General features: G+C 48.6%; 1 pseudogene; it reads left to right on the top strand.

The window, feature by feature from the left end:
* Nucleotides 1–52,028: 52,028 nt before the first annotated feature.
* On the top strand, nt 52,029–52,202 carry LOC119446898 (U2 spliceosomal RNA; annotated as a pseudogene).
* The last annotated feature ends 19,887 nt before the right edge of the window (nt 52,203–72,089 follow it).

Raw genomic sequence — 72,089 nt, 5'->3', positions numbered from 1 at the left:
ATAAAAAATTGGCAGTCGATCCACGAAGTGAATACTGATGATGGAGCGAAGCTCCCTGGACGATTACGGCTGCTGCTCGAGCTTTCACTTCGGGGTCTTGCTGCTGTTGCCAGCGTGCTGCTGCTGCTCGTGCTCGTAGCTCGGCGTTAGCTTCGCGGCGTTCCCGTTGGGCTGCCGCGTCTCGCTCTCGAAGTGTAGGATCAGAGTCACGACGTTTGCGCTTACGTTCGCTCTCCTCCCTACTGCAGTGCTAAGGGCAGCGACAGTGGCGCGGCGCCGGTGCAACACCTGCCCGCGGTCGGTATTCGCGCTGTGTGCGCTCTGCGAACGGTTCGGTGTATGACGTCGTGAGTTTGCTCGCAGAGGGGTTTCGGAGCAGCGCCGGCGCAGGGCAACACCTGTGCGCGGTCGGTATGTGCGCTGCGTGCGCGACGGGGATCTACGACGACGACGGCGACAACGGACATCTCGAGAGCATAAGGAGCTTCGCTCCTAAAAAGAAGACGACAAAGAGCACGCGCGGGGGTGGATTGGATTGAAGGAAGATGACGGCATGCTGGATGGAAGACGACTACATTGAAGATCGTCAGGCACGAGAACGCGCGGCACAAAAGAAAAAATTCGACGGCGCTTTCACTACGTCAAGATGGATTATCAGTGAAGCTTAACATTTTCTTTGCCATCAACTTTATGCTTACTGGAGTGTGCCCTTGTTCTTCATCCTGCCTATGAATCTCTTCATTCATTCATACTTGTGTCGCTCTTCGTCGGAGCGGATCACACTGATGAGGGACTAGTTGTCGAACCACAAACGCTTGCGTTCGATGTCTCAAGTTTGCTCGGTGGCGTGGTTAGTAGCACCCGGCCGCCATTGCAGCTTGCATTTCTTGAAAATTAAATTGCTTCAAAATCCAATCTGTCCGTTACGTAAGACAACGATTGCTCACACCTTCTTAAACAATGGCTCGTACCCGCGTAAACGCGACCTGCCCATTTCGCGTGTTTAGTGCCAACACAGCCAGCTGTAGAAGCAGACGACGACGACGAAAGCGGGATCAGGGGTACGAGCGCGTGCCGAGCACGAGCACGAGCGCAAACTAAGTGTCACCAACGAGCCAGCTGTGGAAGAAGACGACGAAGCTCGAGCCAATGCTGATGATAGTTTTTGCGTACACGGACGCCACCGAAATATGTACCTTATAACAAGCTTCGCTTGAAAAATAAAAGGAATATAATCCAGTCGGAAGGAGCCACGGAGTTCACAGGGACAAATCAGACGAAGACAAATCGGCCAGATGGGCAGAAAAGCGAGGCGCACAGGTAGAGGAGAGGCTGAGTTCCAAGAAGCGACGCCAGGAAGCTCGGCCACCGGACCGGGAGCTGAAGACGGGCCGTCGGGTTCCGGACCCGAGACTCCAAGACTTACCCGACAGGGGCCTCCTGACAACCCGTTGTCGGGCGTCGCCTCTCTACCTGATCACGGACTGCTGCCCGAGGCCGGCGAACTCCTGCGCCCGTGAGCCGTCGGGCTAAGGGCCCGAGTTTGCACCCTGCTGCCTGGCCAGAACGCCGCCTCCAACTAAAAGGGTTTTTACGTGCCAAAACCACCACCTGATTATGAGGCACGCAGTAGTGGGGGACTCCGGCATGATTGGGACCACCTGGGGTCCTTTAACGTGCACCTAAATCTAAGTAGACGGGTGTTTTCTACATTTCACCCCATCTAAATGCGGCCACCCTGTCCGGGATCACGGACAGGGTGGCCGTGATAAGCCTTTATGAAGATGATCTATGAAGCCAACAGGTAATGCAGCCAACGAAAGTATACGGGAAGTTATCTCTAGTACTGATTAAAGTGCAGAAGAGTTAAGTTTGCGGGAAAGGTAAGGTGGCAAAAAATCACAGCATTATCGCGAAGTGAATGATGAGGAGTGGGCGATGCACCGGGGGATCATTTGGGTAAACCACAGCTACGGACGAGAGATAAAGAGAGCGCGTGTCGGGAACGAGAGAGAAAATTACAGCATCTTCCCGTAGGGGAACCCTGAGTAGTATGCGAAGCAGCCATGGGGTCGACTCAAGGTAGTTTTATCAGCTGTATAAACTTGGACATGCAGCAACACCAGTAACGCGCAGAACTGTTGTCGACGCCGTCGGCGTTTTGCCCGCGTTCGCACCGAACGCGCGCAAAGTGGAACCGGAACCGGAAGTGGAACCGGAACCGGAACGCCATCTAGTGAACACTTCATAAAACTACAGGTGGCTGTATACATACTACTACTACTACAGAGGAGGGAACGACCCACACCCTAAGGACTTCGCCCCTAAAACGACTTTGCCACGCGTGGAGACCGAACCCCCCGACTTGAGTACTTATGCTTTCAAGATATCAACCCGGCAGTTTTATCCATAGCCACTCAAGGTCATGGTGGGGAATGTGTTTAACAGCTTGCGACTTATCAGTTACTTGCCGCTGGTGTTCACCAGCAGCGAGATATATTTAATGCGTAAGCACTCTTTGGCGAATACCCCTGGCCGTCACGCCAAACGTGTAATGCCTTGTATCTTCACAAAAATGGGTAATTGAAAATTTAAGATATTTATTCGTTATATCAGTGTAATTGTAGATTGGTAGCTTTATAAGCGATAAGGAACAATTTAAGCAAAAGAAACTAATACCCTTAGAAATACATAGGGCTCCATGTACGGGGAAACTTATAGTAGGGGTGGGCCAACTCAATTTGGGGGTGTGTCTTGAATGCATCTTGAAATTTGGGGGTGGTCAACCAAAATTTGGGGGTGGTCCAACTTGAAATTTGCTTGTGGGCCAAAAAATTAAATGTAGGAATGGGTAGACTTGTCGTTTGGAGGTGGGGAGTGGCCCAACAGATATTTGGGCTCGGGCCAAGCTGGAAATTTGGGGGTGGACCTACCTAAATTTGGGTATGGGCCAACTTAACATGTTGGGGTGGTCCAATGTCCAATTGAACGCTGCTGAGCGTCCTTCAAGTTGCGAACCCATCGCGAGGAATCGAGTGCTTTCAAACGCCTGTCACGTTTTCATTGGGCCTTACCGAGGCACAGTGAGAACGCAAACCAAAGCTTGCGCGGGCAAGGAAGGCGCGCATAACCTATGCTCTATAGTTTCATGCAGCACTGCGGAAGCTACACGAAATCTTATTCATTAGGAAGGCCGAGTGCCACTCGATTTGTGCTCATCCGCGCCGCGTCGTCTGTACAGCGTCTGCTTGCCATATTGTCGGTATATACTTCAAGGCTGGTGGATTAACGTAAAAAATATGTTGACCCCGTAACCTTAAGCTGTGTTTACATGCACGCGACAGCAGGGCTTCGCTTTACTTGTACGCTGGCCCTGCAGTTACCTAGCAGCTTCCTTAGCAAGCAGTACCGGTAGATGTCCTTACAGATATTAACCTGAGCCACAACGCCTGCTCGGCGTCTACTTGGCGTTTGCTCACTACGATCATCGCGTATCATGCTCGCGCGGGGTAATGAATTAATGATGCAGTAAACGATTAGGCTTTTATTGCGTTCCGCATCGTCAACGCATCACCAGTGCTAATGCTGTGGCGCCATCTGTTAACTAGAAATCAAACGAGATTTAGGGCTCCGCGCCGTATCTGTAATCCTAGCAGCGTAAAAACCGACAGCTGATCTCAATAATTACGACAAAACATACGTAATTATTTGACCTAAGGTTGAGATGAGACTTAGCTATGACGGATTTAGCTAGGACTTAGCTATCACGAGGCGAAGAGTCAGTAACAAGTGTGAATTCACATCGAAGCGGGTGGTGGGCGCTGTATGGGTGCTGCAATGTCGATAGGTGATTACTGTTAGGGTGGCTATTACGCATGAAGGAAGGAAAAAGTTAGGGGAGACCATGACGTCACGTAGCCAGCCAATCCCAAGCGAGCGCTCTAGGACGCCAGCCCTTTGTGCCTTTGCGTTTGCTCAGTGTCTACCCAACACTTGTCCTCTTGGATCGAGATCACGGAGCATAGATCGAGATTTGCCGAGACGCTCGGAGCCCGGTGGTTTTTTAATCAATGCGCACTTGGTCGGGGTACCTTCCGCAGCGCTGCATGCAGAGTGGTAACCCTAAAATTTACCGCACATTCACGCGTGATTATCACGTGTTGGGCCGACACGCTTGGCTTCAATCGCGCTGCGCGATGCTCCCTCCTAACTTTTCTCTTCGGTCATGATAATATGGCTACTGGCCATAACTGCCACAGTAATTCACGGTATATGACCTGCATGCCCAAAGGTCCTAACATGTGACGTATCGCTGTATCGTGTCACGTAGAGAGCAAAAATCAAACTCTCTTGTGTAGCCAATAATCAGCCAGTTACGCCAGGAACTATATTCCACTGCGCAAGAATATTGCCTCGGTGCGCCTCGTACCTTCGGCAGTGCTGCAAGGTACTTGTGAGATGAAGTATAGGCTTGCGAGAGCGACTGCGAGGGTGATATGGCATCACGGTGATGCGCTCACCCCTCACGGAACACCTCACGCGCTACTGCTGCAGCTGGAGTTCCCTTTCGCCAGCTTTACTCTGTCGAGGCGTGCTCGTGCCCGTCGTTCCGGCCAAATTGGTACGATCGATATTACGGGCCGGATTCGGGGAGAAAATCTGACAGTTGTCTACTAAAGCCTAAGCATTCTTTGCCACCGGAAATGCTATGGGTAGATGCGCATAAGTTAACAAAACCAAGTAAGCAAAAGAAAAGTCACAGCTCAGCCAAACAGCGCTTACGCATTAGTAGACAATTCTCAGAAGTTCTGTTGCTTTCTCGGTTACTTTCACTCCTCTTTAGTTTATCACTTCTACACTTCAATCGAAAACTACAATGAACTTCCCTTATGCTTCTGTTGCTTTATTATTCTTACCTTCATATGGGTTCGTATAAAAATGAGGCCCCTTAGCTACCCTAGTTCTCGTTTCTACACTAACGATAACTACTTGCCGTTTCCTTATCCTTCTTTATACTATCCAGATGAGTGGCAAACCTTTTTTTCCACGTACACCAACGGCACCTATGGAGGTTTGGACTCAATCTTTCATGAAAGACTTGTGGCCAGAATGCTCCTGAAGCTGTTCGAGAGCAAGTCAGTGGGTGAAAACGGGCTGAGATACCTGGTCGCCTGGAGCATCTACAGGCAGCTGGTTACGTATACAGTACCAAACCTGCTTCTCGGAAAAGGTCCTGCAAGTAGCGAGCGGCACGTTCAGAAAACCTGTTACGAGCTCGTTCGAAAAGTGATGAATCTGGCAGTGAAGAGCCCCTACTTTCAGTCAAGTAGGTCTCCTACATCCAAACTTTCCACAGCGTTCGGCATTGAGATATCGTCAAACTACAAGTGACGTGGCGTTAAATATTGCCGAAATCAGGGACAAAAATATTCACTTTCTTTCTGAGCAGCTTTAGTTTCTATACGAATAGCTGAAATATCGTGAGGTAATAATGTTCGAGGCAATACGTTTCGTCTGCTACCGTTCGTTATTGTCTACGTCCTATCACGTGAGACATAGCCAATCGCACGCAATGAGCGTAAGCGACGAAAGCAGCATCCTCTCTTTGCTAAATAATTATACTTTAGCCGAACACGTGTTCTTGAGATAACTGATTTGGAACCTGATATCTAACATCACTATGGTTGAAATAGATATTTTAAGTTATTCTCAAAATGGCCATTGAGCCGTATAGACCTTATGCATGACAGTAGAACTGACAAAATTTAATATGAAGATAAGGAGAACGAGAGCTAGAAGACATACTGCAGACGAACAAAGGTACCATAAGCTGCAACGTGTGAGCCACGGCCGAAGCACTCTCTCTGTCGAGCTGGTAGCCGCTAATGTGTGGCACTTTAAATGAATTCTGGCTGAACCAATGCTCTGGGAATGTTTCGCGTCGTTAATGCAACAACCATACAAGTGGTGGTGCCCATGTGCCGCACAATGAAACGCTCAGGCAGATCGATAATAAGCGTGTTCACTTTGGTAGCCAATCGCCAAGGTTACCTTATCTCATGATCTGGTTTACAGAGAAATAGAACTCCAATAGCTACCACCGAAACTTGTCATGTATGAGCTTGTACGGCAACCGATACCCTCTCTATCGGGATTCCCTCCGAACACGTTGCACTGTCTAACGTCGCACGCACAACGTCTGCCTCATTTAGCTTGGCCTCCGACGTCACACTGGAAGGGCACCATCGCATACCAACGAGGATAACTAAACGCTCGATGCCAAGCGAGTGATTATTTTCATGGGGACATAGTATTGTCGCGTAGTAGTGACGCTGAAGTAAACAGTCGTAAAACTGTGTATGACGAAACTGATTCTTTATTGGGCGAACCTGTGCCCACAAAAGCAAGCTACACTCAAAGCACAACGATAGCGGCGAACACAGTCGGCGATCGTCGAAAATCTGAGCAGCAGCGAAACGCGCCGCCTTTTATAGATGAGTCATTGAATGTCCCAGATTATTCCCTGGTGCCCGCGTGTCTTCCAGAAAGTTCTAGACAATTCGCGTCGCTCATACAATCAGGTAACATAAGCGTCGGTGAAAACAGGCAACGGAAAGAAGCATCGATAACGTTCTAGAAACTTCCGATACAGGCGCGTCCTCCGCCGAGCGATAACGTTTAACATTTGTTAGCCGGTGGAGAGCGGCCACCGGTGAAAGGTAAACGTGTATACCTGTCAGTATCATTAAGCTCTTCGATACTCAGCAGTACAGGAGTTTTTAAAAATTATGCGGTTTTACGTGCCAAAACCAGTTCTGATTATGAGGCACGCCGTAGTGAGGGACTCCGGAAATTTGGACCACCTGGGGTTCTTTAACGTGCACCTAAATCTAAGTACACGGGTGTTTTCGCATTTCGCCCCCATCGGAATGCGGCCGCCGTAGCCGGGATTCAATCCCGCGACCTCGTGCTCAGCAGCCCAACACCATAGCCACTGAGCAACCACGGCGGGTACAGCAGTTTTTCAAGTCTTTCTTTTTATTAAAAAGGCTACTGGAGTAAAGAAGTTATAAACCAGATAAACGAACCGCTGCAGGCGGAAGTGTAGGCTTGAAGTGCGTATGGCGCGAAAAAGAGGGTTCTTCAATGGCAGCAATGCACAAACTCATTTGATTTCCGTGGTGTGCTCGTTCTTCTTTAAAGCTTTGCGGTGAAGCGACAATTGTCTGTTGGCAGTTGACAACTGCCTGTTGCAGCCAGATATGATTGCTCCTCAACGAAAGCAGACAACGATAGGCGCATTGTCGTAATCGCGAAACCATCTGCCCGTTTTTCTCGAGGGTGTCTTAGTGCCACACGCTCAACAGAGAGAACGTTCCAGCCATGCTCCTGTTGAACACCCTAGTAATTGAGGCCGAGTTGGTGCATGTATATTTTACCCTGCGAACTAAACCTGACATATGAGAAAACATACCAATAGCACTAGCGTTACCTTACAAGTTAAGCTCGCCGTAGCACTAGGCTGGAATAGGTTATGTTTTTGAGCCATCTGTACGGCTAAAAATACATATAACATAACGAAATGAAAGTGACAAAATAGGAAAGTATCTGTTGACATTCCAAGAACTTATTGCGAAGCCACACGGACTTACTTCTACATTCTGATATTATTTTCTTTGCCATAGGTACTCTCTGTTTTCCAACGCCCCATCCTGCTATCTTCTACAATCACAGAAGCATTATTGTGCCCCCATGTCTCTTTTGACTTTCTCAGTTCTTCCCGAATTCTTTCGGTCAATTGTAACCTGTCCATCTTGTCTCAAAGTATTGTGTATTGCTGTGCTGTGTAAAGTGCATGTAGACTGAACAAAGCATTTTTATTTATTTTACAGTAGATAGCCACATTTACTCCCGTTTCCAGAAGCAGAAATTAAGCATTTCATTTAAATCAAGCGAGTCAACTATGCCATCAACGTCTTTGTATAAAAGGGCACCTGCTCAAAAAACGCAAAGTTCACCGCTGTTTCCTTCGCGATGATATATCTACATTGCATTGTTCAAAGGGTTCAGCGAGTCGAATACTCATACAAAAAATGAAGTCGTAGGGGAACATGCAAATAAACTTAGTCACACGTGTCTCGCTCACACGCCTCTGCTAATGTGCATTGCTAGTTATGATCCTACACGAATTCTTATGGTCTTGTCTCTTGGATAAGTACACTGCAGTTTTGTTTTGTTTTTTTTTCTCCTTGTCAATGAATCATATAGTAATGCCAAAATAGAGGCTTCTTAAAGGGATACGGACACAAAAGTTGGTGGGTGGTTTTTTGCGTCGGAACAAAAGTCGGACTGTTGAAAATGACGAATACAACAAGCTGCTTGAAAAAAAAGAACGAGAAACATCCTTTTTTTTTGCGATTTTCTGTTGCACCTTGCCTCCAAGCGGCCGCCGGCAGAAGCTGAAATTTTACGTCATGACCCCCACCGGCGCGAACGCGCGGCCAAGGTCGGCCACAGCCGTTGCAGTGTTTCCGGGAGTGTCGGTGCCTTGCAGCGTTTGTTTAACCCCTTTCGGCGATCTTCGCACGTGGTCCGTCCGAAACATTATCCCCGTCGGCGCTCCACGCAGTTGGTGCGTCTTACATGAGCCTTCCCGCGGTCGTCGCTCGGTATTGACGCGTTCGTCGCGGCGGAAGGAAATGCCCAGACATTGCTGTTATACCAGCATCGTCGGCCGCGACACGTCGTCGAACACGTTTCCCAGAGACGAGAAGGTGCGCAAACTTTGGATACCTGCCTGTCAGTCATCACGCACAGCCTGGAGACCTCTAAAAATGACTTCATTTGCGCGGACCACTTCGTCGACGATGATTATGTGACCAACCCGGCTGTGCTGAAAAGCCCTGGCATGCCGCTCAAAAGGCAATGCTTAAAGCCTGACGCTGTGCCATCGGTCTTCTCACGAAAACGCAAGGCAGAAATGATCAGCGGCGCGTTGGAAAAGAGGAAGCGAAAAGATGTCGTTACTGTCTTCGTTCACGTGCAGCCTTCTTGAGCAGCGTGAGGGCGAGGCTGGGGCGAGATGCCCGAGGCCGGGCACGAAGGCAGTAATGTCTTTAAAAAATGTTGAAAAGCATAGTAAAACAATACAAGGCTAGCGAGCGCGACTCACGAGATCAGGCACACACACAGCTCTGCTTCTCCACAGAAAAAACTGGGCAGAACGACAGACAGGTGCTGCCATCTGTCGGCATAAACTGCTATTCAGTCATCCACGCAGTGCTGAAAAAAATAAATTATGGGGTTTTACGTGCCAAAACCACGATCTGATTATGAGGTACACCGGAGTGGGGGACTCCGGAAATTTGGACCACCTGGGCTTCTTTAACGTGCACCTAAATCTAAGTACAAGGGTGTTTTCACATTTCGCCCCCATCGAAATGCGGCCGCCGTTGCACGCAGTGTTGAAGTACCCCGCAGCTGCCTCGCCTGCGTGCGCTCTTAAAAAAGCAAGTTTAGAGAGGAAATGACAAACAATTGTTGCATAAGTTTCTGCTGCAAAGCGAAATCTTCGAGCTACGGTTCGCGAAAACCTGACCAGCACTTCCACGGTGGCCTGCCCTTCTTCGTCGGTTGACGCGGAAGGCTCGTAATCGTAAGTGGTAATATCTATTGCCAAGTTGGAATGGTCCTCGTCTTCAGACGTGTTCTCCTCGCTGGTAGATGCACCAGAACTCAAATCCATGCTCGCGATGGCGGCGTCGGCGCGCTTCGAATGACCGCGGCCCGCCGGCTGGCTATCCGACGAGTGAGTCGTGACGTCACGCCTTCCAACTCCCGCGGGTCGGGCGGCGAGGCGCGCGCTCACAGAAACGCCAAAAATAAAGCCATCGGCTCAAAAATGAGCTCAGTGACTAATTCTTTTCGATATAATCACACACGGAGAATTCATTTTCAGCATTTTCGTAAAATTTTCAGATTTCGTGTCCGTATCCCTTTAGGCTATGAATGAAAAAGCTCCAAGTCTTTCCTCTGTCTTAGGGCACGTTCACACTGGGGAATCTGGCGTCTACAGCGAACGGAATTCTCCTGCCGCCGAAATTCGCGCCGGTCACACTGCTAGCCCACCGCGCCGCCGGAACGCGATACAGCGCCATCTGCGGTAAGCGCTAACCTCCAAACAAGCGCCGGATATGCCGGATGTGCCCGCAGCCTCGAAACTGCGCAGTTATCTCCGCTCGCGTAGAGTTCGCATGGTTTTATTTTTGCGTCTCATCGCTGCAAGCAACGACAATGAACCCTGATCAAGAACAGGCAGTACTGCTAGGCTTGTTGGCAAGCACCTTTGTGGCGATGCATGACGCGCAGAAGCATTCGCAGAAGAGACGACGCCAGCGGCGATGGTGTGTTCATGCTGCTTTGCAAATGCGCGAAAAGCTTGGTTACGCCACCAAACTACTACCCCTTCTGCGAGATCGCGACGTGGAGTACTACAGAGAGTAAGTTCAGATGTATTGTTATTCGTGACAACAAATATTAAGTTTCGGACCAATTCGATCAGCATTTACGACCTCGCGACAGACACGACTGCGACAACGCGCGCGCGTTCGACTCGGCCGCCATCTTCGAAATTCTAACTCGCGCTCCGATTGGTCAGCGGTGAGGGAATCCGGCGGCAGCTGCCTCAAAAATCGGTCCGAGACCGATCGGCGCGGAAAGGGTTATTCCGGCGGATCTCGCCGCCGCCGAACTGGGTTCCGCGCCGCTCCAGACGCCGAATGTCTCAGTGTGAACGCGCCCTTAGGCGGCGCCTTCCAAATCCCATTACTATTCCAAATCCCATTACTACACAGTACCGACTGACAGGAGGGCATTAATATTGACCGGTATAATGCAAGTACTTGTTTTACGGTTACTTCTATTTCTTCAATGCCATTCCGTGTTCGCAGCCAGACGAACATGGCCGATGGCGAAAATGTTGGGGACAATAATGGAGACATTCCCTGCGGACAAGGGAAGGTGTTTTATTGATGTTGAGAAAACTGGGCTTTAAAAGAGTACAGCGCCACGTCAAACTCTAAATGCTTTCCCAAAACGCTATGTCCGAAAGTTAGGTGAATTTGTAGTAAAGGTATTAAATGCGAAGCATTTATTGGCGAACATTTGCCACTTTGACAGTATCGATCTATCTCTATATCTATCTATCTATCTATCTATCTATCTATCTGTCTATCTATCTATCTATCTAGCCGCCTACGTCTTGGTGCTCTCATGGTCATTTTGTTACCTTGGTATATACAAAAATTGGCATAGTATGTCAAGAGTGTATGACGAACATAAATGATAGGTCATGGCATTAATATCATGACATTTGGTCATATAGGTCATGAAACAGCCGCCTACATCTTGGTGCTCTCATGGTCGTTTCGTTAACTTGGTATGTAACTAGAATGGGTTCGGACATGGGTACCAAGTGAAGGAAACACTAAAGGATGATGGTAGAAGTCATAGTCATAAGCATGACTCAGCAAAAATGACAAGGACTCAGCGAAAATAGATTAACACTCAAAAATCACTGAAATGGGTTCGCACATACATGATAGGTCATTGTCATGACCTACGTGTTATGCAGGTCGTGAAACAGCCGCCTACGCCTCGGTGCTCCAATGGTCGTTTCGTTAACTTAGTAGGCTCCCCGCAGATTGTTTCGCATAAAAGGGTAGGCTCCCCCCCCCCCCCCCAATCTGAAGTGCATCCGCTGATGAACAAACTCCCCTGCACGCTAAGACCAATCTTGGCGCCAATAAAGCAAACAAACAGCTTTTTTTTTTCACGCACAATTTAGCGCTCGCACTGTCTTCGCGAATTTGTGTAAGGGTCTGCTTGGTTTGATGAAGCCGTTCCACTGCATTTGTGTTTTTAATTTTATTTCGTGCTCGCTTTGTTGCAAAAAATGCTGCACCATATGTCATGCGAGTGCTGTCGCCAATTATATTTGGCTTTTGCCTTTTCTTGCCTTTTGACAGACGAATGCATGCTGTTGTTCTTTCCTTTTTAACACGAAAGTGTTTTATGCCGGGGTCCACCAAGACTTCACTGACGTATTTCCGTCACGGAAATACGTCAGCTTACAATGTACACGAACATAATACAAAGAAAGAAACCAGAAGAAAAAGTTCCACAAACATGGAAAATTTGGAAATCGAACCCACGCCCTCTCGGTCCGCGACGATAGATCGCCGAGCGTTTAACCCATTGCGCCACAAACGCATTTGCAGAGAGCTACACAGACGCGCCTTATATATCTAACACTCCTCCGTGTACCCGCGCTCTTGCTCGGGGCGCTGCCGCCGCCTACGAGCAGAAAAGAGAAGTACTGCATTATGACACTAACGCGCACCGACAGTGAACGCTTCGGTGGTCTCAGCACTACGACGCCTCGATGCCAGCATTCGAAGGGACGCTGGCATCAAGAAGCACTACCAACGCCACCTAGGTGGCGTTCACCGTACTCAGCACAGCGGAGCGTGGCCTCCGCAATTAGCTCTGAAAATGTTTCTGAAGTTGATCGCGGAGGCTGCAATTACGACGCGCTGTACGCGCTGATTTGACTCGGTGACGATTCAGTTACGTGCTTTGTCTTGCGCGTTGTATTAGTGTGTCAGTTACGTGCTTCGTCTTTCGCGTTGTGCTAGCGTGTGCAGCGTAGTGCAGCTTCCATATGCACGACGGTTGCTCATGCTCATCGACGTTGGTAGTCGTGATGGAGGAGACGTGCCACCAGGCGTCAGCGTGGGTGCATCAACGCCTAAGGGCGCTTTAGCCACAAAACACCAATAGACATTATATATCAATGTGCAATAAACATTACACTACTTCTGTGAAGACACGTTTCACTTTCGTGTTCTATACCGATTCCTATATAAGAGGGATCAACCACATTTTTTTCTCTCTCTCTCAATGTATTGTAATCTCACTCCTACCTGGGCCGCAGTAGTTTACAGTATAATGAAATATTTAAATAATTGACCTAGCCATGGCTTGTCCTATTGGTACTTCACTTTGCAGAGTAGAGCTTAACTTCAGTCGCATAATTCCCAGTGGTTTATATAGCACCAGACTTGTTCTAACTCTATCACTTGGCCTTCCTTTTCTACTCGACAGAGGTGCCACTGGTGATGGTTGACCAAGCTAAGCGTATCCTGACCAGAATCCGCACTGCCTTCCGCAAGTCTTTGGAGTCATCAAGCTGGTTCACTGGCAGAGATCGAGAAGTGGCCCTCCGCAAGCTTGACAACATCACCGCCTATGTGGGAAGTCCAGGAAATCAATTGGACCCCGCGTTCGTCGAAGAGCTTTACAGTCAGTATTTATTTTACACGTACTCTAAATATACAGGGTGTTTTTTTTAGACAATAAAATTTTTTTATCGGAAACGCCGTGACCGTAAGACACATAAAAGCTGTACGTGGAGGCGGAAATACATTGGCGCTGCCTAAGTTATTCTGAAAATATTAATTAACAAAAATACTAATGACCTTTTCTTGTTAGTACCTTAGGGGCAGTTGTTTAAATTGAGAATTTGAAGGCAGTCACAATTAGTGCACCTCAATGTTTTTCAGGCATTTTGAAAATGGCACTTGAGTAAATATCTTCACCGCCGAATTTCAGCGGTAAATCCAGGAAATATTGAAACCGAGTGCCGCAGAACCGCATTACAGTCGGCCCCGCAATCCCATCACGCCCAAAGGCCCCATGATGATGAAGATACAAATTGAATGCCTCATGTGATCGGCGTGAAAGTAGCATAAAGCATAATCCCACTTGTACACCATTTCTCTAAAGGATATATATGCGTACATATGTGTTTATATACGTATATATAATTGGTAACAGTTCTATAACTTGTGAGTACTAAAATTTATGGATTCAGCATTGAAGTACTCAATTTTCAGTTGACCTCGTCAGCAAAATATGGTATGTACGTCATTTTGCAATAATGCCTTCAATTATGCACTTTGCTGGTGTATGTGTATTGTTACGGCGTAACAAAGCGCAGAGCCAGTCTGAAGATGGTGACTTGACTTGTAGAGGTTTAATCGGCCTCTACAGCCCTCTTGTTTATACGTTGTCTCTCAAGGAAATATCATAAATATATCTTTATGTGTTACTTCCGCATCTTAACAAATTGGTGAGAGGTGCCGGGTACCCACGAGAGACAACAGAGCTCCGCAGTGGTCGTCACTTCGGACTAGACAACATGACGGACGAAACAGGACCCGGAATGGCGTGGCCCAAATCAACGCCTACAACCCGACGGTTGTCGTGACTCATCCTCGACGTGGAAGGCTGGATCACCACATATGAGCGTGTAAGTGGCCACAACAAATGGGATCCGACGATTATGTTGGCTAACTTGGTGTTCTAGCTAGAAGGGATGGCGAAAGTGTGGTATGATAACCTCGAGGAAGGGCTTAACGAAGGACATGTGGAGTCAGAGGCTGAGCAAGTTGTTCGACCGTCCCGCCGGACGGAGAGCGCCGCTAAGCAATAACTAGCGATCCACGTCCGAAAGTCCACATAATCATACGTCTCTTACCGCCAGGATATGGTAGCCCTGTGCCGAAAGGCCGACATCGATATGGCTGAGTCAGACAAGACTGGGCATGTACTGAAGGGAATCGCTGACGATGCTTTCAACCTGTTCATCTGTAAAGATTGTGAAATAGTACCGGACATCATTAAAGAGTGTCAACGCTTTGAGCAGGACAAGAGCCGCCGCATTGCAACGCCGTTCGCACGTCTGCCGAACACAGCTGCGACATCCTCCTGTGACGACAGCCTATGAATGCAGCAACCATCACCATCAAATGACCTGACGCGAATAGTGCGGCGAGAACTTGAAGCCACGCTCCTTCAGCTCTTTTTTCCCGCCCCCGAGAGCCAAACAACTTGCCTACAGGACCATTTGTGCAGGCGATAGGCCGCGAAGAACTCGCTAATTACGGAGTTTTCCATCAGTCAGGGGAACGTGGAGAAGGAGATCTGGAGGGAAAAAGACTGATTAACAAGATGTAGTGATATTACGAAAGTCTATCAAAATTGTAGCCGAATTTTACCACCGCATAATATAAACTGAACAGAGCTGAGTCCGTTGCTTGGAGGCGATTACAAATATAAATATATACAAGTCCCGTGCAATTGAAGACTTTCTACCCCAAGAGATACGCAAGCGATACATGCAAGCTATACAAGTCTTCTAGAGCAACAATTCAACACATGTCGTGGTGACGTAAAATATATCAAGATAAAAAAGCAGCCTCCCGGAAAAGCTACGGGCGCGGTGATCGGCCGCGCTGCTCATTTCAGAACTCCAAGACCAACTTTGGGTCATCCAGCGAGCCATGGAGGGCGTGCAGGAGCAACATCTCCCAGTGGCCATCTACGCGGCCCCAGTACCGGGCCTCCTAATTGCCGGATTCCAAAAAAAGTTTCTCACTCGCTCACTCCTTCTGTATGTACTGTTGCCGCTTCACAGCTGTCTAATGTTGCTTGTCCACCTACTGGTCAGCTACCGAAATCCGCTACCGAAATCCAACCGAGTGGCGAACCGCAGGCGATCGGCCAATCTGCGTTGCCTGCCAGCGTATCGGTCACATTGCTCGCCATTGTAATAACCACCTGTATCCCCCCTCGATGACCGCCACTCGCAAGAAATACTTTGCTGGAAAAATTACTTCAATGCGTTCGGAAGAAGCGGAGTTATTGGCATTCCAACACGGCGTCCGCTGTGCTCCCGTTCCTTCTTCAATGCCTTCCACTGCCAAGGCTACAGAGGATTGGGGCGTGGCCACATCGCTCCGCCTTCGAAATGTCACCGTAGCATGCAGTTCAAATTTCATACTGGCTGTTAACGTACACGCCACGACGTCCCATTTGGTGGATACGGCGTGCAAACGCGGTTCTCCTCAGCGCGCCTGAGTGCGCTTAGCCAGTATATATATATAGACTCGTGACGGCACCTCGCGGCGACCACGGTGTAGCCGACAGCAGCGACCAATAGCAGCCGCGTATGGAAATCCATTTTATTTCTAAATAAAGCGTCCACAAAATAGTGAGGATCATGGCTTCAATCGAAAAGTGACCGTTTAAGAGAAAGATGACTTCGCGCTCGGCTTGCGAGCTCCATGCACCGCGTACGACACCAAAACTTGGCTGAGATGTTCACAGCAGCGTACACCCCCATCAGACTATCTTATTTGACCAAGCCCGAGGGGTGGTTCAGGGCCCCTTTAAAACGTCCGGGCTTTCGCCGTTACTTTGGCGGCGCGAAACAAATTGTTCATCACACCTGCCAGTCGTAACCCTGCGCATGTCGTAACAATGCCCATTTCGAAACAAATTAAGGTTTGTATAATAAAATGAATAATTGTAACTTCGTCGCAAGGTTCCTGACTCACGCAAACTCACTAGTCTAAGTAAATTAAGGTCCTTTAATATAGAAATCGTATTTGAAATTGTGCACGAGATGAAAGTTAGAATAGCACATGAATTGTTTCTTTCTCTCCTTTTTTTCTTTCATTCCTTTATTTTGTTTCCGATTTTCCTCTTTATACCTTAAAAGGTAAAATGAATCTATAGGTTAGTATAATGCTAAATTGCATAACTTCTCACCAGAATAACTTTGCTGGAATGTTTCAATTTAATCAGCAACCCGGGGAGTTCGGCATCTGATATTTTTTTCGCATGCTGCAGGACCGTATCCGGATGCACTCCAGGACCGACTTTTCCCCACATGGATCAAGGCTCTTTCTCTCTCCTCCCACTACATTTGGGCCGACCAGACGACATTTCTCTACGACGAGGAAGTAGTGAATGCCTATTATATGTTTGACTACAATACTCTTGTCATACCGACAGGCCTAATACAACGGCCCTTCTTTTATCCGGATGGACCACTTGGTCTGAGCTATGGTGGCCTCGGAATGGTAAGCATACAGATAGTGTGTTAGGTTATACACAAGCTCCACTTCCGGGAGATTACAAACTTCATTGTAGTGCTTCGAACCGACAGTAAAAATGAAAATACTCAAAATCAACATTGTTTTCTTTCAATATTTGTGCACGCTACCGTAGGAAGGTCTCTCCTAGCGATCCCTATTATACCTGCCTCGCGCAAGCTGATTTTAGGTTGGGCCAGCAAACCTGATTCCATAGCAGAATCGGCAGTCATGGAATGCGCTTTCCTACCCCTGGCACCTATTGTGTAGCTCTAATATATCGTCGGTTACCTTCCATAGGAATCACATTGCCTGCAACGCTGCATTTTTTCTTTATAATTTCAATTATAATATGGCTACTCCTGTTTGCTGTAAAAGCCGCACCGCCGTATTCCTGCCCTTATTGTTTAGCGTAATTGTTTTTAATTCACCGCTAGTGGCGCGATCCTAAAAGGGCCCCTTACCACGCTTGGCCACTTTAAGCAGGCAAGCGCAGCGTTTACGATGCACACTGACGATCGTGTCTGCAAATTTTAACTCCGCTGCGCGCCCGCAAGGGCAGCTGAAATTTCAAACCTAACGCCGTGCGCCCTCCTTCTCCAGACAGCCCAGTCTAAGCCGGTGGTTCGACGTCAGACGCGCAAGTGCGCCTGCGCAACTTGCATTGCTGGAACGTCATTGTCCGTGACACGTAACCTGTAGAAAAATATAGGCTACTGCAGTTAGGTGTGTGACGTGCTTGTCATATGTAAGAAGCCGCCTGCAGCGCGAAAAAGAAGAGCACGTGAAGCACAGTGTTCGGAATGGCACGAGCTCTCGAGGCGCGTGAGCCGAGGCGTGTTTGGGGGATGAACGGCGCTGTCTGGGGATTATCGACGTGGCTCCGGGCCGGGAAGGTCGCATCGCCAGCTACGCTCTGGCGACGGGAGACTTGGGGGTCTGGCTGAGCCCGTGACGTTGGCCGTCCAAGGTGTGGCCGTCGACCTCGGCAAGTTTGAGCGAGGCTCCTGGACTGGCTGCAGCCTCGCACGGCAGGACCGGGCACCTCAGAGAGGATCCCCCTTCAGCGGCAGACCGGCACGTTCGATTCTCCGCAGGACGCCACGACGGCACTCATGAAGAAGTTGCGACGCATCCCGACGCTAGGCCTATCCAGGTGGGCCTGAGCAACGCCGAGCGCCGTCACTGAAGACTTACTGACGAGCTCATCACCGACGAAGTACCGACGAGCTTCCCACCGATAAAGAGACGACGCGCCGACGGCAAGGCGAAGGCGACTATAGCATCAACGAGAACACCAACTGCTGGAGAAAAAGGGCCGACGAGCTTCAGACTCGGACAAACGTGCAACGACGAGCGCAGCAAGGTGACTCTTATTCGTAGCGTCTCAGAGATAGGACAGGGTTGCCTGACTTTGAAGAATTAGCCGCCACGGACGAGTGTAGGCGCAAAGTAGAACTTGTTTTGTATATTAGGCTTTAGTTTGTATCTTTATTAGTATTTTTTCCCGCAGTGTGCTTGGGTGTGCTTGATTTTTAGTTTTAGTTTTGATGTTGCGTGTTATTAAAAATCTGTTTGCTGTGTCGCCATCCGTCTTCCTTCTCCATCTCTTCTAACACCCGCACGCCCCCGAGATCGGTGAAAAAAAACATCACAATTGGCGAGCCTGCCAGGATCCGTTCAAGTATTCATCTTAGCCCAGTCACCGATACTCGGGAGTAGCAAAGATGGAGTGGGAACGTTTGTCGGCGATAGCAAAGGATTTAAACCTGTCAAAGGACGAGACCATTACATTTTTTGAGTACACTCGACAAGAGAAAGAGAAGGAGCACGAAGGAGCACGCGTAGAGCGTGAACAACAGCATATAATCGAGAAAGAAATTCTAGAGCTAAAGATAAGACCAGCGTAGATGGGCGCGGGTTCTCGCGACGGAACGAGTTCACCCGGATCGGCGTCATCCGACTCAGCTGCTTCCAGACCAAAGCGGATTTGCCCTAGAAAATTATTGGCTCCTTTTCATGAGCGAAGAGACGACTTGGATGCATATTTGCATTGGTTCGAGAGAATAGCGGTCGGGAAAGGCTGGGAGAAGAGTGAGTGGGCTAACGCCTTAAGCCTATGTTTAGTGGGTGAAGCTTTGAGTGTATATGGGCGCATGTCAGCTGAAGAATCACTAGACTACGACAAGGCAAAGAAGACTGTATTACAGAGATTTAGGTTGACGGCAGAAGGGTTTCGGGAGAAGTTTCGGTCGTGTAAGCCTGAAGACTCTGAGACAGGCAAACAGTTCGCATGTCGACTAATTACTTTGAGAGGTAGATAGAGTTGTCAGAGACTGACAAAACATATGAAGCAGTTCGTGGCAAAGTCGTAGGTGAACAATTTCTGGCCAGGTGTAGTAACAGTTTGGCAATATTCCTCAAAGAAAGAAAGTTACAAACGGTAAAGCAGATGGCCGAACAAGCAGAACAGTTCGTAGAGGCACAAGGATTGAAGAATTTGGGCAAGAGTGATAAAGATACGCACGCAGCAGCGGTAGAAGAGGGGAGGAATCAAGGACAAATGAACAGACCAAGGGGACCGCAGAGGTGTTTCCTATGTAATCGGTTGGGCCATGTAGCGATGAACTGTCGAGTGAGAGGTAATTGTCACGAAGCACCGGTAGTTTGTCAGTTGTGCCAAAAGAAAGGTTACAGAGCAGACGAATGCAGGACTAGTTACATGGATAAGACTGCATGCATTATGAGCTCAAGAGAAGATGGACAGAAAGAGGAGGACATGCCTGTAGCGGAAGGCGAGGTAGAAGGACACAAGGTTACAGTGTTGAGAGACACAGGAGCAAATACCATTCTAGTGAGGAAAAGTTTAGGGCCACATGAAAGCATGACCGGATACTTTAAACCAGTGATCTTGGTAGACAAGTCAGTCAAGTATCTGCCAGAGGCACAGATACAAATATCGACACCCTTCTATACAGGACTAGTCACAGCTAGATGTGTAGACGATCCCCTCTATGATTTGATTATGGGAAATGTACCGGGAGTGAGGAAGGCAGATGACCCCGACTCAAATTGGAAGATGACCGAAAAGGACGTAGAAGAGAAGGAACGCCCAGAAGCACAAAACGACGAGATGCAGGAGACAGACGTAGCAGCTGCAGGGCAAACACGAGCAAGTAGTAAGGGCACCAAACCTTTGCCAGCATGGCAGGTTACGGCCGTGAAGGGGTTAAATTTAACTGTAGCAGAATTTAGAGAAATGCAGAACAAGGATGAGTCGATAAGAAAGTGTGAACAGAAGATAGGGGAACGGGTGCAAAGGAAAAAGAGTCGGACAGTAGCGGAGTTTATAAACAAGAATAATTTATTGTACCGGAAATGTATATTTAGTTCAGGTCGAGAAGTGTTATCGTTGATGGTCCCGAAGGAACTGAGGAATAAAGTACTGAAGTTAGGGCATGATAGTGTAACGGCAGGTCACCAGGGAATCAAAGACACGTTACAAAAAATAACAGAAGAGTTCTTTTGGCTGGGAGTGCAGAGCGACGTGAAACGATATGTGAAATCACGTGACGTATGCCAAAAGACGATGGCTAAGGGGAAAAACGAGGAGAAGACTAGTGTTTGTTTGGTGATTGCGGAGGACAAGGACATAGGGTTGACGATATAGCCAACCAAGTGTGAGCTAGGCTACAGGACCAGGGAATTTGTGGGGCACAAATTGGGAATGGGACGAGTCGAGCCCAAGGAGGATACACGAGTTAAGATACAAGCAGTGGGAAGGCCCCAGGCAGAGAAACGAGGTCGACGAAGGATTTTCAGAGCTACCCGAGCGAACAAAAGTTGGGCGGAGCGAGATGAAGTGTTTAACAGAGGAAGCAGTGCATATAAAGCTAAGCCGACGTATAACAGATATAATGAGAGGGAGCCTTACTTTCCGCATAGAAGATATTAAGGGACGACCGAATGTGGGCGCAGATTGCATGAGTAGGGCGATAGACTGACCAAGCAGTGAGAACATAACGCGGACAAAATAAGTGTACATATGTGAAGTGGTGCGAACAATGAACTCGTGAGTGCTGTGAACAGTGCAAGTAGTGAAATGTGCGCGACAGTGCAGTGAAGTGTGGTGATAGGGGGTAAGCGGCGACGAAGCACAGAGAAGCACCCAAGTCACAAGAGTCAAGTTCACCACCAAGAAAGAAGAGGGACAGAAGGCAGTTTTTTCAGAAAAAAACTCTTAAAAGGGGACCCATGTTTAATGTAAGAGGCTGCCTGCAGCGCGAAAAAGAAGAGCACGTGAAGCACAGTGTTCGGAATGGCACGAGCTCTCGAGGCGCGTGAGCCGAGGCGTGATCGGGGGATGAACGGCGCTGTCTGATGATTATCGACGTGGCTCCGGGCCGGGAAGGTCGCATCGCCAGCTACGCTCTGGCGACGGGAGACTTGGGGGTCTGGCTGAGCCCGTGACGTTGGCCGTCCAAGGTGTGGCCGTCGACCTCGGCAAGTTCTAGCGAGGCTCCTGGACTGGCTGCAGCCTCTCACGGCAGCACCGGGCACCCCAGAGAGGATCCCCCTTCAGCGGCAGACCGGCACGTTCAATTCTCCGCGGGACTCCTCGTCGGCACTCATGAAGTTGCGACGCATCCCGACGCTAGGCCTATCCAGGTGGGCCTGAGCAACGCCGAGCGCCGTCACTGAAGACTTACTGACGAGCTCATCACCGACGAAGTACCGGCGAGCTTCCCACCAATAAAAAGACGACGCGCCGACGGCAAGGCAAAGGCGACTATAGCATCAACGAGAACACCAACTGCTGGAGAAAAAGGGCCGACGAGCTTCAGACTCGGACAAACGTGCAACGACGAGCGCAGCAAGGTGACTCTAATTCGTAGCGTCTCAGAGATAGGACAGGGTTGCCTGACTTTGAAGAATGAGCCGCCACGGACGAGCGTAGGCACAAAGTAGAACTTGTTTTGTATATTATGATTTAGTTGGTATCTTTATTAGTATTCTTTCCCGCAGTGTGCTTGGGTGTGCTTGATTTTTAGTTTTAGTTTTGATGTTGCGTGTTATTAAAAATCTGTTTGCTGTGTCGCCATCCGTCTTCCTTCTCCATCTCTTCTAACACCCGCACGCCCCGAGATCAGTGACAAAAAACATCACAGTGCTGCTTCACTAGATGATATAAGGTTGCGTGTTCCCACGTTGTGTAGTCGCGCTCGTATTAAATTAAAATGTCGCCAATTGAGCGTGCAGAGAGAGATTCATTTCAATAGAATGCAGAAGCAGGAAGACAACAACGCAGGCGCGCTCGTGCGCCGCGCGACAAATTGTACCCATCGGGAAACCAGACAAACGCAACACCTTCCACGTGAGACCGTCGTCGTAATTGTGCCGCGAAGCAGACATGCAATACAAAATAAGAAGAAGGCTAGATCTGTGACATATACGTGACTACATCATTGGGTTTCAGTAGGGGTTAGAGCAGGCAAGCAGTTTCGCTTGCGAAGGCTAGAAAGAGCAAGCGGAGAGAGCGTCTATGATGCGGCAAAGCTCGCCTTCTAAAATCATGTGTTCGCGACACTTCAAGGATGTTTATCTCTGTTTTACAGCAGGGGTGTATACCTCCAGCAGCCAAGGAAATTTTCGTGTCGTTATCGTAAGCAAAAAACGCCAGGCTAATAATCGAATGCAAACAGCACATCTCCTTGGAAATCAGGCATACAGCCTAGAGCTCAGCACTCGTCTTCAAAAGAAACACCACAAAACAAGAATCAAAACCACATGATGAATGATAAGGCACATTTGAACAATTGGAACACCCTCCGACGCGTTCCGGTAAAGATAAGGTTCGCAGCTGCTTCGAAAGGGGTTGACGTCATTCAAAACTCTTGTGTGAAGTGTAAACCGTATAATGTATGCTAATGACGTCTGCGAATAATGTGATGCGAGTTCATTCTCCCGGTTTACGGTTTCCTAAGCTACTCCGAGTGGAAAAGTACCCAACAGCATAGAAATCCTGTAGTGACCTCACCACGGTTTAGCAACTTATTCAGTTCATTCCAGGCTACCATGGGTATCGACCACGGGAGTAAAGACGCCAGAAGAACAGTGTGAATAAAATGTCGTTGCGAAGTAATAAACGTTAAGTACATTTAACTTATCTCTCGTTTCACTGTTTGTAGATTCATGTGTGTGAATTCATATGATGTCACAATGGGTAATTGTTGTGGGTGTCGTTTACAGCTTCGCTGTCCAAACACCTTCACAGCGTGGATTGCAGCCACAGTTTTTTATTGAGCCAAAACATGATCTCGCATATTTGCCCGAAAGGCCTAGTATTCATTGCGATATAAAAGTATTAAACAGCTGTACGAAGTAAGGATAGTAGTTTTATAGGCCGCGTAAACAGTAAACCTTAGATTAATAACGAACCTAACGAGCATGTGGTCAAGCGCGCCCAGGAAAACATAAAAACATCTCGCACGAGGACGTGGGATACTATCTGTCAGAACGCTGGCGTGAGAAAGAGCGGCCGCTAGCGAATCGCACTTTGTGTTTGCTCTCGCCTCAACGTGGACTAAGCGGCAAGAACACAGCCCTGTTTTATTTTTAATTCAGGTATGGGGCTTTAAGTGCCAAGTCCCCAATTCGATAATGATGTGCATGGCAGCGAGGGACTCCGTTTTATTTTAACTACCAGGGATTCTTTACTCTGCACCTGAGTCTGGGCATACGCACGTTTTTCCATTTCGCCTCCGTCGAAATGTGGCTTCCGCGTTTGGCTTTGAACCCGCGACCTCGAGCAATACCATAGCCACAAAGCTACCGGAGCGGGCACAGAAGTGTGATTTGGTGGGCGGCCGCCTCCGTAGTGTAGCCTAAGCGCTTCCGAGCTGTATTGCGGCTGTGAGCTTGCACGCTCTGCGTCAGTTGTACACTTGAAGAATTTGCAGGGTATTTGTTTTTCAGATATAGTAGAAACGCACACTAGCGTACCTTCAATTTCAATTTAGCCGGTTTGTGCGCATTTGCTGCCGTGTCTAGTATAGCGTCTCCTTGCCTTCGCACGTCGCCTTTTCCCTCTCCCACCCTCAACACGTATACGAGCTTGCGACCGAACAATGAAAAGACTGGTATTCATTGGTTTCGGGACTTCATCGGTTCTACCGATTCTCAGCCTCCTCTGCCAACTTCCTATCTACCATTATATCTACTTCCCCCCGGCACTGTTGTGCGTTCGTACAAAGTTAAGCACTGCAGTTTCTGCAATACGTTTGCGGGGGATTCATGGATTATCACAGGTGTTGATAGGTTATTGTGGCAACGCTCAGGGTACTCGAGAGGGCATTGTGACGACGCCTTGGAAATGTCCAAACGAGCTGAGTTTGCTTGCTGTTGAACTGCTGAGTTTGCTTCTTGACACATGTGCAGAATTTTGCCTGCATCTACGAGATTTTTCTGCTTGCAGATTGTGGCCCACGAAATAATGCACGCATTTGACGTACGAGGGATAACGGTCGACGAAGCGCAGAGATCCTGGGAATCGACCGATATTATAAAGGAGTACACTAAAAGGGCTCTGTGCCTGCGGCAGTCGCACAGATCGGTTGTGAGTAGATTCAGCTTCATACTTAACAAAAAAAATAATTCTGGGGATTAGCATGTCGAAATCAACGTCTGATTACGAGGCATCCGTATTCGGTGAATGTGGATTAATTCGATCACCTGGGATTCTTTACCTTCACCAAATGTACGGTATCCGGACTTTTTATCATTTCGCCACCATCGGAGGCGCACAGCCAAAGCCACTAAGCAACCACGGCGGGTATTTTACCCTACAGAGTCATTAAGAAAACTAAATCTAATCATAATAAAAACGCAACGCTGGACAGGCAAACTCTGCTTTTGCAAGCGCTGTATTGGTTTGGGCGGTAGCAATGCTACCAAACAATTACACTCCGCAACAACCTAATCATCAAGAACGTTTTATTACCCTTTTGATTTCAGAATAACGTTATAACATGATTCTTTAAACTTTAGGGCAATCGCATTTGAAGACAACTTTAGTTTGTTTGATTCTACTTGAGTGATTCTGCTCCGAGATATTCATCATGAAATCTGACGCTCAGACATTGAGCTTCGCAATCAGGGGCATGAATCCCGAGAGCACGTCAAGCTCATATGTTCTTGCTTCTTTTCACCAGTAGAGATATAGAGCGGAGCTGTTAACAGCTTCGCTCAAGGTCCACAGAATGTGGCACACACCATCAGCTGCGTTTCTGTCACAAAATGCGCATAATAAAAGCGCGCGCCGTATATCACCCAAGCCAGCAAAGGAGCACGTCGACCCCGCGGCAGCCTCGGCAGAGGGTGAGAGCGTATACGCCAGAGACAGCCGACGCGATCAACGGATACTGGAAGATTCGACAAGATACGCGGAGTTATGGTATCGAAAGAGAGGAGAGGGCGCGCGCCGAAACATCCTCTCAAACCCCGACGCACGGTGAGCAGAGCGAGAGGAGGAGGGTGACAGATCGAGCGTGCGCGAACGGATAAGTCACCGCCCTCCTCGAAGGCGCTTCGGCGGTCGCGGCCGAAGACGGGAGAAATGTCTACAAGATTCCCAGGCTTTGCTCATGCCATGGGAGCACTAGTCCGTCGGAAAGAGAAACGCCGGTGAAGGCGATAAAAGCCCTGAGCGGGAATCTGTACGGGGGTTCAGACAAGATGTGACGTGTAGACCGACCATCTGCAGAAAAAGGGGACTCCCCGGCAAGCTAGCCGATGAGTTCCTCGAGCGTCTGCATTTCCGGAAGACGTTCCTTCTTCGAGATTTGCCTCAAGCTACGCCGATGTCGTCCGACTCAATACCAGTGCTTGTCGTTAATTATTTGCCAGAGTTTTTTCGACACCCATCTGAATTGTATTGTGAGGTGCCTAGCCGAAGTGTATATGTGTGTATTACCTTATTGCAACTGCCTTATTTGAGAAATTTATTTTGTTGTGTTTTGACGACGCTGGGCTCTGATTGGACCACAACCGGCGTTTGCTGGCGCACCAGAGGGCCTCTTATCGTAGTCTGTGATTTCGTGGGGTTATTTTCGGACGCTGATCAGCCGACTTTAGAATTTCGGCCGGCGTTGGCGCCTCGTTCACGGCGTGTGTGACCGTTAGAAAGGCGTTGTATAGAGATCACACACTTGAATGGGAAATTAGCAGACGCGGTGTTAACCTTATGATGAATATGTCGAAACCTGCCGATTTTCCATGTGACATATCTTGCAAGGTCTATCTAAATTGATCACTAGTTATATAAGTATCCTGTTTATCGCGTTCATCAATACTTCTAATCACGGTTGCGTGGCTGCCCTGGCAACTGTACATGCCATTTCAGGATCTTTCGGCTGCCTTTGCTATATCATGGAAATTACAGATTATATAACCTGCTTAAGTTTGACTGCACACATCTGTATACAGCGTTTTTTCTTTCGCCCTGAGCTCTCTTTGTGCGTAGTGTATTTACAGTCACGCCTTTAATGCGTGTTGCATAAGGTAAAATTGTAAACTCTTGCCATGTCACATGTCCCCCCTGATATACCGTAATTACGTCGCTGCTCATTGTCATTCAATTATCAGTATTAACTAATTTGATCGAAACGTCCGCATTGTAACCCTGTCTTCACTCTGACGAAGGCAGTGTCATGGCCGAAGCGTTAATAAGTAACATTTTCCTTCAGATGTTTGCCACATTCATATTCTTCCAAAAAGACAACACCCAGACTTTTTGTACGGCTCAACCGAGAATGGCGCCAGTTAGAAGAAGACGATTGGACGTGTGGAGGTGGAATCGGTCTCGACAGCCATCTTGTTTATGCAGTCCTGCCGCTCTTGTATATATTGTAAATTCATCTTTATCTGCGACGTCTGCATTGCAAGAAATTGGTGAGATGTGTGGGGTATCCACAAGAGACAACTACGGAGCTCCGCAGTGGTCGTCACTTCGGACTGGAGAACATAGCGGTCAAAACAGGACCCGAAATGGCCCGATCGGACCCGATAGGCGGTCTTGATCGGCGGTATTCGTTCACGTGGAAGGCTACCGCCACCTTGGAGAACCGGTGAAAAGTATACACACGCGACGGGACCGCCATGGCGGGAGAGGGGAAGGAAACAGGCACGCAAGCACTTGGAACGACAAGAGAGGGTGGTGTGAGCGTACACATGGCCGACGCGGGTCTAACAGTAGCAAACATTTGAGAAAGCGTTATTGTCTACCTGAGAGTGTACTGATTTTAAAAATAGTGCCTATTGATAACTAATCTGCTGAAAATTCATATTCAAGTCATGAGACGTATAAGCTCTCGCAAATAATGCAGCAATTCTGCATCGAATTCGGGAGCTGAGTTATTGCACACGCAGATCTGTTGGCGTACTCGAAAAATGCATAGAAGCCTAGCCATAGACAGCTTCGCTGTTAAAGAGTTATGCACGGCACGTAATCACCACGGCTATTTCAACGTTGAAATACTTATGCCTCAATGATGCGCTGCACATAATAGGTGGTAAACGATGTCGCGAAGAGAAGGGATCGCCATATGGGACTAGTTACGAAGCCATCACGACAAATTTACACCAAAACGCTGTACTGTTCACCAATCTCACCAGACACTGCGCGATGCTGTTGAGAAGAGAGGTTGGTTCTGCGGCACAACCGCCCGTCGGACTGCATCCAGGCAATTGCGATGACGGCGTTACAGCACCACCTCAGAGGCGGCGTCACTACCTCCTGTCGCTACTACGACAACGTACTCTGAGTGATGCACTCGACAACCACCGAAGAAGTTCACATATGGCTATCGAGTGAAAATAAACGCTCGTTAGGGAACTGTAGTGCGCAGGGTTGGGCAGTTTAATTAGAGTTACTGGTCGCCGTAAACTGTAGTGATTATCTGTTTGAAAGTCTGATACGCCACCGAAAATACGCGCATCGCGTAATAAATTTCGTTCCTCCGTGTAGGTTCTTCCACCACTGTGTTCTCAGGTCTTGCCCCCCCCCCCCCTTCCCTGACCCCGGTGCGAGCCCTCACAATGAAGAAAGCAAATGGAGGAGAATATTTTAAACGACTTCTTTGTAACCCGCGGCTGCTTTTTTGGAGACACATTGGGCACACTAGTGTGCCTCTAAACCTGTCGCGGTTTAAATAGCTCAGGCTACGCCTAGCAGTGGACCGCCGCTGTTCGACGCAACGTATCTACATTTGGAGCCGTCAACAAGTGGGGCTACCTTAAGTAGTTGAAGCACTCAGTTTATAGGAACCTGGGTCAGGCTGCAACAATAATCTTGGAAGTGGTATCACAACGACGACCTTTGTACAGCCGACTCCCTGTAGAGTTGCATCTATGCTGCGGTGTTGCATCTTACCACTTTCTTCTTCCAGAGAGGAGCCCAACGCTAGGCAAAACTTTCTGCGGCGTCACAGACGTATTATTTTTGACTATCTACTGTGTGTTGATGTTGAGAGTAGTGTTAGAGCTACAGAGTGCTGGATCATTTGGAGCTTCCGTGCTCTCAAAGCTGTTACTAGTCTTCTGTAAATCTCACGATGCATGAAAGCTGGATTACAAGAAGTGGTCTTGACGTCGCATTGACGCCGTTAACACCAGCCTGAGGCCTAATGATGGAGCATGTGGGTGCCATAAATTAGTTGAAATGCCGACATATTTTCGTTACGTTGTCTCACGACACACATAGAAAAATGCAAGGCTAAAGAACGAAAAACGAAACATCAGCCACTTTACTTATCTAAAGGAAATCAAACTGCCTTTTGTAGTCCGGGTAGTGTATTCATTCACATCAACGTTTTGCCTCAGAATTGTAATGCCAAGCTTGACCGCTATTCGCAGCTACCATTCAGCGCCCGCCAGGAGGCGTTGAGTAACAAGGCGGACTCCGAGAACCTGGCGGACTGGATCGGCACCATCACTTCGTACGCGGCATTCGCTTCGTTGTTCCCATCAGAGAGCCACGTCACGCTAGCTGGGCTTGACATGTCGGCGGAGCGCTTGTTCTTCCTCAATCACTGTGTGACGTGGTGCCATCAGCACATCACGTTAAAGGGCAACCATGCACCATACCGCTCCCGCTGTATAGTGCCCCTGATGAACATGCCCGAGTTCTCGAGTGCCTATGGCTGCTCCCCCGGTGAACCCATGAATCCGCGAAATAAGTGCACCTTTTGGCATTGAACAGTCTGTTGCTGCTTATCCTGTTTTCAGCGCTATTGCAGTAGCGTTAGCTCCTTTATATTTCTGTGCAATCAATCATGCAAAAAGCTCGGTGAAGGCTGCAATAAAGCAAAATCGGAAGTCGGATTTGGATTATTTCAAGTTACCGGGTTTGTACGGGAGGGCTTTCAACAGACTGTTAGCCAACCGGCGAAGCAGGATCATGTGCCCAATAACTGGTCCATGAATGCTAGATGACTAATAAATGTACATGTAATATCGACAGCAGCCTGCAGACAATATTGTGTCTGACATAGTAAGCTTTATTGTAGGAACTGCAGTGCAGTTTATGTTAGCACTGGTGGTAATGCGTTATAATATAAGCTCACCTTCTGAAGACAGCGGCCTCATGCACTGCAACAGTGGAGAGAACGTGCGCAGATTTCGCAAATAACACATTTTACCAGCGCACCGCGTTAATTTTCTTTTCATGTGGACGCAACGTTAGGCAACGTAAAAGCAAAGATGCATTGCAGCACGTTGTTACGACTGGCGTTTAGCACAGTTGTGCTCGGCGGCTGTTTTCGACAAAGCATGCTGCAGCTACAGACCTGCAGGGATGAAATGTAATTCATGCCCTTCGGTGCCTTGCAAGGCCTGGGAGCTGGCGACTAGACCAGCGTCACCTGAGACTAATGGACATGCCAAAATGTTTCGTCTCGCCCATCAGCTCAGAGCTGATGGGCGAGACGAATTCAGAGTAATCAGTCTCGTGCGTCATTAAACGACATCGTTGCTCTTTTCCGTCACGGTATGGACTGTGACAGTCAAACAAAAGAGATCACTTGAGACGACGACCAAGCCGCCCTTCGCGGAAACATTATGTAGCGCGAAGACCCATCGCTCTGTCAAGTTGATCTTCAGGAAAAGCCCCATCATGATTGCAAGGGGCCAACGGAAAGAGTTTCCGTGGGAACGGATCAAAGTGTAGGCTTCCAATTCATCAAGCGGTTATCGTCAGGGGCGGGATTTTGCGAACATTTCGGCAATTGTGATTGGGCGAGAACACCAACAGTGAATTCCTCTACGAAAGAAAGGCGGAAAAGGAAGGTCTTAAAAAGCGGACCTTCAGTGCTGTGAGGGTGCTAGTTCGTGCTCGTACACTGCATCTCTCAAAATGTAAATGCTGTAAATAAAGCTTTTTTGCTCCTCTTGGACGTCGCCCCGGAACTAGTGATCGCCCGGCACCTGACACATCACCCACCACGTAAACTCGGAATGACCACTCAGACACGAGTCTCAACAGCTGGTGGTTGATAGCGGATGAGATGGAACCTCCAGCCAACGCCAAACCCAACAACGTGCACTTGGTATCGAATCTACACTAAACAATCAAAACCACGTCAGCAAGGCTCATCAGCCTAAGTAACCTTGTCATACTTGCAGAGTTGAGGCATCCTCCCGGAATATTCCATTTCCTAATCTCTCACTAAGCAATTAAAGGAATAATCTGGAGCCCTCGAATTCCTTTTTCGTCATCTGCGCAGGCGATTCCTCGGGAATGATCACCGCCGCCACAGCATCTACAGCTTCCTGATCGACTAGCGGTAGTGTTCACTCCCTGTTTCCCTAGTGTCCAAGTAATAATAAACAGAGCGCACGGGAATGCAAATAAAAAGCAATTGTGCATGCAATACGACGCTAATATTGTTTACTTGTCTTCACACGTCATAACTTCTGGCATTATACCTAACACAATAAAAAAACCAGGCTATTTGAGTATCACATGGTCGTGAGAGGTAAAGTACACAATCTCAGCCGAAGGTTAGAACCAGGACGCATTCAACGCGCGCTTACAATGACTCAACTTTAAAAACTGTAATGGGGTTTATTGACGACTCAGAAACACGACCGTCTCAGTTGAGCGTCGGACACGGAGAGCACGAGCCCGTCTTCGTCGGCGGGCCGATGATGATAGTGCGTCCACAGGGCGCGCCAGTCACACAGGGCGCCAGTCTTCTTCGCTACAACTGCCCCCTGGAGAAGAAGGAGCCATCCTGGCGACTCAAGGAGAGGAGAGGACAAGGGGGTCGTAATAGGGTTTAAGTCTCTGGACGTGGACTGTCTCGCGTCCACGACGCCTCAAGTCAGTAGATGGCGTTAGCGGCTCGACGACGTAGTTGACCGGCGTCGTCTGTTCAACGACGCGGTAGGGACCGTGGTATTGAGCGAGGAGTTTAGAGCATAGACCAGGGGTGCTTGAAGGTATCCACAGCCAGACTAGTGAGTCAGGCTGGTAGGTGCAGGGAGGTCGGTCATCATCGCGACGGAATTTTTGGAGACTCTGGTCTTCCGCCGTGAACGAACGGGCCAGCTGACGGCATTCCTCGGCATACTTGGAGGCTTCAGACAGAGGCATGCCCTCTGATGGGTCAGGCCGGTAGGGGAGAATGGTGTCGAGTGTACATGTAGGTTCACGGCCATATACGAGAAAGAATGGCGAAAATCCCGTTGTGGCCTGTGAAGCGGTATTATAGGCGTACGTAACATATGGCAAAACGAGGTCCCAGTTGGTATGATCCGATGCCATGTACATAGATAGCATGTCGCCCAAAGTACGATTAAACCGTTCTGTTATGCCGTTCGTTTGCGGATGATAAGCTGTACTGGTGCGATGGACGGTATGGCACGCGGTCAGAAGGGCGTTAAGAACTTCGGAAGGAAACGCACGCCCTCTGTCACTAAGAAGTTCCCGCGGTGCCCCATGACGCAGTATGAAGTGATGCAGTAGGAAGGACGCAATGTCGTGGGCTGTCGCTGTTTGCAGTGCCGCAGTTTCTGCATAGCGGGTGAGGTGGTCGACAGCGACAATAATCCAGCGATTGCCAGCTGATGTGCAGGGAAGAGGGCCGTAGAGATCGATGCCGACGCGGTCAAATGGTCGGGACGGACAAGGAATGGGCTGTAAAGGACCAAAAGGACGAGGAGCAGGAAGCTTGCGTCGTTGGCACGCTGTGCACGAGCGAATGTACTGTCGCACAAAATTATACATGCCACGCCAATAAAAGCGGGAGCGAAGCCTGGTGTAAGTCTTGAAGAGGCCGGCATGGGCGCATTGCGGGTCTGAATGGAGAGCGGAGCATACATCTGTGCGCAGATGGCGGGGAACGACGATCAACCATTTGCGACCGTCGGAAGCGTAATTTAGACGATAGAGAACACCATCCCGCAACTCGAAATGAGAAGCGTGGCGGCGGATAGCACGTGTAGGGCGTGTTGTTGAAGTGTCAGAAATGCAATCCATAAGTGCCGCAATCCAGGGATCTTTACGTTGCTCCACAGCCATGTTGACGGGCACAGGCGACGAAAACGCCGATTCGATGGCTGTAATGCAAGTCATGTCACTTGGTGTAGGCGACCGAGAGAGGGCATCCGCGTCGGTGTGTTTACGGCCAGACCGGTAAATGACGCGTATGTCGAAGTCTTGTAACCGTAGAGCCCAGCGCGCAAGGCGGCCAGACGGATCTTTTAAAGTCGATAACCAACATAGAGCATGGTGATCTGTAACGACGTCGAAGGGGTGGCCGTACAGGTAGGGTCGGAATTTTCCAAGGGCCCAGATGATAGCCAGGCACTCCTTTTCGGTGACGGAGTAGTTGGATTCCGCTTTCGTTAGTGTTCGGCTGGCGTAGGCTACTACGTATTCATCATGCCCACTTTTTCGCTGTGCAAGCACGGCACCAAGTCCTACGCCACTCGCGTCGGTGTGGACTTCCGTGCATGCGGCCGTGGGGTCGAAATGGCGCAGTACGGGAGGCGAAGTGAGCAAACGCCGCATGGTTTCAAACGCATCATCGCGTTTATTTTCTGTTTATGTTTCTATTATATGTTTATTTTCTGGCAAATACATTAACCTACGACCAATAACAAAAATCAAGTCACGGAGATTGTCTAGATTGGTCTGACTGAACAACTCCTACCAATTCCAAGGACGCAAACATGTAAAACAGTTGCAGTGGCTTAGCTCGGCTATGCCAGGATATACGTAGCGTTAGCAAAGGTTCAGCTGATTATTCTTAGCTTATTCTTAAGATTATTCTTAAGATAAGATTATTCTTATGAGTCAAGCTTCTCCGTTCTTCTGCGCTGTTGAGCAGCATTTGCGCTCTCCTTATCCATGGCTATACCACACTGGCAAACGCCAGTCAGAAGCGCAGCGGCTCCAGCGCAGTGTCAGACGGCGACTGCACAGCGAACGCGCGCCGGCGCCAGTGCGTCTACCACGGCTACGACGCCACTCCTCTGGAATGCGCAGACCGGCGGCGGTGAGTCGCGCGTGGCGGCGGCGGAGTGCGCGAGAGGTGCCGGCTCCGGTTGCTCCGGTGCGCAAGCCGTATGACATCACTGATCCTTGCGCGTGCGCAGCACGGCTCTTGATGTGCCACGCGAAACGGGCTTGGCTAGGCCAGTGTAGCTAACGCTACAAAAAAAAAAAAAAACACCGCATATCCACGGGGTGAATGATGATGAGTGGGCGAAGCTCCGGAGGGAATCATCGGTAAACCGTGAATCTTCCGTGTAATTCGCCCAGTCTCGCCGCACTAAATCGAACGATTGACTTCCACCAATGACACGCGCCATATGTGACGTCATTTCTATTTTATAACAGCGCCCTTCATTATAATTGCACCATCTCCAGCTTAAGGGGACGCTAGCACAAACGCGTTAGAAACGTGCAGTACTCTAAGGGGAAGAGGCCACAGCGTCTTACGCAGCCGTTTACACATGCCGGAACGTGCACCGCGTTTGCCGACGCCATCAGCGTTTATGAATACGGGGGTAAGGCGGAGAGGCCACAGCGTCTTACACCAGCTTCTTGCACGGGCCGTAACGCGCTAGCACAAACGCGTTAGAAACGCGCAGTCTTTCGTTAATGTTGGGTATTTATTGCCATCGTGGTGCGTCTGTCCATGTGCGCTTCGTGGCGTAGTGGTTAGCGCCACGCGTTCAGAAGCGAGGGGTCCCTGGTTCGATTCCGCTACGGCCACAACTCTCGGAATTTTTTTTCTCATAAAATTAGACGTGGCTACCTACTACGACTACTACTACTACTACTACTACAGAGGAGGGACAGACCCACACCCTAAGGAGCTTCGCCCTAAAACGAGTTCATTGAGGCCCGATAGTGCACATAACGCATCTATGTCTAGTGTCCTAAATGTAGTACACCTCTTTTCATTGCAGCAAGTCTTCACATACGCATCTCATAAAAGTTTGCAGTTCCCCGACTTAATGCATTATTTTATAACTTTTCTGTCTGCAAACTTTGGTACGAGTGTATGTACACGCTTCTCCCGTAACAAGAGCTGCACCATCGTGGATTTTGCAACTTCAAAAAGGACCCCAACACCGATCAAAAAAGTTACCAAAATTGTTTCAATATTATTTGATTGCTGCCGAGAATGTGATTACCTGTTCATAATGGACAAAATGAATACACCACGAAATATCTATGCTCTGTATTTTAATCTTTATCGCATACAACGCTTTATACAGCAGCGTCATATACGTAGGATGGATGCGGTTTAGAGAGCCTATTGTACTGGTTGAGTTGGATATCCAAGCAAGTAAAGACTAACTTCATCTCGAATATCTATCTATCACATAAACTGTTTGCATGTCTTTGTTCGGAGGGAAAAGATACCTTGATCTCGAGTTTGCAAGCAAAGCTCAACCAAAGGCTGAATATAGCTTTCAATGATATTGACATCGGGATAAGGTGCCCTCAGAAAGCATCCATGAATACGCTACAGGCATGAAATATTCGTCTGTCAGCAATGTCGCGGCTGTAGAATCGGGGAAAGCTTTGCAAATTAATGATGATGACAATAACGCTTCCTCACCATTTAATTTTTTTTTAAAGTCGCAGTTTCGCCCTAAAGGCGAAGCAACATTGCGATAGCAAATTAGTAGACAGCCATACGAAGTAAGGAAAGTAGTTTTATCGCTCGTATAAACTAGTAAAAATTCACATACTAGCTAAATTAACAAGCATGGTGTCAGCGCGCACAGGCAAACATGAACATATCACACGCGTTGACCGCGGATCTTCGCTGTCAAAACGCTGGCGAGAGCAAGCGCGAACACAGCACACCCCAAAACTTTGGCAGTCAGCCCACCTAGACTCCGCCTAAAGGTAGGTCGCTTTCAAGATAAAGCCCACGTGACCAAGTGCGGCAGCCGGAGTAGAACGCCCCTCCTCCTTGCCTTCCCATCACCCCGGTTCCTTGCGTGCGGCGGTTTTATCGCCCTGGGATTTCATAAGGAACAGCGCGGTGGTGCCGACGGCGACGACGACGGCAAAACTGCGCTTGAGTGTCCATATAATTGCTATCGGAATAAAGAAATGAAAAAAGTAAGCACAAGCATCACCCGAAGGTGCTTAATCGGCGCCTAGTCCTACGGAACGCCAATTTATTAGGAAGCAACTTAACTGAAACATATTCAAAATTGTCTTTGTAGATGAAGTGGTCGCCTTTGCCGTACCTAACACCAACTACTAATCTCAGCAAAATAATCGATACTTAGACGATACCTGAGACACGATGAAGAGCTTCCAGGCGGACTCTTTTTGTGCATATTCCCTAGGCAGGTACAGGTACAGTATGAGGGAAATTTTCTTTAATTTTGAAAAATGGCTGCAAGCTTTCGATTCCCAGGTTGAGCGCGGTTGTGATGCAAGCGTCTATCACAGCAAACTCTTAAGGACTGTTACAGTTGTGTCTAAGCCTCCAGGTGGGAAAGCGAAGCAGCTCGTATTAAGATGTTGCATTGAAAGCAATTCAAATATTGTAGCCAAGAGTCGATGTCTCTAATATAAATCTGGTATAAGCTAATGAGGCTTGGGTAGACACGCTTACAGCAGCGTAGAGTTTTGCAGCAGTTTGGATATCAGCAAGAAGCGGTGTTACTCGCTTCTTACACTTGAGGCGTCTTAATGCGTTCTAGCACTCCAGGGTAGGCAGTAGTAATGTTTACTTGCTCGCTTTTCAATGGTCCATAGCCCACAGCAGTCATATACCATAGTGCGCATATATACGTATAACTCATTGCTAGCCAATAGTCCACAGTGTTTACGGAAAAAAAATTATTTGGCCTATTGAACCACCTTGTTTTTCTGCAGGACAAACATTATGTTGTCACTGCTCTGAGTAAACTACCATACGTGTAAAGAAAATGTGACATAAGATTTCAGAAGAAATATTTGAATTTCTGCACCACTCCCAACAAGAGTGGGTTTGGTTTGCCTCGTATACGTTGGACGGCTCAAAACCAGCCCGCAGAATGTAATTTCCTAAACAAAAGTCCACATACTACATTGTGATGCCTATAAAATGCTTAATAAAGAATATTTTCAAATTTTTATCTCCTCGAATTTGAGACATACGTCAGTTAATGACCTGCTGAGAACGACCTGCGTATCTGCGGCCAGGCGCCGCCGTGGACGCAGTTACGTGGGCTCTCCTTCTTCGGCTGGCTTGCCGAACCAATGCTTTCAAAAAGTGTATTCTCTCTCTCTTTGTGTGGAGGGAGAGGGCGCACATTTCATCGTGTACGACCGTGTGCTGCGCTGACCTGCAGACATTTGTCGACAGAGTTTCGGGCCAAGGTGTCTGTTGTCTAGACAGGGGGGACAGTATTGCAAAAGAGTAAGGGGGGAGGAGGACGCGGTGAGACCAGTGAGACGGCGGGCAAGCTGGTATGCGAAAGCTTGCAGTTAACGCAAGCAACGCGCCAGCGTCAATACGCATCACAACTTAGAGAAGCACTGTTTCGAATATGCGTCCGAGTCGCCCTCGGTGACAGAAGGAAAAACAAAGTGAAGAGGGGAGGGGGCGAGTGAAAGGGGGAGGGGGAGCCAGCAGGCGGCCTAAAGCCCCTATATGAAAAAGTAGCGACACTCTCCTCCTCCACCTTCCCTCCTCCTCGATTCTCCTCTCTTTCGCGCTCGCTCCTCGACCGTGGCGCCGCCTACACCGCTCGAGCGTAGCAGACGACCTTTCGCAGAGTGAATGCGCGCTTAGCTAGGCGGTGCGTTTGAGCGTTTGCGTTTGCTTTCTAGCTTCGAGTAACTTCGTGTACAGCATAGAATTTCTGTAAGGAGGGTTATATAAATTCAGTGACGGCAGGTTTTCGTTTATTCCTGTTTTGAAAACTTCTTTTAAGTGCCTAAACGATGATGACTCCGAATGTATCGCGTGCGCTACAATCAGGTACGTAACATTTGTCAAGCGCGTGTCGCAAGATCTGGTTGCGAATTGGTGTAAATAATAAGTTTGTGATCGAATGTCAACATCTTGGCCTCCAGCAAGCCCTCGGTAACCTAAATAATCCGCACCGTCCATACCATGTGAATTCGCGACGCGTATCAGCTATGACGCAAAAAGGCTGGCAGAGGGCACAAACAACCGCTGCTTTGAAGGTTCGATAGGGCATTACAAGATACAAAGCCGTCAACAAGCGCGCTTGCCAATCTTCTAAGCACGCGCGAAGGCTCGCGTGCCCGCGCATGCAAGCCTGTAGGCGTACAAAACGATTAAGCGCGCCGAATGCACGTCCAAATACACCAAAGTACACGTACTCGCAACTTACCTCGCATAGTCGTGCGGAGGGTGTTGGTCTGAAGTTCTTCCTGCCAATTCAATGAATCCACGTCTTTCTTCTTAACCCGTCGCGCTTACCGGACGGTATCGAGAAGAGTCGCTTGCCTTTGCTAGAAGTATTTTGGCATCCAAAGGGGGGAGAGACAGCAGGTGGCCGGGGCGAAGGCACCACGGAGGTTAAAGAACATCACCAGGCGTCAGGGGGGGGGGGGGGGGGGGGGGGGAGTATGCCGCCGCTTTTTTTCGCTCCACGGCTACCAACGGCCTAGAAACGCGGTTACGCGCAGTATCGCGACAAACTTGGGAGTAACTCAGTCTGTAAGGACAGAATTGTGGTAGGCGTGTGGCTTTTCAATGTACCGTCCGTGCAATCAGCGAAGCCATTTTAAAAGTACTGCTTTATTGTTAAATTCGAGGCTCTGACTTAATAATGTTTATGTGTGGGCTGGTTAGTTCTTCAGCATATTTTGACAAAGAACAGCACGTAGACTGAAAAGCGCTCTAGTTTCGAAAAAAGCCGGCAGATCCCATGCCCTGTGGGAATCAATGTTATGCGAAGCAGTGTGCAGGGAGCCTACCAAGTTAACGAAGCGACCATGAAAGCAGCAAGCATGGCGACTCTTTCACGACCTACATGACACGCCGTTCATGACATTCATGTCATGAGTCCTCAGGAGTCCCTTTAGCTACACCTAAGAGACCTTAAGGTGAAAGCCTTAGTCATTTTCATGACTATGACTTCTACCACCATCCTTTAGTGTTTCCTTCACTTAGTACCCACGTCCGAACCTATTTCAGTGTTTTCTGTGTGTTCATGTTTTTTAGCTAAGTCATTGTCATTTTTCTCAGTTGTGGTCATGACTATGACTTCAACCACAATCCTTTAGTGTTTCATTCACTTAGTACCTACGTCCAAATCCATTTCAGTGGCTTTTCAGAATTAATCTTTTTTAGTTGAGTCATTGACCTTCTTTCTTAGTCATGCTCATGACTATGACTTCTACCGTGATCCTTTAGTGATTCCTTCTCTTAGTACCCACGTCAGAACCCATTTCAGTGGTTTTTGAGTGTTAATCTTTCTTCGCCGAAACATTGTTATTTTTGCTGTGTCATGCTCATGACTATAATTTCTACCATCATTATTGAGTGTTTCGTTCACTTAGTGTCGACGTCCGAACCCGTTCCAGTGGTTTCTGAGTGATAATCTTTTTTCGCTGAATCATTGTCCTTTTTGCTGAGTCATGCTGATGACTATGATTTCTACCAGCATCCTGTAGTGTTTCCTTCACTTAGTGCCCACGTCAGAAACCATTTCAGTGGCGTTTGAGTGTTAATAATTTTTTGCTGAGTGATTCTCATTTTTGCTGAGTCATGCTCATGTCTATGATTTCTGCCATCATCCTTTAGTGTTTCCTTCACTTTGTACCCACGTCAGAGCCCATTTCAATGGCATTTGAGTGTTCATCTATTTTGCTGAGTCATTGTCATTTATGCTGAGTCATGCTCATGACTATGATTTCTACCATCATCCTTTAGTGTTTGCTTAACTTAATGCCCACGTCCTAACCAATTCCAGTGGTTCTTGAGTGTTTTATGTTTTCGCCGGGTCATTGTCATGACCTACACAACATACATATCATGAGATTTATGTCATGACTTATCACTTATGTTCGTCATACACTCCTATCATACTATGCCAATTTTGGTGCCTACCAAGTTTAAGAAACGACCATGAGAGCACCAAGACGTAGACGGCTGTTTCATGACATACATGAAACGCATGTGATGAGAGAGAGAGAGAATAAACTTTAATAAAAAGAGGACGCGAACGTAGGTAGCTCCCCCGCTCGGCAGTGGGTGGTCCCCTCAATGCAGGAGTCCAGCGGCCTTAGCTGCCCTTCTCGCTCGGTTGACCAGGTTCAGCTGGTTCGTCGAGTCGGAGCTGGACAGCGCTGCCTCCCATTGCCGTGTGGTGGGGTGTGTTATGGGTGTTAGCTGTGGTGTGCTTGCGCAAGCCCATACCATGTGGTAAAGTGTTGCACATTGATCACAGTGTGGACATTTATAGGAATACTGCGCAGGGTATATGGCGTGGTAAAGACTCAAATGTGGATACGTGTTTGTTTGGAGTTTTCGCCATATTACGGCCTCCTCTCGCGTCAGAGAATTATGAGGTGGGGGTAGTGTTCTTCGTGAAAGGCGATAGTGTTGTAGGATGTGAGTGTAGGTTAATGGTATGGGCTCTGGTTGGAACTGCTCGGCGCGGTCATCTCGCGGCTCCCGGTGTGCATGCGCTCGGGCGTAGGCGTGTGCCTGCTGATTGCCGCGTAAGGACTCATGCCCCGGAGTCCACACGATTTCTTTGTATGGTGGCAGCTGGTGCGCTCGATTCAGAATGCGATGTGCAGCCCTGGAAATTTTGGCCCTGGAGTAATTTCTGCATGCCGTCTGAGAGTCCGTGAGAACTATGACGCAATCCCACTGCGGTCTCGTCGTGATGGCTAACGCTATCGCTAGTTCCTCTGCCTCCGCAGCGCTCACTCTGGAAACCGACGATGCATTTATTTCGGTCCCGTGATTGTCGACTACGCTGGTGACGAATTCGGTGCTTCTTGCGGTGCTGGCCGCGTCTACGTACAAGACATTGGGGTGGTTTCCATACTTTCTCGCGAGCGCCTGCGCTCGGGCTTGTCTCCGTCCGATGTGGAAGTTTGGGTGCATGTTCCTGGGAATCGGTGAGACGTACATAGTTTCTTGTATTCGTGTTGGGATTTTGGTCAGTGCTCTGGTCTTCCGTACGGAATATCCAAGACGTTCCAAGACGCAGCGTCCCGCTATTGTGCGTAGTAGTCTTTCCTTCTGGCTTACCAGGTGGGCCTCTATGATTTCCCATGCGTTGTTGTACACCCCTGTCTCCTCGAGGCGAAAAGTCGCCGTTCCGGGTGGGAGTCCGAGTGCTTGCTTATACGCCTTGCGTATCAGCCGGTCGAGTACCTCCACTTCCGCGTTCCTTAAATTTAAATATGGTGCCGAGTACGCAATGCGGCTCACAATCAGAGCCTGCACTAATCGAATAAGGTCCTGTTCCTTGAGTCCCCTCTTCCTGCTAGTAATTCGTTGAATCATGCGCAAGATCTGCGTGGTCGTGTGTTGTAGCTTCTGTACGGCGTATCCTCCGCCCCCGTCCTTTTGTAAGTGGAAGCCGAGGATCCGAAGTCTGCCTACCTTGGTAATCTCTCTAGGACCTATTCGCAGGTGGATGGTTGGTGCCGGGGCTGTTGATCGTCCTCGTGAGCGCTTCTCGATTATGAGGAGCTCCGACTTCTCCGGCGCGCATTGCAGTCACCTTTACTCATGTAAGTCATGTAAGTGTCATGTCATGACAGTCGTGACATTAATATCATGACATATCATTTATGTTCTTCATATACTCTTGTCATAGTATGCCAATTTTGGTACATACCAAGTTAACGAAACGACCGTGAGAGCACAAAGTCGTAGGCGGCTAGATATATAGATAGATACTGCCAAAGTAGCAAATGTTCGCCAAGAAATGCTTCGCATTTATTATACACTGTAAAGGCGTTTAGTAATCACCAGCGGTTGGGCAGACCATCAGAGACGGACTCTCAGCACAGGCGGCGTTCCCCGCGTGAGGCGCTGGAGAGATTAACCCACTAACAAACGCTGGAGAGGATGGCCCTATCCTAATTAGAAAGATGAGAAGCGCAACTACGCGGTTATCATCCGTTTATTGTCTGCATGCATGCATGCATACATACATACATACATACATACATACGTACATACATACATACATACATACCATACATACATACATACATACATACACGCATACATACACACACATACATAATGCATACATACATATAGCATGCATATCATTTGTTTGGCGGTATAATTTATTGATACATTTATTTCGATTCCGTTTCTGTCCCCTCGTTCTTCGCAAACGAATCTCAGTGCTCCCCAAATAATCTTGCTCTCATATTCTACAACCTTCACATATTTAGTATAAATGTGCTTTAGACGTTTCTTTCTCTTTTTCTATTGCCACACGATTGATTGCCTATTCCGTGCAGTGGGTATGCACCACATATTGTAAAGTCATTATTATCAACATCATTACGATTATCACTCGTGGTGTACTACCAACGTTCCATTGTTGGCATCTCCTCCGTACCTGGCCGCACCGCCTAATTTTGGACTAAGCAACCACCCGGCTTCCCACCGCACAAGGTCATCGCTTGTGTTTCGGAACCTCCCCACACACTCCGCTGCCATGGTGATGTGACTCTTCATTATTCACTCATTTGAGGAAACTAACTTCCCTGAGCAGCACAGTTGCTACGAAAGATGCCGTAAAGATGCCTGAAGATTTCGCGTTTCTACAAAACATTCAGAACTCGAGGGAATTCTGAAATGACAGCTCCGGCGACAGTTCTATTATAGATGAAATTACAGATATGCTCTCGCCTACATACTACAGCGATGGTTGACGATACGCCCACCAACGTACAGACAGGCCACCATGTGATATTGAATTATTATAAAAGCAAATATGGTTGCTATAACCAATTACAACGAAAATAATGTAGACTAACTCCCGAGTAGCGCCCTTCTTCAGGATCACGCCAATGCGAAGGAAGTCCACAACGTCCATTGTTACGTTCCATTCGGCGGGATTTCAGGGAAGCTTTCGCCCTATGCATAGGCGTCTACGAGCGACAGCATTCTTGGCGCGCTGTCTTAGCAGAGTTGACTCAATGCAAGAACGCTAGGGCCTGTAGACGCTGATTACTTCCAGTGCTAGTCTCGTGAAATCTCGCTTAAGTGAAATTATAGGCTCTCTTCTGGACATTCCGCCATTTTCTTCAAGGCTGGACGTGGGTACAACGCGTACAAAATGGTGTTGATGGCCCCGGTTTGGTTTCGTGGCATAATGGAAAGTTGACGTTTTGCGCAAGAATATCAAATGGAGGCACTGATAGTGGAGGCACGTTCTCGATAAACAATGCGGTTGTTTCTCTTATTAAAATAAAGATGTCACGCCCAATGATTGCCATATTTATGCTAGCAGTTCTATTTAGATGTGTAATATATGATGTCCTGCAAAATAATTTTATTTAATTTTGGTGAAGGGGAACTACATATACGTAGCACTTGTAGTAACAAAATTGTGAGCTCAGCCAGGTGTGCCTAATCAAACTCAGGTCAATTTATGCTGACGGGCTCTAAGTCATGTTCACCCACTGCTACACTCATGCTGTCTCAGGGCCAAGCGTTCCTCTTTGCACTTACTCCTACATAATGTGGATGAATAAACCTTAGTCCAATTCCGCCAGGGGGTTCTGGTACATGTTCTTGTGTGTGAGTCTAGATAAGTACTACTCGTAGTGAACTTAATGACACCATGTGAATGGAGGTTTTATGAACATTAGACTAGTCAGGCAATGTTAAATGATGGTTTTTAGTATCTCGGACTCTAATGAGCGAGTTTTATATCACACAAGCAATTCCATAGTTTTTATAAGTTAGAGACACGAAATGAGAAGCTGAATCTAGGTGATTCCTAGTGAAACAGGGTCTGTATTTACAAAAAACTCTTACGCTATAATTGTTCGTAAGAAATATTCCAGTGAATTTCTATGCTGCACATACTATTAGCGAAGAGATCTGGTCGGCGGCAGAGAGCACTTACTAACTACAAGCTCTGAATTCGGCCACGCGTGGTGGCCATTCAGTTCGTCAGCTAGAGTAAGGAAATCTAAGAAGGGCTCATCTATCGTTGTTTGAAGCTGTCAGGTGTCAGGTGATCACTCGCGTAGCCAAGCTTGGTGAAGTCTACTTGAGCTATTTAGCTCAGCCTGTCTTCACAAAGAGAGTTGTCAAACTGAAACTGTTCCCAAAAACATATTGTGGTCAACCACTATGTTATACACAATATTAGCGAAAGTGGCCTGCCAAAAGTTTTGTGTAATTGCCCCTCTTTTAGGTATTCCGTACGTTCCGTACACCTATAAGGAGAAGGTCTTTCCGATCGCAGTTTTACAGCACGCTGCATTCGCTCTGTTGCACTTATGCATCCTTTGCGCTGATGCAATTTTGGCTCGAAAAAGGCAGGAAATAAAAATCTACCGCAAATGCTCGCTGCCTCCGCCATCCCCTGCCTCATGCAACCACATACGCGTGCACGAAGCTGCCCACCCATGACGAAATACGTGCCGCTTAGCGAGGTTTAACCAGAATAATATTCTGCCAAGAAAACTATGACTTAGACTCGCCAAAAGTCTACTGAAACGGGTTGACTCAGACTCAGGGTCTTGTTCAGTGAATTTACTGATTATTTTGGCGACTTATGTTGACTGTCTAATATCTGAAATTCGCATGGACTTCTCCGCTGAAATACTATTGTGTTGCTACTAGTGATACAGAGAACCAGGCGTGTAAACACGAACACAAGGAACAAAAGAACACAAACGGGAATTTGTTCCTTCTTCTGATCGTCTTTGAACACCTGCCTTTCCGTGACATAAATCTCTCCAACTCCCTGAACTTTGATTCATTTGAAATTCTTCGTGTGCTTTCAATAACGATGCACGCGTCGAACGAGTACCCTAATTTGGTTTGCAATTTCATAACAACCTGTTTGTATTAAACACTATTAACCCAGGAATCGTGGCGACACTCGCTGGCCAGTCACGGTTTCCTCAAGCACAACCCTAAGGAGGGGCGTGAACACGTTTGGATCATCGTGCTCTTCATATGCTTGTTAATTGTGGTTCTAGGAGCCTCGTGCAGCATATTCCTGATCACATCTATGCTTTCCGAAAAGTCTCCAGACGAAGCAATTCTCACGGTGAGCATCGGCATGCACGGAACGTTAGGCAATATTGTTTAGAACAACTGACAATCAATGTGGCATTTCCTGGGCAGGTATCATGCATTCATTAAACACGGTTCGATTTTTCATTAATGGTTACGCATAAAGGCTATGGCTGCTCAACGTAGACACTGTCAAGTCATCGCGGTTAAGTATCGATACACTTTGGAAAGGAGGGACTGGGGTCACAAGGCAACCCACCCCACGTGCGTCTCAATGAAAGTTTAACAGTTGACTAGCGATAGGTCCACGCCTGAACAGTCGCGGAGTATGTGCCATGAGACGCGAGGTGATGAGAAAAACACTGAGAAATTTAAATAAAATAAAGCTTACACGGCACAACGTGAGGAAGAAAATACAACAGCGAGCACTTTGCTACAAGTGAGAGGTTAGCAAACAATAGAAAATACTCCCGTGACGCGTACAAGAGTGCACAACACGTGGACATTTAGGATTGATACATCAAAATAGAGAAAATGCGCGAGCAAATAAAAAAATACGAGCCGTAAAAGTGCGACAAACACAATACTGTCTCGGTACACAGGCCCATATCGAGTGCTGCGTTGCGTGAGTCCAGTTACGTATGAAATCGCCCCAGTCAGTACCAGTGCCTCATCTGCCCCGACTTCCACTGACGTTGTGCATGTCGCACGCCTAAAAGCGTATTACCCTCCTGTTCCCACTGATATTTAGACGCACCGGGACGGTGCTTCTGCCGCCGTGGATAATGATACATGCATATTGCGTGTTTCTTCTGGACGATGCGCGTGGGCGCCCAGACGAAGAAGACGAACTGCGCTTTGCTCTAGAGCTGTCGGCTCAACTGGCCAGCGCTGCAGCTATCCTGTGTAAATATATTTTGTAAACAGTCTCCAGTACCTAATCCTTCGTTCGCGTACCAATATTAACAAAATATCGCAATAGGAAGACGCGGTCATTAGCATATTTGAGCGCTCACGTGCGATGAAACGTCAAACGGAAAGTCTGTGCGCGGCAAAAACAGTGAGCTTAGCTGCGGCGTGCGCATCGAATATCTGATGCTTCGGGCACCGGTGCGTGAGGCCGCTGAGAAACTCGTCATGCGGCAACCAGGCTCTTCGTTTTGCGTTTCTTTACCATACCTACTTACTTATACCTAGTTGCCCAAGTGGACATCAAATACTTTCATTGAAGAGCTGCACACCCCTACTGACACTTGCACAGTGACCCACGTCGGCATCAAAGAGTTTCAGTCAATACAAACATAGACGAAGTGACCCACACCCTGTGTTTCAAGTCGGCGTCAAAGAGTTTCTTAGAACAGCGGTACCGATCCATTCCTGCGACCACAATGGCGCCTATCGGCGCGAAAGGTTCGTTGAAGAAAGGCATATACAGGGTGTTTCACTTAACTGTGGCCAAACTTGAAATATGTGCAACTGCTACGTAGCTGGACAGATTCAAGGTTATGTTGTTTGCCGTTGCTTGAAGATACTAAGATTATATTTTGCATTGCATTTAATTAGAGAATTAGCTCTAATTAATTAATAAACTACTTCATTATGACAATTAGAGGAAATGTTTAAAAGATCAAATCGTACAGTAATATGAGAAAATCCCGATATAGCTTTGTGTTGGCAATGCGTACTACATAAAAATGTTTTTCCGAGCGTGAAATATGCCTGCGATTAAAGGCAAAGTGCCTCGAGCGGCCAGTTGCGTGGAAATTTTGAGTGTATTGGCGGGTCTCTTTCACGCACGGAAAAAAAAAGACTTTTATGTAGCGCATATTGAGCAACAAAAAGCTGTATCAGTAGTTATTCATGTTGCTCTACAAGTTGCTCTTTGACACCTTTCGTCAAATTATAATAATCCATCTTACTAAGCCTAATTCAGAATAATTATCTAATTCGGCGGAATGAAAGAAAATAATCAGAGTATCTCCAAGCAACGCCAAACAACAGTACCTTGGTTCTGTCTAGCAACGTACCATTTGCATATTTTAAAGTTTGGCCGAAGTTAAGTGAAACATCCTGTATGTACAATTTGCCACATACTCTCGGACCTAAGCTGGTGCCATGGTCTCGGAACTGCATTATCTAAGCACAGCAGCTCTATGCCCTACGTATTCGAACACGATTTGCCAATGACGCGGGTAGGCGGGAAAACCGTTAGGTGTAAGGATACACACACACAAGCATAGATAGACAGCCCCTCAGAGTGTGTGAAGTATCCAAATAACTTCGCCTGTACACCGCCAAAGTAATCAGCCTATATCCATCTGTTTTATTCCCCACCTGTTCCAGATGGAGCAGATATCACTCCGCTGCCAACGTTCCACAGAAGAAATACATCACCGTAACTCACACTGTTTTATTGGGATAGCAATTGCACGGGCACTCCCGGCAATATCTGTAGTCGACGGCGCCGTGACGTTCCCTTTAAATTGCAAGCACGACAAGATCGTCGGCGCGTGCCGTATGCTGTATATTCGAGTGAAAGCTTGCGAGGGCCAGCCGACGACTTAGGCTCCATCTTGTGCGCGCAAGGCAGGAAAGCGTGCCGTCATACGTCCCGCGCTAGACACCGGGGGTATTATTATGGATAACAGAACATCAATGCCGATTGTTAACTTCGGCTCCCGCAAACAAATCCTACCTCAAGGTATTCGACTTGCTGACTTGATCCTTTAGACCAAAATCACGTAGCGACTTTGCCAACCATCGCTTCCTCCGAGCCTAACAGGCCTCTAAAGCCATTCTCTGAATCCGATACAAACATACTGTGAACCATTCTGTGCAACCATTTAGCCGAACAGGCTGACAAACACTTGCTGAACAGGACAACAAACTCTTGCCGTGTTTTGTCGTCCTACTGCAATAATTGATGAAAGCCATGCAAAGGCGAGAGCCTTTTTGTAAGACATCGCAAGCTTCGCGTATGGGACGGACAACCCTTGAGATCGAGACACAATGCGGCGACCTGTATTCAGATTTTTCTTTTCCCTGTCATGTCTATGAACGGAATGCTTCGTAGCACGCGCGCTCCTGAGCTTCTTTTAGTCATTCACTTTCATGCACCACCCCGTTGTTACGATTCACTTTGAGCGGCCATGCACCGAAGACGTGCAAACGCATGGGCAACGGCCTGCCTAACGATCTCGCTCGTCAACATGATCAAACGTGTCCATCACATGGGTCCGAGAAATGTGCGAAACCTGCCGTGCCGCCTAGCTATAAGCTCAACCCCACTGGAGACATTCACCCCGTTGCGACCACCAAGTTTCACTGCTGTCACCTACCCTCACTGCTTCGTCTGGTTTGCCCTGTCCTTCAGTGGGGCAGGAGAGGGGGAGGGTGCCCGGATGGTGGAGGGTATAAGAAAACGATCAAGCAGCCACGTGGAAAACACTTTTGCATTGCCCTAGCGTGCAGGTGCATGTACGCTGAACGTTTCTTGTATGTTTTTTGGAGCAGACCGCTAACCCGTAACCATGTATTAAACTAGTGGTATTTCTTTTTACGTTGCGTCGTCTTCCCTGCCGGACCCTTTCCGATGGTCAACCTGATCCAAGCAGACGTTGTTGAAGGTTCAGCCAACCCCGGCCCGTAACTCCTTGTAGCACATTACACTGCGCGATCAATTTGCTGAACGCCATTTGTATCGTTAGATCTTTTTCTTGCGCCTACACATGTTCAATTTAGTCTATTTATTGTTCGATATTTCATATATTTTCTCTGTTCTATATTCAAGAAAACGCTTTTTGGAAACGCTATAAAAACAGAGATCTCTATGAACTGGTCAAGGGAATGTGCCTTTCAACCTTCTACTTGCGCAAGAGATTTATAGTTGGCTAGAAATAGAACTACATAAATGATATCATGGCGCACCAATATCGCATATCCATATTCCATGAAACAGGCAATACATAGCATCTTGAATATTAAAAACAAAGACCACAGTGCTGATGATGGAAGCGACCAACACTCATTGTGTTCAACTACACATTGCCTCCCTTCAACATATTTCGACCACATGAAGTTTGTGAAGTATAATGTTCCTTTTCCTGGGAGATGTCTAGAGGACAGGTCATTTATTGTTGGTCTACTATTCATCAGTGCATATGAGCTCTGTTGTGTAAAAAAAAGACCGACATGAATAACAAATCAGGCAAGGACTGTTAATTGTACCAATTTCTTCCCTGCCCTGACCACCAGGCGGACACATTGGCCACGTTCCACGTTAAGACAAAAACCACGCCGGACATAAAGCACCTGCAAGAAGAGCATGAACCATGGTCCTCACCTGCTCCAGTGAACACATCACCCGCACGTATTGTACCTGCCCACCGAACGTCACACAGTGAAGTGTGCTCCTCGTTTCTCTGCCGCTACGCGGCGCAGTGGCTGCGGTCCAAGCTAGTCTACAGCGCTAACCCATGCAAAGACTTTTATAGGTACGTCTGCGGCAATTTCAAGGGATACGACGAGTTCAACCACGTAAGTCTCATTGCCTACAGCTGGCTCTTAGGTAAATATACTTCCGTTCCGCTAAAGGGTTTGTTAATATGCTTAAGAAGCGCAAATTTTGATTGTAGCCGATTTTTTTAGCTGTAACGTCTTCGATGAGCAAGGAACGACATTGTGCGTAGAGTAACGCATGCGACAAAATGGAAATATACATAATCGCCTTTAACAATAGCCACGCATAGGACTAGAAACATTGGCGTCAATGATGTTTTACTTTACTTTAGAAATTCCTTGCGCTTATTTGCTGTATCAGAACTCATCAGCCAGGCCCATGAGCAGTACATTGAAGACACACTGCACCGTGGAGTGTTTATTTTTTTTTTCTGAAGGCAGTGGTAGCAGCGCAGCATGTCTTTAACACGCTTTTGAACAGTCTCGACAAAGTAGTGCGAGAAGTAACGTTCTGGAGGGAAGTAGAAAAAAAAAAAAACATGCCAGCACCAAACCGCATATCAGTCAGCCGCAGTTCAATTGAAGAGCCAGCACACACATCACACGTTCCAGAATTCATAATATATCGATTCGTACTTTTTGCTTGATATATCGCTGTAACTTGTGCACAGCTGTCAAGCTTTCGTCACAGCTTAGAGAAGTAACGACAGCGGGACGGGATACGACACAATGAAATTAGTTTTTTTTAACCGTACTTAGCGATATCACCAATAAATTCATTACATTTTCATAACTTCCGGGCCATTTAGGTGTTACAGACAGGAGTGAATTGGCATGATGGCGATAAAATGTATTTATTGAACGATGGTTCGAAGGCCTATTGTGTGGAATAGAAAGGGGAGACGGGGAGGAGTATTTTCAGAGCCCTCCTAGAAGCTGCGCGTCCTTAGCGAAACCCAAGAGCGAGTCCAGAATGGCCCTATCGGAATCCGCTGATCCATTTGCCGGCCTAATCCACTTCTCGTAGGACGACCCTCACACCGCCCTCAGTTGGGGGTCCCGCCGCTTAGGGTAGCACTGGCACTCTCAAAACAAATGAGCTGCGGATGGTCGCGTGGCCACGCCACAGTCCGGGCACCTGTGCGGCTCCTGGGGTGCTTCTTGGTCCTCAGAGGCTGCCGAGGCGACAGGTTTCTGCTGACGGCAGGGAGTCAGGAGAAGGGAAAGGAGGACGTCTCTCCTGCCGTGGCTGGTACTGTCGGCACCGCTTCAGCATGTCTGGTGTGAGGACGAAGCCGGAACGGAGCCTATGCAGCAGCACCTGCCCCGACCTGGGAAGACCCGCAGGAAGTGGGTTTGGGTCTGGCGGGACACTCGCACGGAGTTCCCTCTTGCGTCGGTTGGCTGCTGCTCTCAATAGCTCTGCCTGAGTCATACGGTGGTCCTTTTGTCGTGGTGCTTGTGCTGCTGCTTAGGGTTTCTGGAGGATATCGGGAGACGATGCGGTAGGAAAGAAGGGCCCGCGCCGCCTCATGGGCTCTCTCATTTCCCTCGATGCCCTGGTGACCAGGGATCCAATGAAGTGTTGCAGTGACCCCAAGGGCCTCCGCATGCCCGAAGGCCTGCTTGACTAGGAGTACTTCTGATGAGGCTCTGTGGCGAGACTTGCAAGCATGCAGCGCATATTGGGAGTCAGTGTATATATGGATGTGTTTTGCCTGCGTGCTGCTTGAGACCCGGTCTATTGCCCAGTCTATCGAACGCAGTTCAAGGTCCATTGGGTCGTCGGCATCAACAGCTATGAAGGTAGAATGCGTCGCACAAGAACCTACTACGTGGTAGGCGACTACTCCGTCACTGGTGCGTGGGTCGGAAGCTGCGTCAGTGTAGACTTGTCCTTGGCTTGGTGGTGCGACATAAAAGGTGCTAGTTTATGTAAATAGTTCTTGCACAAGATTAATAATTAAAGCATGCTTGAAGGCAAAGAAGCGCTGTTGGATATGATGGCAGCAGGAACGTGGCTCCCGTCATACCTCGCGCTAAGCACATAGAAGCGAACCACTGCTGGGTCCAGAAATGTGGTACCGAACCTTTCAAGGAAAATCTGCATATGAGGACATATGAGCAGGGAGTGTCTACAGGATACATTGTAGACTCTTGCTGTTGTAAGAAATACGGTATTGAATATAAAAATTGCCAGCGTTCAACGTATTTTTCATGAAAGAGACACTCGCAAGGCGTGAGTATTGTTGCGAACAATGAAGCGCATGGAAAGCTTCTGAACCGATTCGAGTGTTACTGCAAATGAGTCTTTAGAGTCGCAAAAGACGAAGTGTAATTCAAGTTACGAGCGCGCAATAGTTTCTTACCGTAGTTGTAGTAGGATTTTAAGAATGTTGGTACAAGGAAATAATCAGTGTCATACCACTCTTTGAAGGTGGATGACCAGCGAAGCTGTATATGTGTTGATTGATCGTTGCTTCGCCTAAGCGTTCCAAGTTTTCGGGATCGGAGACACATAGACGGTTCGCATATATTTCCGCCTCGTGCTCCTGACGGGCTGCACGCCTACGCTGGCCCGCTCGTCGTCGGTGGTCTCCTTCCGCCGCGCCCATTCCCTTTTATGTTCACGCCGGCGTTCTAGGTAGCCATGCTGTTCTTCTTCAGGCCGCACAACACGCGGCCTGTTCATTTCACAGTCAGAGCAAAACTGAAGAAAAGAACAGACGTAGAGCATGACGTCAGGAGACAGAAGACACTCAGATTGGTAGGCACTAGTCTGAATACGCGAGATGGCATACACGTTTATGGTGCGAACGTAGACATGGCCAACGCTTGTGAAAGTGTAGTATCTGTTCTTATCAGCTCAATATCTGATAATGGTTGTATTTGCACTCAAGATATTAAACTTATTTTTGCAAGTTGGCGCCGTACTTCACGTCTGCTTCACCTCCGGCGCGGGTTGCTCCGGTATTGCACTATTTTCGGGACCAGCCCACGGTTTTTGGTCTGTGGACATCGCTCCGCTGAAAACTAGCCATATACAGCTTCGCTGTAAAAGGACGCGACAAAGATAAGATAGAGTCCGGTTTGCGTTATTAGTAATGATTTGTCCTTGTGTATTAAAGAATAGGTTACTTGAAATATAAACACCAAAACACTTATATCTGTTGCTATGGTGCTTATTGCATCTTAGCGGCAAGCCTAGTCACGTAGGTCGAACGCGGGGCATTCGAGTAGCGCAAGGTACGTGCAAGCGCGAGCTGCAGTGCCGAGAATCGCACTGCATCGATACTGGACCCAACCTTTACGAGCGTTCTCTTTCATACAAGAAAATATATACCGATATGGTAATATTACCTTGTGCGGTAGTGTTCAAGCGTATGCGACAAAACGGAGAACCATTTTCCAGTTGGTAGGGACGGACGCGACTAATGTAGTGAGCATTTGGCCTAGAGTGGGATTAAAATGACTGGTTAATCAGTTTTATACGCTATGGTATGCTGTTGATGTGTGGTGGATCATGTGGCGCTCGGTTAGTAGCGTTTCAGCCACTTGATACACAAATACGTGCCCTCCGTAACTGAGGCGTTCCGAGGTGCCCAATGTGGAGGCACAAAATCGCACGTTGAAGAAAGCAAGGTGAAGCGCTGTAGTGGCAGAAACGGCCGCTGTCACGGCGTAGTGGGTGAGGTGATCAACACTGACGATGACCCATCGGATCGCACAGCTGAGGAACGGGTGGGCCCCAAAGGCCCACCCACAAGTACCTACGTACTTGAGAGGATGCTCTGAAACGTAGAGGTTAAAGTAGAGAGCGCGTTTGCGCCATTGACACTCGGTGCAGGCAACATTGTACTTGCGTACAAAGCTGTACATACCGCGCCACTAAAAGTGCTGGTACAAACTCGCATGTGTCTCTAGCACGCTAACCCGCGATCTCTCAGGATCGGCATAAAAGATATCAGACGGGACGGCTTACTACAAGAAGGCACCTCCGACTATCATACATTTAGTTGTTGCGGTAGAGTGTGCTGTCTCGCATAGCGAACTGGGTGATTTGACGAAGGATCGCGTGAAAAGGCGAGAGGGCAAGGGAAGCGGACAGCTGGTCAAGAATAGTAAAAATCTATCACTAGTTGTCGCTCTGCTCCGAGGGCATAGAATGAAGAATCCGCACCGACATATCGATGCGTCGCGTCGGACGCTAGCGGAAATCCATGAAGAGCACCGGTGCGTGCGGCCGCTGATAAACTCGTCATGCGGCCACCAGGCTCTTCGTTTTGCGTTTCTTTACCATACCTATATAAGCACTCTGGCCGCAAGCCAGAGTGCTTGCGGCAAGATCTGTAGACAACTTGGATGTCGTTCTCTAGCCGCCGAAGTGCCAAAACTGAAGGCTGCCCAAGGGATCCTTTAGGAACCACAACCAGCAGAGCGCGTGATGGTCCATGGTGACGCAGAAAAGACGGCCATAGTGGTAGGGTCGGATCATCGGGATAGCCCGCGCAATAAGCAGGCATTATTTTTTCATTGACAGAATACTTGGTCGTGGCTTTCGTCCCTGTACTTCTTTCCGGAAGTACAGGGACGTGCTTCGTCCGTAGGGCTGTACGGGGGCTGTACTTCCTCAGTAGGGCTAGGCCGTGGAGTTCTGCTGAGGGGCGTCATCAGTCTAGGTAGCCACCTGACTTGTGCGTGCTTCATTGGTGTGGCAGCCTTAGTATGCTGGTGGCTCTCCAAGCTTCTGATGAATGACTGCTGCATGGTCGAGGACAAAAGTTGTACGGAGTTTTAGGTAAGCCGGAAGAGCTGGCGGATCACCCCTTCACGAATGAAGACCTTAATTCCAGGCAGGAGAGGAACTTTTAATTAGATTGCCTCTTCATCAGTCTGCCCATATGGTGTGTTAACAGAGCCTAGTATGGAACTATTAAAGAGCTAATTGTATACTTTGCTCCGATTGGTCTTTTCTGGTATTCTCGCCTATTTAAATTTCTTAACGTTAAACTATCTACAGCAACCAACGATGCTATTGAAGTTACATTAAACATCAAGATAATCAAACACAGTCAGCCAGGGCTCTTGAATTGAATTTCGGCTGACTGATATGTGGTTTGGGGCTGGCATTTTTTTGTTTCTACTTCCCTCCAGAACGTTACTTATCGCACTATTTTGTCGAAACTGTCCAAAAGCGCGTTGAAAACATGCTGCGCTGCTACTACTCCTTGATATGACGCACTCGTCAGCGGAAACCCTACTTGAGACATCAATTTGTCAGCACACCAGATGTTACTTGGTAGCGATGCGATGTAAGCATATAAACGCGCTTAAGCGAAGTGCACGAAAAGGAGTGCGGAAACACATGTACTACGTGTGTGCTGTGCTTCCTTTCACATATGTCTGTCAGGTGCGTTTCGATGCTTGCAATGCTCAACTAAATCATCATACTAACAGTAGTAATACAGGATGTCGTCATTAGCAGATACTTGGTTGGGGCGGCAGCCGAGAAACTATCCATTTTACCACATTATGTCCGACATTAGGATTGAAAGTTTCAAGTTTGATTGCTAACTAAGATGTGCGCATGGCGCGGCAGTGACTAGTTTTATACTTTTCTAGGCATCTCTGTGCAAGAGTCTCATTTGACTTCAAGTATGCTACCCGCCTCAACTATAACCGTCTACTAGGCGCGCGGTTCAGTTTCGCTGCTGCGCATGCACGGCAACTTGTACGCGCTTGCTTCTGCGGCAAATTCATCACTGTATGGGCGATGTCCTGCACCGCAAAACTCTCCCCGCTAAAACGAACTACTGCCGGTGATTTTCCCAACTTAACCCGCTCACCGACGAAATCGCCGCACGTCATGTCTTATGCTCTCCAGAGCGATCCGCTGACGTTGTTAACTTGCGTTCATTGCAGTGAGTATCGTCAGTGGAAGGCTGGGACCATATTGTTTCCCTGCCACGCAATTGATTTTTTCAACGTGACGAAGAGGTGCATTTCACCCAAGCGCATCCTCTTGTTCCTATTCAATGGCTGTTCCAGCTCAAGTGGACTGTTTCGAAGTTTCATGTAACAATAGCCATAGCTAGCACTCGCAATGGGAGCAACATGATTAAAGCTACACGCTTTAAAGCGCTAGGACGCTCGACATCTTAAAGACGTGGATAGTATGCGTAAGAACTATAACACTTTTTGTTCTGTGCTTTCAGCTTTCAAGAGGCATTGAAGTCACCACCATGGCATACATTGGTGATTTAAGGGTACCATATTCGAATCAAAATGCCCAGCAAAAAGCAGCGGGGATGTACCAGGCCTGCCTTGCCTTTGCCAAGTCAGGCAGGACGGAAGTAAGCATCAATCTTATTTCAATGGCAAAGGAGAAAAAATATTTTTGGACGTGAACATAATAGACGCAGCTAGATTCAAAGGTGATTTGACTGGACTGTCACTGCCGGTACTACGTCGTCGAAACGAAACTATATAGCCCAGCAGATTGGATACATCCTAGCACTTACTATTTCGGCTCCAAATTAGCGCAGCAAAAATACTAGCATTGTAAATAAAGTTACATTCTTTCCTGGGTAGCAAGCCGTAAATAGCACGGAGCAGTGGGAGTCACACTAGCCAGCTCTGGCCTGGAGGTGAAACTGGTACATGTGGGTCAAGTTAGGTGGGCGACAGACGTCAGTGGGGCCTTGGACTTCGGACCCCACTCATAACGTATGGTTCCCATTTCGGCCCTTTCACTCTTTACAATAAAATTTTCAATAAATAGAATAATTGCTTGAAAGGATGTGCCACGTACACCGCCTTAGACGTAAGCAGCGCTGGCTGACACAACCAGGGCTAACACAACTAGGGTAAACACAAGCGGCTAAGGAAGTGGACAGCAAGTAACGGCGTGGTAGCGTAAGAATTTGTAAAGATGCACACGCGCAATGCCGAACACCTGCGTTTAGACCCCACATGCGCAAAACTATCTCCTTTCATTTCCCGTCATCTTATTTCAGTTATGCATAACAATAGCTTTCATTGGACCTCTTGTGACCTTATGTTATTGCATACTCTCCACAACAAATATTTCCATATCTTTGGAAGTAGTTATCGAAGGTTCCCATTATAATTATTGCAAAATGTGATATGGTAAAAAATGTTCTGATTCAACACTCATGTCAGTGTTCGTATGAAGCGTATCTTAGTGAAGCGGTTGAATAAATGCTATACAACTAACAACGATGTGCACAATTCAGTTTACTTTTATCATGTGCCACGTGTTATGTGGTGCAATCATTGGGTTGTTTTGCGCGCCAAAGAACGCAACTTCTGTATTTCTTGTATTACAGTGACACAGCCCACTCCAACGGATAAGCCGACAGTTCGCACCGGCAAACAGTTTAAGTCACGAACAATCAATATATTGTACGAGGAATAAGGATTATAAACAGGGATAAAGTGCCTCAGAAAGGTTGGCCAACGTTTCGATAGGAGGACCTATCTTGGTCAAAGGCGGCCTCGTCATCTCGGCGGGTTAGTTTTAAAGGGTTAGTGGAGTGACGTCACGTCGATGTCGGCTGTGGCTGGCTGCAAAGGGAGAGACTGAAAAGAAAATGACCGCTGGCGCTTGACTGTCTAGGCGCGGTTTCTAAGACGAGGGGACAAGAGCGGGAGAGCGAAAGCGGCACAAAAAAAAATGAAAGAAGGAGAGAAGACATAAGAGGGTGTTGGGGGAGCGAGAGGCGAGTGATGCCATGTACACACTAGCGGCAAAACTAAAGCCCCTATATTTATAAAAGTAGCGCCATTCTTAGATCTTGCCGCCACCGCGCTCACCCCGGCGCTTCCTCCTCGCCCTCTCTTAGCCACCTCCTGTCGCCCCAGCCTCCTCCGCTCCCCCATTGGCCAATCCGTGTCACGTGGAAGTTCGCGTCGCGCTTTTCTATATTTTTTTCTTTCCAGCCATCCTGCCATCCTCGGGCCTGTGCGACGAAAGTGCTGTACGCACAAACGGATCAAACGTGTTAGGGACAAGAACTTCGTTGTGGTGGCATGCTGCTGCGCCTTAAGTTGCCGCAACCGACAAGGCGAGGGCAAAAGGCTTTTTTTGTTTGCCATCCGGCGTGCGCAAACGCTTGCTGCACACTTTGATATTTGCGCCGTCTCGCATCGTCGCGTTGCTACTTCCAAAACGGCATTATTAAGACCAGTTACTGACTGACGAAGCAAAATCGCGCCTCAAAAACGTCTCCGCAGGGCGCGATCGAAGTTTTCCTCGGATTTCCTCTGGTAGCGCGTTAGCTGTCGTCTGCCACGGCAGGCCCGACGCAGGCGGCGCCACTGTCGATATCGCACCTCGATCGCGCTGGTCGCGCCGAGTGCGATAGTGGAACGGAGGAGGAGGGAAGTGGATGGCGCTACTTTTATAAATATAGGGGTTTTAGGCAAAACGCGCGCGGCGCGCCGCCGGCGGCAAGACGCGCGCCGCGAAAGCAGCCGCGAAACGGGTTTTTCTTGCTGCGGCATGGATCGCTCCTGGACCGATTTTTTGCGGTTTGCCGCGTGCCGCGGATGAAGGAGACCAATGAGAGCGGCCCGCTTCCGTGACGTGCCGCGGGAAACTGGTGCCATGCGGACCCGACCGACCGCTTGTTTCTAGTTTCGCACTATCATCTGCACGCGTCAGCTCCCGGATAGTTCGAGAAGGGGAGAGGAGTCTAGTATGTCACGTGATTGCCGCAGCGGCGCGCCGCCGGTTGGTGTGGCCGCCCTGCCGCTGCTGCGTTTTGCCGCCGGCGGAGCGCCGCGCGCGTTTTGCCGCTAGTGTGTACGTGGCATGAGCGTTCCGAGGTGTCGTGGGCGGCGTGCGTTTGACCGGCTGACCGGCGCTTCAGGGACCCCAAACGCAGCAAAAGACAGCTTGCGACCGGTGGCAAACAAACCAATATCTCCAGTTTTACGCGTCAAGCAAAAAATGAGAAACAAAAGAAACATTCGTAAAAAAATTTAAAAAAATCTTCAGTTGCTTGGTTACAGCCATGCGCCGCGCAATAAAACCGCCGGTGGGCCACTTCTCCACATCTGCATTTTTGTAACCCCAGGAACGATTTTTATGATCTTCCTCCTAGTTCAGTTTCAGTGAAATTACGTCATCGACCGACATGTCTCAATGCAGGCGCACACGCAGTGCCCGTAATCTCCAAACAATGCATCGCATACTGCGTCGGCAAATGCATATTAGCTATCTTTATGGTGGATCCACACGACTGACTAAATCCGTCTTTTTCACGACGGACGGTGCATCACGTGACTACGCGTCACGGATTCATGCCGTCCGCGCGTCGTCCGCGACTCCTACGGACGTAAAATGCCGAACTATTTTTGGCATCTGGATTATGGCAGTCGAATGCTCCGGTTTTAGCCTACAATGCTCTATAAGTCTGACAACAAGCGCAACTTACAGCCTCTGAGATTTACCTGGGCCGCCGCAGCGTCCTTGAGGCCTTGTTGAGCCAATACAGCCACACCAGAGCACATGACAGACTGAGGAGGCGCTTGCTGGGATGGGGTAGGTGGCACTGGCTGGGATGCGTCTTCAAGCATGGTTGAGCGCAGGGTACGGCATTGAAGCTGCAGGACTTACGTTGTAGGCCGAAGCGCTCTCCACAACTTGCAAAGGCGTTTATTAGGCCTCTTGGGCCGACCATTATTTTAGAGGCCGAGATCTCAGCACGCGCGGCGTTTTCCGACGAAAGCGCAATAGGGATCAACCCACTAGAAAGAGTTGGAGAGCATGTCCAACGATGACGTTCGTGTACTTCGCTACAATATCAAACAAGCCGCTCAATATATGCCGCTATTCTATTAAGAGGATGGTGTGCTTCACAAATGGATACGAGCCAACAAAATGAGTTGATATTTTATAGAAGAGCTAAAAGGCGAGCCCAACAACTTGAACCGCCAGCAGCGGATAGTCAATTCTTTTCTTAGCGGCACAAAGACGGCCTTACATCAACTATGACGCGGTCGCTGAGTGTCACGTGAACAGTCGGAGTGGTTGCAAAAATGTTTGCAAGTATACTACATTGGAATGTGAAATAACAATTGCAGACGAGTGCATTTTGGCATGGTAGATCACAAAGCACAAAATATATTTTTAGCACAACAAATCAATGGCAATGTGCTGATCTTGAAGAAGACTCAAGAATTTAATTGCACTGCATGGACAAGAAGCTACACATTGACGAGTCTTGAGATATTTATAAAAAAATGACACATCTGCGTGTCCTTTCCCGAAGACGAAATGATTATTCTTGTTGTTTACTGCCAGAAGCACCGTCAATCTAAGCTAAGATCACGTCTCGCTTCTATTGTGAAACCGTGTAGAACCAATGCACAGTGGGGGTGGGTGTAATGCTAAATTCCTATTGCAAATCCAGGGACCTCCATAAGCTCTACCAAATGTGCCCCTTCATCCTGCGGAGTATACGCTTGCTGCGTGTATGTTCATCGCACACGAATGTTCAAAGAGACGGAATGTCCAATAGTTACATTAATATTTGTTGGACATTCAGGCTCGTTATACATTCAGATTTGGTTGGACATTTCGTCTAGTTGCACATTCCGTCTCGATTGGGGGAATCTTTATCACAAAGACACATGTCCAATCTGCATAGGGTGCTTTTGCTCGGGCACTTCGACGAAGGTTTTCAACGATCCGCATCCAGTTGATAGCGATCCTCGGTTGTTGTCTGCACCGCCATGCTGAAGGAGCTCAGCCAACTCGATTGGGAATGTTGGACAGTAGTGGAGCAACCACTCTTGATCGCAATCAAAAATAATTATCCAGATCGGGCTTGACCGCGATTGCACTTGTATTGAAGAACGACGGAAAGTTGCACAATTCAAACCGGTACTGCCTGGCTAGCGCAACACGACTCGCGGAGTGAAAATAACACACAGTACGGTCTGTTTTCTATTGACAAACTGGCTACCTAATGATGTGCCTGTTTTAAACAAACGGGCTACCTAATGATGCGCCTGTTTTAAAGCGCTCAAATGCTTACAACTTCCTGCTACAGAGCTTTTATCTACCAAAACGCGTGTGCACATGGCCCTCGCGCTCTGTCAAGGAAACACGAGCAAGCACAATTTGCGTCGGTCGCTCAAGGCACGCCAAAGTAGAGTTGAAAAATGTTATCGTCGTCACTAGGAAACCTTCGTGACGCAGCTAGAGATAAGAGACAGGCGAGGAGATAGACGTTCGCCAAGAGATAGGCGAAGCAACAAGTTTAGTGCGAATAATAAAAATCAAGCAGTCATAAAAACGGCAACCTTTGACATTGAATCACTTGCTTGATTCTGCGAAGGGCGGTTATCTGTGTGTGCCTGCGCTCTTCTTCATGCCATTTACGAAGGAATACATATAGCTGGACAGGTAGCTGCAGGCTCTGATTACTTCTGTGACGGATGGGGCAGTTTGCCATCAAACACTACCGGCCTCCTTGACAACCTGTCCAACGTGCGTCCGCTCCACGCATAGCGAAACAGCAGTCTGGCGAGAAGCACGTTTGTAACAATTTGATCGCGAGCGCTTGTAGATGCCGGCACAGTGCATGCCATATAGAGGCGAGGCTCTCAGCTACGGCAAAGAACGGCTCGGTTCTAGCAGCAAGCTTGATGTTAAGAGCCCTGTATTTGGTATTCGGCCACTAGCGCACCTCGCAACTAGCTTGAACAAGATTACGTGCCCTTAGCGGAGAAAACCCAAGTACTAAAACGAGCAAACAAGGATACGATATACGCTTGATTTGGAGAATGAACCGCTTGTAGGCGCCTATTTTTGCAGTGATGATACTTTGGTACCGTGTTTTGGTTCGCCATCGAATAGCGTACAGAACAGCAACGAGAAGAGATACAGGTACAGATGCAGAAAAGATGTGCCGCTAGTAATGGTGGATCCACACGACGGACGGCTCCGTGAAAATCTGTTGCGCGGACGGTTATTCCGCCGCCCGTCCGGCACCAAAACGCATCCAGACGACAGACGGGGCAAACAAACGACTGCACCAAAAAAAAAAAAAAAAAACATAGCGGCACCGCCCGTATCTGCTGTCGTGCGCCTCGAATCTATCAAGAAGTCATCGTTCACTCTGTGGCCCGCAATTTTTTACCTGGCGCTTGTATTTGCTTTAAATTTGTGTCCAGAAGCTTCGACCGCCAAGTATTCGTGACGACTGGGCACCGTTTCCGAGAGCCATGCTCAAGTGCTTGGCGTGTAGGCTTAGTGTGGCTGTATTGGCTGAACATGGCCTCAAAGACGCTGCGGCGGCCCAGGTAAATCTCAGAGGCTGTAAGCTGCGCTTGTTGCCATACTTATATAGCATCGTAGGCTAAATCTGCAGCATTCGACTGCCATAATCCAGATGTGAAAAATAGTTCGGCATTTTACGTCCGAAGGGGTCGCGGACGACGCGCGGGCGGCATGAATCCGTGACGCGTAGTCACGTGATGCACCGTCCGTCATGAAAAAGACAGATTTAGTCCATCGTGTGTATCCACCATAAAGATAGCTAATATGCATATGCCGACGCAGTATGCGACTGCATTGTTTGGACATTACGTGCACTGCGTGTGCGACTGCATTGAGCCATGTCGGTCGATGAAGTAGTTTCACTGAAACAGAACTAGGAGAAAGATCATAAAAATCGTTCCTGCGGTTACAAAAATGCAGATGTGGAAAAGTGTCCTACCGGCGGTTTTATTGCGCGGTGCATGGCTGTAACCAAGCAGCTGAAGATTTCTTATTTTTTTTTACGAATGTTTCTTTTGTTTCTCATTTTTTGCTTGACGCATAAAACTGGAGATATTGGTTTGTCTGCCACCGGTCGCAAGCTGTCGTTCCGTCCACTTGTCCTTTATCACAGAATTCCTATAGCAATACAAGTTAAACGTATTTCCCTTGGACTTACATTGGATTTATGGTATGTTGGCTTCTTGCGGTCGCGACTGACGAGAAGCCGGCGTTCCCTTATTCTCGTTCATCGTATAGAGCGTCTGAACAACGGCAGCCTTCGATACCTTCGGGCCGCATGCGAGTTTTCTTGTGGCCACGTGCCTGCTCATGACGTTGACAAACTGCAGCACGCTCAGAATTAAGAGGACAAGCCCGTCCGCTGCAACAGTTATAATTGGCGCTGGCTAACACTGTCAGGGCCAGACCTGGTACAGATGCACCGATATGAAAGAAAATGGGCAAGTGCATATACTTCGCCACGGTTGAGTTGCTAGAGCCTGCCACACCTAATGGAGAAGGCGCGGATTAGGCATTGCCTTTCTCGTTTTATTCAATTGCGTTCAAAAGCTTCCAATGATGTCATTTATTTCGTTTTGCGTTTGCAAAGCCTTGAACCTGCAAACACTCAGTGACTTGCCTCTCGGGCTCTCAGTTTGCCAGTTGAGTCCACAGCTGCGGTACTGACCGAAGTTATTGCTCTTTTAGGACATCAGAGTGGGGTATTGACTAAGAGTTGCGCATTGAGAAAATTGTTTTGATTGAGGTTTCTTTGCATGATTTCTGCATATGTGAATCAAACAAAGCTACTCACCTCCAGCGTGATACCAAGGTTAAGCAAGATGAGCAGTCTGCTTTTCTGAAGATTCACAAATGCATATGGCAGATTGCACTTGCATGAACGGTGAACTCATGAGAGTATATGATGGTGCCCGTTGGTATTAAGCTCCTGCTTGTGACCGCTTTCCTCATTTTATGGCCTTACACAGCGCATGGTAGGCAAGAGCGATTAACGTGGTCAACCTACCTGCCACTTCATTTCTCATTTCTCAATGCTACTCCTCATAGTGCTTGCAATTTTCAGCACCCAGCTGCTTTCGCCGCATGGTTCAGCAGATAAGTGCCAGTTTACGCTTGCGCGAATGCGCTGCAGTACGCCTTGTTTGATCCCAGGCGAGCAGCTAATGTGCAGGAGCGTTGCTTCTCTGACCTACGATCGAAGGATGAAATTACCAGCCCTTGAGAAGTCTCTTCGAATATTAAAATGGTATGAAAGCGAGCTAGCTGGTACGAATTCGAAGGTGAAAAAAGAGCGCTAAATAAACACGGACCAGAGGGGAACACAGGACAAGCGCTGAGTGCCAATGACCTAACCGTAATGACTGCAGGCGTGAGCACGGTAATACCCTGATGACAAAAAGTCGGAGTAATCTGTCCATCCACTGTGCAAAGTGTGGCTGCTATCCGGTTTTTCAAGAGACACTTCCTCTGCGCTGGTAAAGAGCCAAAGAAGCACGCGAGATTTTCGAAGCGTTTGCCATGATGTGTAAAGGTTAAGCATGCGTCAGAGCTTCTTCGGTCGCTTTTACGAGTTCTGGCATCTCCGCCACTAATGTGACAGTGTTTTAGTTTGACCTTTGTGAGTACACTTCTTAATCACTTGACGCATATGCGGTTGAAGTGCATGATAATTCGCCCTCCCCGCATCCCCCTTTTCTAAGGTATATTTGTGCATCAGCACAACAAACCCAAGTAGTTGGCAGTTAGCACTTGTCATGCGTTCCTCCCTTGTCCATGTTTACGTCGCGCTCGTTTTTCGCCGATGGTTTTTTGAATACGTCTGGAAACTCCTGCTGGACCTTTGGAAAGTACTCGTAAAGGTCAGGCGAATTATACTGCAACAGGGTGTTTTATTTGATGATATTTTGATTTATGTTCATCGCAGACATATTATCTCGTCGAATGGATGACATCCCTGAACCTGGACCTGATGAACAAGTCAAGATTGGCTGCAATCAACCCAGTTGGAATGATGGTGCGCAGTTCTCTTGACCTAGGAGTCAAGGCTGTGGTCGCCGTTGTAATTTTCGAGCGGCACTTCGAATTCGGCAAGAGAGTGATGCAGGTGGGGTAATGAATTCTTGTTTAATACTCAGGTTGCATAACGATGTGAAGTCCACTTGCGTGTGGTGCAGCAATACTGGTGATGAATGCGGAATGCGCATTTCCGATAACGAAGCCCAATCACAGTGTTCTTTAGCAACGTAGTAGTGATAATGAGCGGTAAGGCATGTTGACATAACATATTTGACTTAACGGGGCCTTATCACTGTGTGTGTGTGTGTGTGTGTGTGCGTGTGTGCGTGTGTGCGTGTGTGTGTGTGTGTGTGTGTGTGTGTGTGTGTGTGTGTGTGTGTGTGTGTGTGTGTGTGTGTGTGTGTGTTTGTGTGTGTGTGTGCGCGCGCGCGCGCGTCTTAGCAAGGCTGTAGTAACGCTGAACATGAATGCTGAATTAGGTTTTTTACGGCATGGAGTTTCTATAGCAACGATATGCAATAGTGCGTGCGCTTTAGAAAAGCTGTAGTAATACTATTGTTGGAAGCAAATTAGGCTTAGTCAAGGACGAGCGTTTATTGGTGGTATAGATAGCGATCGATATTGGTACTAAAGCGAAAAATGCAGGTGGAGTTGTGCCATGTGAACTAGCCTCAAGTTGATCATGTTTTGTTTGTATTTATGCCACCCATCGCTACTAAGTGCAATATTTCTTCTCATTTTTTTCAAGCAAATAATGTGCAATGAAAATAGCCTCCATGAGTTTCCAGGTTGTGATGCTTATGTTATAATGCATTTTGTAAAAACACTGCAAGCATAAAACACACAGCGACGAAATAATTTGCAGAAAAGAGCTTACTAGCAATACGTCTTGTTTATACAAGAGAAATGATGTATGTGCACACAATGTTTATTTATTTATTCGAGGTCCTCACAGGCTTCGAAGTGGAGTATTGCGTGAGGGGGGTTACAAAAGGTTTGTGACGTCTCGGTTGCGACGACGTTTATTAGTCCCGGAAGCTCATCAGCGAACCAGCGCGGCACATAGGCGATGATGATAATCACATATACAAGCAAAAAGCAGTATAGGTATGTCACGGAGCGGCATATTTTCGAATGGTTTGGACGCTGATTAACGACACTCCGAATTACGAGCGTCAAAAACGTGGGCTCCTGACTGTGCAGCGTATAATTTATTCGACATCGACACGCCGAATTACGGGCGTCAAAAGCGTCGTGGCCGCTCGGGCTGCCATCTCGATTCCAGACGCGACACGCCGATTACGGACCCAGAAGTTTGCGTATACGTCTGCGTGGTATGCCGGGTTCCACCTTGGCCTTTGACATTGGGAGAGAGGATAATCTGCGGTTCTTCGTCCATGGTGAAAGGGCCGCGGCCAAGATTGTTGGGAGCTAAGAGCCGTGAATTCGGAGAACGCTACATAGCGGCAGTTTCCCTACATAGGGAACTAGGGAAAGGAGAGGCTATTTAAGCGCAGGTTTTGGGCCCTGCTGATTAGTCTAGAAGCTGAACCTATGCGCTGGTGAGAAGCCGTTGGGGGGCTAGTGCCGTCCAGTATCGCCTGGGCCGCCTGGCCACGTCGGAACTCCGAGGAACACGTTGACGTAAGAGACGTCAAACCAGCGTCTGCAACGAAGCTCACGGTAGTTCACCTCAAGTTAGCTCAACCTGCTTGAGGGAAGTCGTCAGATCTAGACTCCCGGGAAACCCAGCTCAGCAATTCGCATCCACCTCGACAAGATCGGACCGCCAGCATTCTTCGGGAAAGCTTTGTGCACCGACTTCACGGTTTATTGGACTTGCTGCTGCGGCCTGGCCACGCGTATGACATCGTTTGTTTTCTTTTGAACTTTGAATTCTTTTGAACTTTGCTTTAGTGAAATACTGTTAAGTGTATTCTTGTGTATTTGATCCTCGCTTTGTTTCATTTTGATATCTACTGTTAATTGTTCGTATTTATTGTCTTCATCACTGTGATATATTAGGTTCAGGTGTGTTAGTGTGTCTTGTATTTTTTTATTATTTTATTTTATTGATTTGTGTATATTTATCAGCGGATAAATATCTTGTTTTTTTGTTTACTCCCGACTCTGACTCTTTTCACTGTGCTCGCTTGCGTACGGAACGACCAACCAGCTTGTCTACCCCGTTCATCGACTTCGCGCCGACGACGAATCGGGGACAGCTGTGACAAGGTAAAAGTGTGAGGATGATGATGATAACACACAGATCAGGAAGATATGCGTAATAAACGCCCACACTAATTTCTCCCCGACGTGAAAGCGGCCATCCTTTCCGCCCGTCAAGGTGTCGAGGCACGCCGCGTGAAGGGCTTCATGCGGGAGACATGGACAACCTCGGTATTGCGGCAACGGTGGTCTGTGGGGGCGTCAAGAGGACTGATGCGATAGTTGACAGGCGAAGTCTGCCCAATGACTATGTACGGCCCGATGAACCGTAGCTGAAATTTTTCACATAAACCAGTGGTGCCAACAGGAGTCAGGAGCAGGACCTCGTCACCAGGTCGAAAAGATACAACGCGATGGCATTCGTCGTAAATATTTTTCCTGTCTTGTTGTCTGGCCTCTGTGTTCAGGCGAGCACGCTGGCGACAGTGGTCGAGTCGGGAAACGTACTCTTCGCACGATGATACAGATGAATTAGCCTGGGAGTTGAAGAATAAACCATCCAGAAAGAGTGTAGGGGAGCGTCCATAAACGAGGTAAAATGGCGAGTAGCCAGTTGTGCGCTGCACGGCCGTGTTATAGGCGAAAGTGACGAATGGTAAAAAAACATCCCAGTTTTTGTGGTCTGGTTGAATATAAGCGGCGATCATGTCAGCAAGAGTGCGATGAAACCGCTAGGCCAGGCCGTTAGTCTGGGGGTGATAGCTAGAAGCTGTCATGTGTGCAGCACCAGAGGCTCGAAGAACTTCGATCGTTTAGCAGTTGTGAAATGAAGGCCTTTCCACGGTCACTGAGCAGTACACGAGGAGCACCATGGCGTAAAATATAGGCTTCAAGAACGAACTGAGCAATTTCCGAAGCAGAGCCAGTAAGCACAGAAGCTGTCTCAGCGTAGCGCATCAGATGCTTGACAGTAGTCATTATCCATTGATTGCCAGCAGTAGTTACCGGAAGGCGCCCGTAAAGGTCGATCCCAACAACCTCGAACGGGGCTGCGGGGCACGGAATCGGCTGTAATTGGCCGACAGGAGCAGATGTTTGGAGTTTGCGACGCTGGCAGGGAGAGCAGGAACCGACGTATCTGGCGACGCTAGCAGAAAGGCCGGGCCAATAGAAACGACTTCGAATGCGGTCCTAGGTTTTATGGAACCCAAGGTGGCCAGCTGTCAAATCATCGTGAAAGGCGTTGAGGACACGAAGTCACAGAGAGCGTGGTAGAACTGGCACCCAGCGTTGCCCGTCAGGATGGTAAATACGGCGATACAGCACGCAATCGTCCAGCTTAAAGTGTGCGAGCTGGCGATGGAGGCGCGCGGTAGGTGGACAAGAAGCCCCAGAGAGGTGATCTATGAAGCGTTGACAGTACGGGTCAGCCACCTGACGAGAGGCGAGTGGCTGATCATCGTCGAAAGGCAGTTGGTACATTGTGGCCAGGGAGGAAACCGTAGCAGTGTCGGTCGAACTGGTGACGTGCGAAGCGATTGCAGAGGCGTCGAGTGGGGCCGTAGGAAGCGGGCTGCGAGAAAGAGCGTCGGCGTCTTGGTGTTTCTTTCGGTACTTGTAAATGATTTCTAAATCATACTCTTGGAGGCTTAAAATTCAGCGACCCAGGCGTCCAGACAAGTTCTTGAGCGTGGAAAGCCAGCATAAGACGTGGTGGTTCGTAAAGATGGTGAAATGACGGCCGTGGAGATAAGGGCGAAACCTTTGTATCGACCAAACAACAGCCAGGCACTCTTGCTCAGTGATCGCATAGTTCTTTTCGGAATCGCCGAGTACATGGCTGGCGTATGCAATCACTCTCTCTCGCGAAGAGTTGTCGCGTTGCAGAAGAACAGCACCTATACCGCGGCCGCTAGCCACTGTGTGTAGGAGAGTCGGTGCGGCCTCATCAAAATGGCAAACAGGTGCAGACGTGAGGGCGTCCTTCAAGCGTGAAAACGCCAATTCGCATTCCTGGGACCACAGAAAGGGTACACCGGAAGCTAGTAGCTTATGTAATGGAACTGCGATGGAGGCAAAGTTCTGGATAAAGCGACGGAAATAAGAGGCGAGGCCAAAGAAACTGCGCAAGTCCTTGGGTCTGTCAGGATGAGGACAGCGAAGGACTGCAGCAGTCATGTCAGGGTCCGGCTGAATGCCATCCCTGCTCACGATATGACCCAGGATCTTAATGGCTTTGCTGGCGAAACGGCATTTCTTGGTGTTCAGCTGAAGACCAGCGCGTGCGAGGCACGTCAGAACCTCATCCAAACGTGTCAGATGCTGTATAAATGACGATGAAAAAATGACAATGTCGTCCAGATAAAAAAGGCAAGTCTTCCATTTCAGGCCCGCAGCACGGTGTCAATCATGCGCTCAAAAGGCGCGGGCGCGTTGCAGAGCCCGAAAGGCATAACGTTTAACTCGTGCAGTCCATCAGGGGGTTCCGAACGCCGTTTTTTTCTTTATCGTCTTCGTGCATGGGAATTTGCCAATAGCCGGAACGCAGATCCAGGCTGGAAATGTATTCCGCACCTTCGACGGAATCAAGGGCGTCGTCAATGCGCGGCGTAGGGTAGACGTCTTTTCGAGTTCTTATTGAGCGCCCGGTAATCGACGCAAATGCGCTCGGAGCCACCTTTTTTGCAGACCAAGACAACAGGAGACGACCAAGAACTAGCCGAGGGGCTAGTTCTTGGTCGTCTCCTGTTGCGCTTCGGCATGTCGGCGACGTTCGGTTTGATGTTTTTCCGCTCGCATGCAACGGTATGCGCGGCGCTGCACGACAGATGTGTCGTCTGTCAGAATGCAATGCTCTTCAACGGTTGTTTGGCCCAACGTCGACGAATAGATGTCGAAAGAATATTAGCGTGCTTTTTCAACAAAGCCAGCAGCTCTTGTGTCTGCGCGGGTTTCAGGTCAGTGCTGATGACTGCTGTAAGGGCGGCCGCCGAAGAATAATCACCAGAAGATGGGTGTCCAGAAGAGACTATAAGTGGCAAGACGCAGACAGGCTCCAGATCGGCGACGCATGCAACGTTATGCCTTGCGGAAGTAGGATTTTTTCTGGTGCTTCGTTCCTGGCAGTGACCAGTGCAGATCTATTGTGGAATCGAACAACACCTGATGTAAATGCTATGCCTTTAGTAAGGAAAAGAGAAGAAGGGAACACCAAGACGTCACCATGGTCAATGTCGTTGGATAGGAGGGTAACACGTTGGTTTTGTCCTGGGAATATTTCCGTATCTTCCGCAGCCGTGAGGTGAAATGGCGTGTGGGTTTCTTCGCCAAGCCAGTGTTCGGTGTCGGCAAGGTGTACCAGACGCTGCCCACAACAAATAGCAGCAGAATCAGAAGATAGAAAACCCCATCCCGAAATCAGCTGGTGAGAGCACGGGTATAGCACAGCAAACTGTATCTGATGGAGAATGTCATCGATAAGTACACGCGCAGTACAAAAGGCTGAAGGCAGAATTGTTCCCTTCGGCTGCAACCAGCGTGGGACCATCGTAAGGCGTCATAACTTTCTTTAGACGGGAACACAAATGAGCCTTCATAACAGACAAAGCCGCACCAGTATCCATTAGAGCATCTACGGGCACCCCTTCAACATACACACGAATCATATTGGATGGCCGCGCTGGAGGAATTTCAGTCTTGTGTGTGTATGCAGTTTTTCCTCCGGAAACTGCATCGCTTAGTTTTCCGCGCGAACTACGGTAGAGGTAGTGAGGCAGGCCGAAGTGGTGACCATGAGCGGCGGAAGGGCGATGGAGAACAACGGCTGGCTGAACGGTAAGCGCCTCGTGCTTCATGTGATGCAGCCGGAGATGGAGAGCGCGGCGAATGTAAAGAGTAACGCCGCCCTTGGTAAGAGGCGCCACTATAAAAATCGCGCTGACACATATCGTAGCCCCGACACTCGTCGTGCTGGAGCTTGCGGCAAAAACATATGTGGCTGCGATAGCCGCAATAATAGCACGTAGGACGAGACGGACGCTAAGGCAGGTAGTAGTGGGTGTTCGCTGTACCGTGTGACAGTGAGGTAAGATGGGCCAATGAAGGCTCTGGCGGTGATGACGGGAAGTGAACCGTGGGCGCTGCAGCAACCAACGCGTAAGTTGGTAGCGGCAACGGAGAAGTGACGTGGCCGAGAGGCTTGGCAGTAACTTGCGCGTATGTCGGTATTGCGGTAGTCAGTAATCCATGAGGGACAGAAGCTTGTACTGGCACAGCGCAGGTCAAGGATGCCAGTTCTTCCCTGATAACTTCACGAAATGACGCACCAAAAGGTTGGCTGGGACACGTCGAAGGTGAGGGTGAACCCATCGATTGCAACTCTTCGCGTATGAGCGTGCGTATCAGTTTACGTAGATCGTGGTTCACCGTAGAATGGGCATCGTCAATGTCGGGCTGTAGGCGGACAGACTCGAGCTCATCGAGGCGCTGACAAGTGGCGACGACGTCAGCGACGGTAGCCGGACTGTTGTTTAAGGGCCGCTCATAGTCCGACGTAACGTGAGCGCGCGCACGCTACGTCACGTTGGCGAAAACGCACGCAACCAACGTAACCGGCGGCTTCGGACGCGCGCCGACGGGCCCTGCGCTGAATTGGCTCCTGACCCATTCGCGCGTTGGTCGCGCTGACTGCGCCGACCCACAATGCATTTCGCACAAAGAAATGAAGGCACCCACGCCGCTTCGCCGATGGTTTAAAGTGGCGCGCGGGCTTGGGATCCTTCTGCGCATGCTCGGAAGATAACAGCTGACGGCGCGCGCGTCGCAGTATAGAGGAGATGGCGTTTCGGCTGACGCAGCGCAACCGGCGTAGCGTGGCTGGCCGCAAACGACGCTGGCCCGCGCGCCGATAACGTCGGATTATAAACGGGCCTTTATAGTCCGACGTTACCGGCGCGAGGGCCAGCGTCGTTTGCGGCCAGTCACGCTATGTCACGTTGGCGAAAACGACCCCCTCTATAGTCGGGCGCACTGGCGCAGCCAACGTAACCGGCGGCTTCGGCGCGCCCCGACGTGCCCGGCGCCGAATTGTCTCCTGACCATTTCGCGTTGGTCGCGCCGACTGCGCCGACCCACAATGCATTTCGCGCGCAGAAATAAAGGCGCCCACGCCGCTTCGCCCTTGCTTCGCCGACGGTCGCAAACAGCCGTTCAAAGTGCGCGCGGGCTTGGCATCGTTCTGCGCATGCTCCGAAGATAACAGCCACCGGCGCGCGCGTCGGAGTATAGAGGAGATAGCCTTTCGGCTGGCGCAACGTAACCGGCGTAGCGTGACCGGCCGCAAACGACGCTGGCCCGCCCGCCGGAAACGTCGGACTATAAACGGGCCTTTACGTTGGCTGCGCCAGTGCGCCCGACTATAGAGGGGGTCGTTTTCGCCAACGTGACGTAGCGTGCGCGCGCTCACGTTACGTCGGACTATAAACGGCCCTTAAACGGCCCTTTAGTGGCAAGGGCATTGAAGGCAAGAGTTCCAATGCCTTTGCGAATGTGGCGTATCCTGTCCGACTCCAACATTGAAGAATTGACACGTCGGCAGAGTGCAAGTACGTCCTCTATGTAGGAGGTGTACGACTCGTCCAGGTGCTGTTTGCGAGCGTCGAGGCTTTTGTTGGCGAGATTAGACCGAACGGCCGGTGTGCCGAACACTTCTCGAAGCTCGTGCTTGAAGAGAGTCCAGTCAGTCAAGTCGGTCTCGTGGTTAAAGAGCCACGTCTTCGTCACACCAGACCGATAAAAGGAGACATGGCGGAGTTTGTGAACATCATCCCAGTGATTGGCGGAACTGACTCGCTCATAATCGTCCAGCTAGTCTTCGACATCCTCTCCCCGAAG

This window comes from Dermacentor silvarum, chromosome 3 (assembly GCF_013339745.2).
Source record: "Dermacentor silvarum isolate Dsil-2018 chromosome 3, BIME_Dsil_1.4, whole genome shotgun sequence".
Lineage (NCBI taxonomy): Eukaryota > Metazoa > Arthropoda > Arachnida > Ixodida > Ixodidae > Dermacentor > Dermacentor silvarum.
The sequence above is the reverse complement of the archived record's forward strand: the minus strand, read 5'-3'. Positions and strand labels throughout refer to the sequence as shown.